The sequence below is a fragment of the Zalophus californianus genome, chromosome X (genome assembly GCF_009762305.2).
Source record: "Zalophus californianus isolate mZalCal1 chromosome X, mZalCal1.pri.v2, whole genome shotgun sequence".
Taxonomy (NCBI): Eukaryota; Metazoa; Chordata; class Mammalia; order Carnivora; family Otariidae; genus Zalophus; species Zalophus californianus.
In genome coordinates this window covers 47,914,023-47,984,132 of record NC_045612.1, presented here as the reverse complement: position 1 = coordinate 47,984,132, position 70,110 = coordinate 47,914,023, and the positions used below count along the sequence as shown (strand labels likewise).

The window sequence follows — 70,110 nt, the reverse complement described above, 5'->3', positions numbered from 1 at the left end:
ATCAAAAAGAATGAAATCTTAACATTTGCAATGATGTGGATGGAACTAGAGGGTATTATGCTAAGCAAAATATGTCAATCAGAGAAAGGCAAATCATATGATCTCACTGATATGTGGAATTTAAGAAACAAAACAGGATTAGAGGGGAAGAGAGGATAAAATAAGACAAGACCAGAGAGGGAGACCATAAAAGAGACTCCTAATCATAGGAAACAATCTGAGGGTTGCTGGAGGGGAGGGGGGTTGGGGGATGGGGTAACTGGATGATGGACATTAAGGAGGGCATGTGATGTAATGAGCCCTGGGTGTTACATAAGACTGACGAATCACAGGCCTGTACCTCTGAAACCAGTAATATATTACATGTTAATTAATTGAATTTAAGTTAAAAAATGTTTAAAAAATAAAAATAAAATAAAAACATGTCTCTTAAAAGGGTTCACCAGTTGGCCAAAGGGGCCCATGGCACAAAGAAAGTTTAAGTACTCCTGCTTTAGCACAGGTTCAGATAGAAAAATGTGAACATCTGGGTATAGCTACTTTTGGGTTAAGGATACCTGAGTAGGATCTTTTATTTTGTTTTAAAGATTTTATTTATTTATTTGTCAGAGAGAGAGAGAGAGAGAGCATAAGCAGGAGGAGCTCCAGGCAGAGGGAGAAGCAGGCTCCCTGCTGGGCAGAGAGCCCAATGCGGGACTCGATCCCAGGACCCTGGGAACATGACCTGAGCCAGAGGCAGATGCTTAATCTACTGAGCCACCCAGGTGCCCCTAATTAAAATTAACTTTGAAATGTTTATACCCTCTGGGACGCCTGGGTGGCTCAGTCAGTTAAACGTCTGCCTTTGGCTCAGGTCATGATCCTGGGGGGGTGGGGGTCCTGGGATGGAGTTCCGCATCAGGCTCCCTGCTCAGCAGGGAGTCTGCTTCTCCTACTCTGCCCCTCCCCCAGCTCATGCTCTCTCTCTCTCTCTCTCTCTCTCTCTCTCTCTCTCTCTCAAATAAATAAAATATATTAAAAAATAAATGTTTATAGGAATATGTGCTGTGAGGTGATCTGAAATTTGTAATATTTTCGTCATGAACTGTACTGCTCCTAATTGTAATGTAATAAAAATAGTTATGGTGACTATGGTAGTGTGTTAAAAAGAAAACCCAAAATATATATTAAATCCACCCCTTCTTCCTACCTCCACTGCCCCACCCTAGGCCAGTATTTCAGAAGATCATTTTGTGGATAGATATACCACTTCATTAAATCATTGATTCTATGACTCCATGAAGTCATAGATTTTAAGACCCATCATTCTTTTCTGCAACAAGAAACACTGCTTTCATTTAAACTATGTCATGCCATTAATAGTAACAGTCACCCCAATTTTAGAGGTGATAAAAAGTGAAAAAAATGCATCTTAGAATAAATAAGGTATATTGCACAGCTGATACTGAAGCGTTTTGAAGTAAATCATAGACAATATAAAACACTGCACATACACGGTATAACATAGCAAGGAGTTTGAATTTTTTTTTAAATGTGATAGAAAGCAGTTTTGAGTAGGGAAGAGTTGGGATCTGTTTTCCATTTTTTAATAAGTATACTCTGGTACTGATAAGTATACTCTGGTAAAGAACAAATCATGAGAGAGGGGGCTGTGACCGAAGTGGATTGGTTAGGGTCAGGGCAGTCGAGGTAGAAAGAAAGGGTAGAGTCAGGTTATATTTTGAACAGAAGGAACTAGCAATGTTTATTCACATTGATAAACAATTTATACAACTCACTAAGCAAAAACGAAACATTGCTACAATATCTAAATAATTCCCAGAGTTATTAATGGTTGTTTTGGCATTTTTTTAAAGATTTGATTTATTTGAGAGAGATAGGGAGAGAGGGCACCAGGTGGGGGGGATGGGGAGAGGGAGAAGCAGGCTCTCCCCACCCAAGCAGGGAGCCTGAGGCGGGGCTCAATCCCAGGACCCCGGGATCACGACCCAAGCCGAAGGCAGATGCTCGGCCAACTGAGCCACCCAGGCGCCCCTGTTTTGGCATTTTTTAAAAAAAGATTTTATTTATTTGAGAGTGGGCGGGGGAGAATGAGGGCATGAGCAGAAGGAGGGGCAGGGGGAGGGGCAGGGGGAGGGGCAGGGCCAGACTCCCCACTGAGCAGGGAGCCCGACCTTGGGCTCCATCTCAGGACCCTAGGATCATGACCTAAGCTGAATGACCTGAGCTGAAGGCAGATGCTTAACTGACTGAGCCACCCAGATGTCCCTGTTTTGGCATTTATTAACTCGGTACTGTGGAGTGTCTGTGACTTCCAGAAGCTCTGCCAATCCCTAATTAGCTGCAGCTAGTTTGACCTCCAGGTGCCAGTATTTCACTTCATTGTAAAGAAAGCAGCATATTAAGTAATCCTAGGGCATGAATGTCTGACAACAACAGCCCTTTGTGTTAGTCTTCCCCAGGGACATTGATATTTTGACATGGGTATTTTGGGTTTTTAGTTTTTATTTAAATTCCACTTAGCATACAGTGTAATATTAGTTTCAACTGTACAATAGAGTGATTCCACACTTCCCTACAACATCTGGTCCTCCTCACAAGTGCGCTCCTTAATCTGACATAGGTTATTTAAAATACACAGTAAGTATGTATATCAGTCTGCATGTGCTGTCTTCACAAAATAGCACAGACCGGGTGGCTTAAACAACAGAGATTTCTTTTTTTTTTTAATTTATTTATTTATTCATGAGAGAGAGAGAGAGAGAGAGAGAGGCAGAGGGAGAAGCAGGCTCCCAAGGAGCAGGGAGCCCCATACGGGACTCGATCCCAGGACTCTGGGATCATGACCTGAGCTGAAGGCAGACACTTAACCATCTGAGCCACCCAGACACCCAACAACAGAAATTTCTTTTCTCACAGTTCTGGAGGCTGGAAGTCCACGATTAAGGTGTCCTCAGGATTGGTTTCTGGTGAGAGCTCTTTTCCTGGCTTGCCCAGAGCTGCCTTCTCGCTCTATCACCCTCACATGGGCTTTCCTCTTTGTGCACAGAAACAGGGATCCAGAAGGAGAGCTAGAGGAGAGAGGGAGGGAGGGAGACAGGGAGAGAGAAGAGACACTGTGGTGTCTCTTCCTCCTCTTATAACGACACCAGCCCTACTGGATTAAGGTCCCATCCTTATAATGTCACTTAATGTACGTTACCTCCTTATATGCCTTATCTCAAATACAGTTGCACTAGGGGAGGGGTTAGGACTTCAACGTACGGTTCAGTTCCTAATAATACCACTCTTCAGAATATATACTAGGGAAATAATTTGAAGTACAGGAAAAAAGTTTATGAATCGAGAGGTTCATTGTTCATTGAAGCATTAGCTATAATGCCCCCCACCAAAAGGTAACAATCTAAATGCTCAATAGCAGAAAATAGTCACTTATAGCATACCTACACAGTGGAACACTACAGAGCTCTTTCAAAGAATGTAACAGGAAAATGTATATGCTTTGAAGTTAATGGAGGAAAGAAAACAAGCTACAGTGTAATCACAATTATGTAAAATTTGGCATGTAAAAACAACTGAAAGGAAATATAGAAACATATTAAGTGTGGCTATTGATAAGTGAGTTTCTTTGTGATTATTTTTACTCTTCTGAATTTTCTAAAATTTTATAATGAGCATGCATTGCTTTTATATTTTATTTTTATCAAAGTTCTACATTATCATAATTTACAGAGTTAAATTGTTCTGTGAGTTTTGTTCTGAAAACAGGGCTCTCTTTCTCCTTCCCCATAATTTCCCACTCCTCAGAGGGGCCCAAGCTTTCAACTCTTTTAGCTGATTCTTTTGGTATTTATCTTGGTTCTCTAAATAACATTGTTTTATTGCTACTTAACTTTAAGTTTTTTACATTGTCTATTGAACTACCTACCCACACCCTGCTCCCCACTTCACCCAAAGACCCTTCCTATCCTTACATTCTTCCAATATAGGCATGTCATAATTTTGGTTGGACCACTATTCAGTGTTTACGGTTGGCCAAGTAAACATTATTCACAGCTGAGCCATGAAGTATCACAAATAACTTTTCCTTACTGATACAACGTATTGCTTTTTCCTGGAGCTATTATTTATTTTGATTTTTCTTTAAATAGCTTTCTATTTACTTAGCAGAAATTCAATTTTAAGCTCTTCATCAGTTAACTTTCATCGCCTCTCCATGTGTTCAGGTGTATGAGGTATCGCAGATATCTCTTCTGATCCTTTCTGACCTGTATGAGCTGGTTGCCCTCTATTTCTTTCTGATGTGCAGATGTCATCCTGGAACCTCCCTTCACCATCATTCTGGAGCTTCCCTTTTGCCTCTTTTTTATGCTGGGTCCTTTCCCCAGTAAACCAAACCTTTCCTCTTTCTTGGTTTTAAAATCTTGTTTTAACCAAGAGGTGCATGAAGATTAAAGTTTTGAGATTTTGCTTGTCTGAAAAGGTCTTTATTCTATCCTCACACTTGACTGACAACTTGGCTGTTATAGAACTCAAGGTTGAAAATAATTATTCTTCAAAATTTTGAAGGTGTTTCTAATTATCTCCTAGTTTACCTTGTTAATATTGAGAAATCCAAAGCCATTCTGATTCTTGATCTATTATATGTGACATGTTTTTACCTCTGGGAGCTTGTAGAATCTTCCTTTTAACCCAATGTGGACAAATTTTATGAAGATGTGTCTTGGTATGGGTCCATTTTCATTGCTCATGGGATCTTTCAACCTGGAAACTCATGACCTTCACTTTTGAGGAAATTTCTTGAATTAATATATTAAAAGCTTTATTCCCTTCATTTTCTCTTCTTCTCTCTGACTAGAACACCATTATCCAGATACTGGACTTTTTTTCCTATATGATTTAAAATGCAAATGCATAAAACAATAATTATAAATCTATGTTAAGGAAAACACAATGTTTAGAGATATAATTTGTGATAATAATAACATACAGAGGGGATGATGGGGTTGTATAGGAGCAGAGTTTTTGTATACTATTGAAACTCACTTAGTATTAATTCAAACTTGTTTGTTATAAAGTTAAGATGATAACTGTAATACCCAGGATAACTACTAAGAAAGAAAACCTGAAAAACAAAATACAGAAAAAGAAATGAGAAGAAAATCAGATTGGTATACTACAAAATATCAAACACAATAACCATAAAGTAAATGGAATACACTCACCAATTAAAAGGAAGGGATTGGCAGAGTGGATAAAAAAACATGATCCAACTATATGTTGTTTACAAGAGACTCACTTTACTTTTTTTTTTTTTCCAAATAGGCTCCACACCCAGCGCAGAGCCCAACATGGGGCTTGAACTCACAACCCTGAAATCAAGGCCTGAGCAAAGATCAAGAATCAGACGCTCAACCAACTGAGCCACCCAGGTACCCCACAAGAGACTCACTTTAAATTAGAAGACACAAATAGGTTGAAATAAAAAGGATGGAAAAAAGATATTTCACCCTAATAATTACAAAATAAGAGCTGGGAAGGCTATACTAATATTAGACCAAAAAAAGACTTTAAGACCAACAATCATTACAAGACACAAAGAACAACATATATTAACAAAGTGGTTGACCCATTTAGAAGATATAAAAATTATAGGCACTTATGCACTAACCACAGAGCCCTCAAAATATATGAAGCAAAAACTAACATAATGGAAGGGAAAAATAGATAGTTCTACAATAATACTTGGAGACTTCAATACTCCACTTTTAATAATGGCTAGAACAACTAGACAGGAGATCAATAAAGAAACAGAGGACTTGAATAACATTATAAACCACCTAAACCTATGAAAAATATATAGAACATCCACTCAACAACAGCAGAATACACATTCTTCGCAAGTACACATTTTTCAGAATAGATCATATGTTCGGCCACAAAACAATTCTCAATACATTTTAAATGATTGAAATCATACAAAGTATCTTATCTAACTAGATGTGGAATGAATCTAGAAGTTATAAAAAAAGGAAAACTGGAAAATTCATAAATACTTGGAAATTAAACAACACACTCTTAAACAACCAATAGGTCAAAGAGAAATTACAAGTGAAATTAGAAAATACTTTGAGACAAATGAAAATAAAAATATCTACCCAAACTTACGGAATGCAGCAAATACAATGCAAAGAGGGAAAATTATAGCTGTAAATAATTACATTTAAAAAAAGAAGATCCTAAATCAACAACTTAAACTTTACACCCTAAGGAACTAGAAAAAGAAGAGCAAGCTAAACCTAAAGTTAGTAGAAGGAAGGAAATAATAAAGATTAGAGTGAGAACAAGCAAAGTAGAAAACAGAAAAACAATGAAGGGGATTGACAAGATCAAAAGTTGGTTCTTTTAAAACAACAAAATTGCCAAGCCTTCAGGCTAAACTGACAAAAAGAAAAAAGAAAAACCAGAGAGAGGATTCATATCACTAAAATCACAAATTAAAGTGGGACATTACAACCAACTATACAGAAAATTGAATTATAAGAGTATTCAATGAACAATTGTATGCAACAAATTAGATAACATAAATGAAATGCACAAGTTCCTAGAAACACACAAACTACCAAAACTGACTCAAAATGCTGTAGGAAATATGAACATACCTATAACAAGTAAAGATATTGAATCAGTAATCAAAATCCTCCCAAAAAAGAAAAGACCAGGACCAAACTGTCATAAACCTGAGAAGGCTAAGGGAGATGTGACAGTTAAATGTAATGTGGTATCCTGGGTGGGATCCTGGGACAGAAAAGGGGCATTAGGGAAAAGCTACTGAAATCTGAATAAACTATGGAGTTTAATTAGTAACAGTGTACCAATATTGGTTTCTTAGTTGTGACAAAATGTATCATAGCAATGTAAGATGTTAACAATAGAGGAAAATGAGTGAGGGGTATATGAGAACTCTATTATCTTTGCAATTTTCTGTAAGTCTAAAATTGGTCTAAAATAAAAACTTTCTTAAAAAATGACTGCATTGGATTGAAGCATATCAAACATATAAAAATATATGAGTCCCTAATGATGCTAAAGGCAAAAAACCTTTGTTGATTGCTACTGGAGATTTAAAGCATCAACTTATTACTTAGAAAACTGATAAAGAGAAAAAAGATGCAGCATTTATCCTGCCTTTCCCATATAAATTGTGTCTCAAAGTCAGCAACAGCTGATGAGAGGGAATTCTTATTTATAGAAGAATTCCAGCTAATAAATGTAGAAGAAATGTCAGCATTAGAAAAATCATTTTGCAATTCCATTATAAAATAATGGATCTAGGTGATGATTATTAAGTAAAAGGTTGATGGAAATCTTTAGAATGGGGAGATAGGCTGGTATCATCTGAACCCTACTGACCAATTTTAGCATCAGTCAAAATGAGATATGCAGACATAATGTACTTCATGTGATGCAGTAGGAAGTAAATAGCACCTTCCATCAGGTATCCTTGTCTAAAACTTGACACTGAATCTACTCAGACCTCTAGATCTATTGGTTCATAGAAAATACAGGGGACAGAGGAGCAAGTTAAACAACATCATAAAGAAGCAGTTGGCCAAATCCAGAGTGCAGGACAGTCTACAGAAAAAATGGCCCAGTTTCTTCAACAAATCAGTGACATAAAAAGGGAGGATGGACTATTATAAAATAAGAGAGACTTAAGATATCTATTAACCAAGTGCAATGGGTGGATCTTGTTCAGATCCTTATTTGAATAAGTCATTTGTAGAAAGACATCTTGAAGGAAGAATGAAGGGGAGTAAGTCAGAGGGGGAGACGAACCATGAGAGATGATGGACTCTGAAAAACAAACTGAGGGTTCTAGAGGGGAGGGGGGTGGGGGGATGGGTTAGCCTGGTGATGGGTATTAAAGAGGGCACATTCTGCATGGAGCACTGGGTGTTATGAACAAACAATGAATCATGGAACACTACATCAAAAACAAATGATGTAATATATGGTGATTAACATAACAATAAAAAATTTTAAAAAATAAAAAAAGAAAGACATCTTGAAAACAATTGAGAAAATTTGAATATGAACTAAGAATTAAGAAATTAGTGTCAATTTTATTGACTATGATGATGGCATAGTGATTCTGTGTGTTTCTTGATGTCCTTATCAGTCATAGATTGCATACCAAAGTAAGTACTGTAAAATTTTCCTTAAAATCCTCCAGCCAAACTGGTGCAGCCACTGTGAAAAACAGTACAGAGGTTCCTCAAAAAATTAAAAATGGAATTACGATATGACCCCACTACTGGGTATTTACCCAAAGAAAACAAAAACACTGATTCAAAAAGATATGTGCACTCCAATGTTTATTGCAGCATTATTTACAATAGCCAAGACATGGAAGTAACCAAAGTGTCCATCCATAGATGAATGGATAAAGATGTGGTATATATGTATATATGCGTACACACACACAGACACACACACACACACACACACACACACACACAGGAATATTATTCAGCCATAAAAAAGATGTCATCTTGCCATTTGCAACAACATGGATGGACCGAGAGGGTATAATGCTAAGTGAATTAAGTTAGAGAAAGACAAAAACCATATGTTTTCACTCATGTGTGGAATTTAAGAAACAAAACAAATGAACAAAGAAAAAAAAAGACAAGCAGACTCTTAAATGCAGAGAACAAACTGGTGGTTGCCAAAGGGGAGATGGGTGAGGAAAGGGGTGAAATAGATAAAGGCGATTAAGAGCTGTAATGTATAGAAACATTGAATCATTATATTGTACACCTGAAACTCATAGAACACTGTATATTAGTTATACTTCAACAAAAAATAATAATCAGAAAATAAAATCCTCCAGCCAGTTGAAAAAAGATTGAAGGCTAGATGAAATAAGAATGGCAAAATGATAATTGTTGAAGCTGGGTGACGGTACAGGGAAATACATTATATTATTTTCTCTTATGTATGTTTGAACATTTTCCATAAGAGAAATGTAAATCTGGACTAGGGGTATGAGCTCTGGCTTCCATTCTAATTTGCCCTTAATTAGCTGTTTGATCCTGGCCAAGTCACTTCATTACAGTACCTCAACGCTCTCATAATACAGAAATAATAACTGATTAAAATGTATCATGTCTGCCACATACCTAGAATTATACCAAGTAGTACAAAGGACAAAAAAAAAAAAAACTGTATCAAGCCTACCTATTCTTCTACCTATTCTCAAGGCATCAGGGTGAGAGAAAACGGGGCTTTTGGAAATGTAGAATATTCTAAAGAAGAAAATTATCACCTCTAATTCCACCATGCAGAAATAACAAATTAAGGTCTTAGTGTATATTTGACACCTTCCAGACATTTTTCTCTGAAAACAGATGCATGTCTTTAAAAAAAAAAGACATTTGAACAGTACTGTATGTGTTCTTTCATGTCCTGTTTTTGTTTTGTTTTGTTTGTTTGTCTTTGTGTGTGTGTGTGTGTGTGTGTGTGCCGTTATATCCTTTGGGTAATCATACTAAAGTACATCAAAACATTGTAGATATAAAACATGACCTAGTTTAGTGCCATTTTCTTCCCACAGCTGTTTCATTAACCACAATCAGCCTTTTAATGAATATGTACCACATGTGCCAAAGGAATGGTCATTTCTGGTTTGAACTCTTGCAGCTGGTCTCCTGGCTTCTCATTTTACCCTACTCTAATCCATCCTTCCCACAAACACCAAAATGATTGTCCTGAAATACCCCTATGTCACTGCTCTGCTCAGAAACCTTCTAGAAGTTATGTACCATATGATTCCATTTATATGACATCCTCAAAAAGACAAAACTATAGGGACAGAGAACAAGTCAGTGGTTGCCAGGGGTTAGGGGTGTTAGGAGGGTGTGATTACAAAGGGGTACTATGAGGGAATTCTTTGGAGGTATTGGAATTGTTCTGTGTCCTGACTGAAATGGTGGTTACATACATCTCTACATGTGTTAAAATTCATAGAGCTCTACATTACCCCAGGATGTCCATTTTTCCATATGATAATTTTTTAAAGCCTTCAATGATTCTCTATTGCTTAGATTCAAATTCAGCACTAGGCCAACATATGGAAGGCCCTCCGTGGCTCCCCAGTCTACCTTTCTAACCTCATCTCCTTACTGAACCTCACCCCCAATGCACGCTATATTCCAGCCACACAACTTCTTGCTGTTCAGTGAACATATGTCACATGTGAACTTGATACCTGTGTGTCTTTGCTTGTAATGATCCCTCTGCTAAAATGCATCCCCACCCACCACCAATGGCAACCCTGCTTGTCCTTCAAGGCTTAGTTCAAATCTCACATCCCCTGCGGACCTATCCTCAGCTCCTCAGTCAGAACTGAATCTCTCTTTCCTCAGTGTTCCCACAGCACTTTGCTTAGATCTCATTGCCTGACACCACCAGGTATTATAGGGAAAGCCCAAGCAGAAGCAGGTTCCAATAACTAGGCAATAAAACCCCAAACCTCACCCAGAAGTATTCACTTAGTGTCAAGCATTTGCATTCCTTCTTTCCTTTCCTCGGTGCCCAATGACCCACTGGTTTCCAGGCCAGGCTACACCTGCAGACTTTAGATGTGCCCTGTTATTTACCTCCCCATCCTTCAAAGCCCAGCTTCAACTTCATTCTCAAATACATTCCTGCTTTTCTGCTCTGGCGCTGGATTTCTGGCTTGGCCCCAAGCACATGATTCTTCCATGCCACTCCCAGGGATGGTCTAGTTTTCTGACCTATACCTGTTCAATCCTACTCTCCTGGCTGAAAGACAAGGGAGCTTGCCTAGCAGGTGTGGGTACCTGGGGCTGAGGCTAGTGGGAGGAATGTCTCATTGGGAAGCGAGCCAAACCAATGGGGAAGAGCAAATTGGAGAGTCAAGTGAAGCAGGCAGATGTTGGTAAATCAGAGCAGCAGAGCCAAATTAGGTCAAGAAACCAAGGAGGGACCAGAGCCTAAAGCTAAGAACATGAGTACATGTAGATGGCTGGGGACCATCTTAGAGCAGGCTAAGCCATAGGCTAGTTGGGTAAATATGAGAGATAGGGGACCTTTGCCTGTTCCCTTCTGTTATATGTGAATGCACCCGCCCCATTTAAAGAGCCAAAGATGAGTATAAAGTACCCACCTTCTTCAGTCCTACCCAGTCCAGGCCATGGGATCCAACATCTATGGGAGGCAGTGTGGTCGACTGGAAAGAATATGAGCTTTGGAATCAGAAAGACCAGAGTTTAAATTCTGACTCTTCCCCCTTATTAGTTGTGTGACCTTGGGTAGTCACTCGGCTTCAGCTTCTTCATCTGAAAAATGGAGATAGCATCTATCTCAGAGGATCATGATGATGATGAAATGAAACTGTGTAAATGCACCAACATGGACTTTGGTACCTAACAAACACTCAACAGATGACAGCCCACTTCTTTAAAGGACACCTATCATAATTTGCCTTATATTTCTAGTCAGTTGTATGCAATACATGTCTCTCGCTCTCTCCAATCAGATCTTAAACTTGAAGGCAGACACTGTATATGACTCATTTTTTACACGTCTTTACTTTTTAAACATATTTTTCTGATTGCAAATATCATGTAAAGTTATAAAAAATGTAAATATTGCAAACTAACACAGAAGAAATCCCCCCAACACCCCCTCCCAACCAGAGAGCTGCTGTAAATTAGTTTGGAGCATTTTTCTCCAGCTCCCCCAACTACCATATTGTTTGTTTTGTTTTTACAAAAGCAGGATCACTGTTAAAGTATGATTCTCAGAATGTTTTTTTTAAAGTTTCATACAGATAGAGAGTGAGCATGTGTCAAAGTTTAATTTTAACTCACAAAGGAGGAAACCAGAAAGATGGCAAAGTTACCTCAAAAGAGGATATGAGAACTGGTATTTTATAGTCCCTTTAAAAACAAAGAAATACTAAAATGATATTGCTAAGTTAGAAGTAAAACTGATTAATGTCCTACAGGGCACTAAGAACCAAAATCATGCTTTAGGTAGATAGAAAATCTTGTTGCATTTGGTCAGTTTCACGGATTTGTAAAATGACTGAACCCTAATCATGCGTGCTAAATTACAATTCTCTAGGCGTAGAGAGTCAGATGACCCTCAGGCCTGTTAGAAAATGCTCTTAAGGTGACATTAAAGCATCGAGTAATCATCTTTTCCCTTTGTATTAGTTTCCTAGTGCTGTTATAATAAATCATCACAAACAGTTGTGGCTTAAAAAACACACATTTATTTTCTTACAGCTCTGGAGGTCAGAAGTCCAAAATCAGTTTCACTAATTTCAAGGTGAAATCAAGGTGTTGGCAGGGACCTGCTCCTTCTGGACACTCTCTGGGAGAATCTGTTTCCTTGTGTTTTACAGTTTCTAGAGATGCATTTCTGTTTGTGGCCCCTTCCTCCATCTTTAAAGCTAACAGTCTAATGTCTTCCATATCTGTGTCTCCATCTTCACATCACCTCTCTCATGGGGACCTTTATGATTACATCTAGCACACCCACATAATTCAGGGTAATCTCTCCATCTCAAGGTCAGCTGATTAGCAACCTCAATTCCCCACTTAATTCCCCTTTACCACGAAACGTAACATATTCACAAATTCTGAGGATTAGGACATGGAGATTTGGAAGGGGGACACTATTCTTCCTATGATACTCTTGTTTCCAAATTTTGAATAATTCTTCATAATCTCGTCTTATACATTTTGTTTTTCAACTTGTTTTTCACCAATCTTTTCACTTAGCACCTACTGTATCTGTCTACCCCATTCTTTTTTTTTTAGTAGACACACAATGCTACATTGTGTTTCAGGTGTACAACTTAGTGATTTGACAAGTTTACACATTATGCTTTGCTCACAAGTGGAACTCCCATCTGTCACCATACATCACTATTACAATATTATTGACTTATTCCCTATGCTGTGCCTCTTATTCCATGACTTATACATTCCATAACTGGGAGCCTGTATCTCCCTCTCCCCTTCACCCATTTGGCCCAATCCCCCACTCCTTTCCCTTGTGGCGACCATCAGTTTGTTCGCTATTTATAGGTCTGATTTTGCATTTTGTTTATGCATTTTTTAGATTCCACTTATGAGTGGAATCATATGGTATTTTTCTTAGTCTGACTAATTTCACTTAGTGTAATTCCCTCTAGGTCCATCCACGGTGTCTCAAATGGCACGATCTCATCCTTTTTGTGGCCACATAATATTCCATTATACACACACACATACACACACATCTTCCTTATCCATTCATCTTATTGATGGACACTTAGGTTGCTTCCATATCTTGGCTACTGTAAATAATGCTATAGTAAACATAGGGGTGCATATATCTTTTTAATGGCTGGACAGTATTCCAATGATAGAATTACCAGAATTTAATCATTTCCTTATAGGTGGAAATTTAAGTTGTTACCAATTTTTCATTGTTACAAACAGTGCTATAATGAACATTCCTGTACACATCTCTTTGCACAAGTGTGGCTATATGTTGCCATAGGAAAAATTCCTAGAGGTTAAAATTCTGAGACAAAAAGTATGCCCTTTTAATTTTGACAAATACTGACAAATTGCCTTCCAAAGACTTAGGCCAATACTTTACTCTCATACCAGTGATGAGAACCAGTGGCTATTTATCTCCAGTGTCACTTAAACTCAATATTTGGGATTTGCTTTTGAGTCTTTCAGCATCTATAAAGCACTCTGAAATATCCATGTAGGTTTTCCTGGCACAAAATGATTTTAATAATTGTTTAATAAATTAAAGGTTAGAACAATGCACATTCAAATGTACAGCTCAGAGGGCTTGTCCCAACAATGATACAATGGTAACAGAGCTAATATGTGTCGATGTGTCTTGAATATAATACAGTGCTATTCAGAGGTTATCATCTCTATCCATGAAAGTGTATTGTTTTCACACTTAGTTCCCATAGCTCACACAGGTTAGCCTTGCTGCTTCCCAGTTTCACATGGTATATGCTTTGTTGCCAAGGCTCATATCACACTTTCCCTGTGCACCCCAGAGGTTCTAAGGTCTAAAGTGTGTGATTAATGGTGCTAGTCCTTCAAGAGGAAAGGCATAAGATTCTGGGCATGTGTGTCCACTGAAGACAGTAATAAAGCTCAACAGCAAAAGTTTCAGAGAATGAGGTTCCCCACTCTTGGGGAGGTAAATATTTTGGAGGGTCCAGAGTTCACTGCTTTTATACTAAAGGACTTTTCAGAAACAGAACTCTACAGGTTTTTTTTTTTTTAAGATTTTCTTTTTAAGTAATCTCTACACCCAACAAGGGGCTCAGATTCACATCCCCAAGATCAAGAATTGCAGGCTCTACAGACTGAGCCAGCCAGGTGCCCCGGAACTCCACAGGTTTAGATGGAATGTCCTGGTGAACATTCTACCCTTCAGCTGCTCACACCACCCTTACCATGGAAGTAGCAATCAACTCTGAATGCTGAGGACTATGAGCTTGGGAGGTGCAGGTGGGAGCAGGTTAGCTGAAAGAGCACTGAATGTTGATTTAGGCTCTCAGGATGGGACAGGTGGGGGAGGGGCATTATTCTTCCACATCCTATCCATGGCCTGCTTTAGAACTAGGAGTCAGCTTCTCAGCAGGAGTAAGGGCAGTGTTGCTAAGAGGAAGTATAAGAGAGTGGGTTTCAGCGCTCCCCCTGCTGTGATTGGTTGTTTGGGGGGTGAGGGGGGAGAAGATTCATACAAACCTGGGTAGTAATTGCTCCCTCCAGTTTTATTCCCATGACCAGGGTCTGGAAGCTGTGTGTTTAAGAACACACAGGAGACAAAATCCTGAAACTAGAAAGGAAATGGATCCACCTACCACTCTCCCCTACCTTATCTCCCAACGCCCAGTATGTAAGTACCTGTAAACATTAAATATAAGTACATATAAGTACATGTGAACATTAAATAACATCAACCTGTAAGTACAGGTGAACACATACTCCATTTTCATCCCAGGTCTTTTAGGACTTGACCTTTTTCTCTCTAGAGTAAATTCAGTGATGCCTCTTGATTACGAGTGTTTGTAAGAAAGAATGCTTGATATGAACTGAGCCACAGCCCAGAAAAGATTCCTGGAACCACTAACATATTAAACTAATTCCACAAAGGACCTAAGAGGATTTAGAGGCTTGTGTCATGATGAAGATAAAAGCTCTGGAGCGCCTAAGTGCCTAAGACTGAATCCTGCCTCTGAAACAACCATGACTTTGGGCAGGTCACTTCACTGTTCTATGCCTTAGAATCTTCATCTGTAAAATGGGGGATGATAGTACCTACCTCATAAGGGATTGTTTTGAGGACTGAATGAAATAATGCATATAAAGAACCATGCCAGACATACAGTAAATGCTTATAAATATCAGCTATTATTTAATTCTACAGTGCCTCCCAGTTCAATGCCCCATAGAACAAATGAAATTGACAACTATGAGTTTATTTAATACATTTCCTTGACATGTTCATTTGCCCATACTTAGCCTACCGAATTTCCAATAATGTGAAGAAAAAAAAAAGCTGTTGCTACAATGGTCTCTCTTTCCCCCCACACTTCATGGTTCTGCCTTCCTTTTCCAAGACCCATTTGCTGGCCCCATCTCTGCCTCCTCTCCCACTAACACTTGCCCCTACACAACTACCCTGTGTCACTTTAAGATTTCAAAGGGTACAAAGACAGTAGTCAATTAAAGAGGTGTTTGCAGATGGGAGCACTTCCCTTGCCCCACCACCATATTCCAAAATTTCTCCTTTTCTGGTGTATTGGAAGACTGCTGTGGAACAGAAAGGCCACCACCTACAGGAGGTTCTGAGAGTTCATTTGCATAACATATCGCTAGAATCTCTCCTCCTTGGGTTAAGGGCAGCAGGTTTTTCAGGTCCAAAGCTGCTCCACAGCCCTCACCCTGAACTCCCTGCATTCCAGAGATATTAGGTCATGGAGGCTGGGGAGGGTAGTGGGAAAAAATACGCCTGGTCCAGTACCAATGCATATGTTTCTGCCCTATGTATCTCCACTCTAACTCTAATTGGCCTGCTTGGCTTAATGGGTGTCACTGTGTTCCCACAGCACCTGTGCCTTAAGTAGCTGATTCACATGGCTTTTATGGACCAAATTACAGTTCCACGCTGCTTCTGATTTTAATAGAAGGGTGTATTAACCACTAGGGAGAAATTATTGCTTGAATTCCAAAGAGACAGCGTGTTCTTCTGGAGGCCTTAATAGATTCTTTCAAATTCACCTTAAATAACACAGTCAGAAGATGGGAGTGTGAACTTCTGACACCAACCTAAGTTAAGTCTCTTCATCAAAGATAAAATGATGGATTGACAAAAAAAGTGTCCACTGCTCCAAAGCAAGTCACTTGACTCTCCCCCAAATTAATGATCCAATCCTTTTAGCCCCCAAACAGTGGTTGAAGATGGGACAACCACACTAGACATGCCAGGAAATAGGAAGATTCTGGCTAACAGTCCTGCTACTTAAAGAAAGGAGCTCCTCCGCCATAAACTCCTGACACTGGATAAAAGGAAGGGAAATGGCTAAAGATAAACTCTTAACATGATCTCATGAGTAAAACTGGATGGGGACGAGCAGTTTTAGGTCAGACTGTTCACAGTTTCTCACAACATTGTGGTAGCAACAATTGGCACACGCTACTGGGAATTCTCAACTCCTGTGTGAGGAGTAAGCATTAGGTAAATGCTGGGATACTAGGCCCTGATAGGCAGTGGCCATACTAACCTCGATTCTTTGGTTAACTTACAGGCATCTAGCTGACTTCCCCATCAAAATACCCCACTGATAGGAGATACACGAGAAAGGGAAATATGCATTCATCCGTTGGGGGTGTGGGAATGAGCAGAAGCTTGATAAACATTTCCTTATTAGAAAATAAAACCCGGTGGGCAAAAACCAGTACCAATGATGAGTTAATTTGATCTGCTTTCATTCCTCTGTCTTCATTCTACCTTGGAGTATTAGCTGCCATCCAAAACCCAAACAGCATGAAGGTAATAGCCCAGCTATTATTACCTTCTCTCTCCCCTGGGGTGGGGGGACCAGCAAAATACTCAGAACAGTAGGAGACATAACACAATCTTCATTCCTTCCATACATTAGAAACATTTTCAATTACAGTTCAGCTTCTCTGAGATCTCAAGTAGTAAAATGACAAGAGCACAGAAAAACCAGGTTGGAGGGAATTCCTGATAACGAGGCACAAAGTGAGAGATTTTACTCAACCACTCCATTCCACAAGCTGGATGCCCCTGCAGGTCCCTGAGAAAGAGTCATTCTGGCTTATGCCCTGCAGGAATTCTACTCCACACTCCCTCCTTGGAGTGTGCCTAGGAAGGACTGCTTGAAAAGAGAGGTCTTTGATGAATGATCACTAGTAAAATCCGAATGGAAAGCTAACTTGTTTGGGGAACAGCTCTTTTAATAGTGGGGGTTTGTTTCTTAAACCACAGTTTCTCAATGGAATTAAAAAAAAAAAAACACCAGCCATGCTTACAGTTACAATTCCTCATTAATCAGCCAGTTTCCTGGGAGGTACCCATAATTAGCAAGTTGTCACATCCTCTGATCAGATTCTGGTGGAATTCTGGGCCTTCATCCCAGCCCTAGGAAAGCTCAGTAATGCCCTGGAGCAAATGAGCAGAGCTACAAGATCACATCCAGAGAGCTTAAGGTGCTTGGAGGTAAGTTATCCCCTAGGACAGCCAAACAGCTGCCCTGGGTGGGAGGGGGGTTCACAGTATCTCTGACCCTTCTTGGTTTATAGTAGCTACCCTGGGTTTCCAAACATAGCAGTCAATCTTAAGGAAATAAATCCTATTTGGGAGCTGCCCTTTCTTCTTAGAGGCTTACCAGAAAATTCAAGAAAATGTCCCAGTGGGTACTCACCTATGAGCCTCATCCTCTCATTCAGTTTCAAAGTTGCTCTTGGCCACCCCCAGCCTATCCCAAAAGACCCAGAAGACAGAATCTCAGACAATGCTTTGCCTTGCTTCAGCATCACAGGATGGCTCTGAGTTCTCAATCCTGCCCCGAGGGTGCCGGTGGCAGCAGACGCAATGGAGGTAGTCCACTACGTTGTGGGTAAAGAGTGAGCGCAATGGGTGCAAGTACTGGAAGAAAAGGAGCATGAAGCCAATGGAAATCAGATAAGCAATGATAAGCTGCAAAGCAATCAAGGAAGGACAGTAATCCAGTAACACTTTGACTCCAAAGAACTTGAAAACCAAAACCATGATCACGTTCTCTACCAACCTTATGCTATAGTGCAGGCCCATGTGCCCCCAGTTCTGGCCTTTGTCAACGAGGTCCCTGTCTGCCAGTTTCAACTGCAAAGCTGACCAGCAAGAGAAGTTGATGCCCGCATAGAGAACAGTGATGGAGATCAGCACCACCAAGGTACCAACCCGGCTGAAATTTTTCTCAATGTTATTGGGCATCTGGGCACCACTCCTCCAGAACTTAACCCAGGGCTCAAAGAGGATGATCAGGAAGTTGAGCAATAAGAAGGGCACAGCCTTCAGTTTCAAGGTGGCTGAGAAGAGCACCAGAATCACGAGGCGGGAAGTGATCTCCAATGTCCGCCAGATGGTGATGCAGAGGACTTCTAACGGCCCAAGGCGAATCTTGTATTCATCATACTTGATCTGGATAGCCAACATATTGCAGAGGGTAGCCCCATAGGTGACAGAGATCAGGGAAAAGACCATTAGCACAGCTGTAAGAAAAAAAAATAACAGAAAAAATAGACAATCAGACTATGTTAGCGAAGCTTGAACTCAGACCCGGAGGTCCAGAGAGAGGATAGGTGAGGCTTGAGGGCCCAGTTAAGAGCAAATTCACGTATGAACACAGCTATGTTAGCACAGCACACAGCATGCACAGGAAAAAAAATGGAAAGAAATAAACTAAAATATATTTTTTATGCTAGAGATTATACCAGTTTTCAAAATCCTTTTTTTCTGTTTCTCTAGTTTCTAAATTTCCCAAAATGAACATACATTGCAACACTTTAATAATCATGGAAACATACAAAATGAACTTTTTAAGAAGAGTGGATCTCAGAACTAGCATTGAGAGGTCACTAACACAAGAAGAGCACATATATAAAGGGATAAGGCAGCACCCACTTGATGAAATAGGCTTCTGAGCAAACAATGAAGGAGGCAGAAGGAATTCTGAAAAAAGCCAGTCCTAGGAAATTCATAGGTAATGCCTTTGGTTACAGAAGTCCCTTCTTTGACACATATCTTCTTTAAGGAACAAATCTTGTATTTACTTCTAGAATGTGTCAGAACATATACTGGAAATTCCACGAAGGCAGAAAGGACCATGGCTACTTTGTTCCGTGCTGTATCCCCAGAGCCTAACACACTGCCTGGAAGATAGTAGGTGCTCAATAAACGTTTTTGGAATTAATGAAGAATTCTGAGTTTAGAGAGGCAGCATAGAATATTTACAATTAGAAGCCCTTAGTTCAGCTCTGTGAAAGCCACTGAATATCTACGTGCCTTAGTTCCCCAATTCACTGAGATACTCTAGAATTGCTTGCATAAATCATCAGCAATATCAATTTATCACCCAGGTGCTTTGGGTATATTTTAGGAATATATTGGTATATTTTAGGGATCTCCAAACTTCTACCAGAGCGGTTTAAAAATTTTTTTAAAAACCCCATTTCATAGCATATCACATCCATGCCACCGTATAGAGTTGGGGCCCCGAAGGGTCAGGATGCTCCATAACTTGCTACACTAAGTCTCAACTATAGATCACACAGTGTCCCTTTCCTTTCATTCCTTTAGATCAAAGAATGCCAATCACTAAGAAAAATCTACTGCTCTCAAGGAAAGTGAGAGACCTGAGGGGTAACTCATCAAAAAAAAAAAAAAAAGCTGGAACTTTCTGTTCCCATAAAAATATTAGATCCCAGGGAACTGGAGCCATGGAGATGTCAACCTAATCTGCAAGGAAAGTGAAGACTTCCCCATGGAAACCCAAAAAGAAGCACAGCTTTGTTTCCAAGATCCTTTTCTGCTCTAAGTAGAGTGTTGGAATCTCAAAGACTGGAGAGACTCTCTTGAAGGGTCTACTCTTAGCCTTATTTTTATTTATTATTTTTCCATGTTTATTGAGATATTATTGACGTATAATATTGTATTAGTTTAAGGTGTACAACAAAACGATTTGATATACTCTTAGCTTTATAAACCACTCTTAGTCCCATCCTTAAGAGTTGATGCTCCTAGTTGGGAACATCATCTAGCCAAGTGTGGTGATGCTTTCCCTTAAATTAGAACTCATTTATTGATAGTGTAATAAAAGAAAGCCTGATGCTTCCAATAAATGTAAAAACACCCTCCATCTGTCTCCCTACAAATAGACTCATGCCATAAGAGATCATAATGCTGTTAGTGAATTTGCTCATCTATGCTGATCCAGATGGCCTCCAAGAGAAAAAGAGATTAGAAAAAGGGGTAGCAAGGAGAAGACAGAAGAGTGGATGAAAATGAGGAGATCTAACCCCAAAAACTGTTTACCAAACTTTAAGAGATGGTACTGTCAGCAAGTTTTTAATAGGAAAAAGCACCAAAGAATTGAAAACAAGGCCTCAGGGAAAGTTTCCCTTGCATCCTTTGTAGAGCGATATAGTTAGAAACATGGGCTCTGCAGGCAGGCATCCTGGATTCCAATCCCATCTTTGCCAACTATTACTTATGAAAGCCTGGGGGGAATTTGCTTAACCTCTCAATGCCTCTGTTTCCTCATTTGTTAAAATGGGGGTAATAATTCTATCACAGGGTTGTTGTAAAGATTAAATGAAATAATTGCATGCAGGGGGCTTAGAGAAATGTTCAGAACATAGTAGATGCTATCTGCTACCTCCTATCATCATCATTATCATCATCATCATCATCGTCCCCCATTTCCAAAAGACTAGTACATGCATTTCCCCTACTTAGGCAATCAGGTGATTTAAAAACTAATAGAATACCTAAAAAGAAGCCTTACAAAAATGTGCTAAACCTATAGCAAGAAAATGATACAATTTTACTGAAGTAAATTTCATTAAATATTTTTTAATGTACTTCAATAAAGCTGTATCATTTTCCTGCTCCGGGCCTTGCACATTTATGGCATAGACTGTGGGGATATTTCCTGGATGTATACTTATCTCCGGACACATCAAGCTGGATATGTTAAATAGGTAGAGGTTTCTGTCAATCATACCTCAATAAAGTGATATAAAACTATTTAACGAAATGGACAGATACATCATCTTCTAATATGAAACTGATCCTGTAAAGATGTAAATTCCCTCCAAAACAACCTAAATAATTTAATGCAATCCCAATACACAGTCTCAATAAAATTTTTTTCTTTTGTTGTTGTTACTGTTTTGCTTTGTTTTATATTTTGGTGGGGGAATTGACAAACTGTGGAAATTCATCTATTTGAAAGATTAGGCTAAATTGCCCTATCAGATAGGAGCTGTGAAAGGCCTCTGTGAGAAGTGCACAAGATCCAAAAGCAACAAAGAATTTAAATGCATAAAAATTTAATACTTCAGAAAGCCAGAAGACCATTTAAAATGTGTGTTATGTACACAAATACAAAACACATAAATGTATACATACACACTTATCTACAGCAGAGAAAGGAATAAGACCAGAATAAGAAAACTGCTCCTGCAAATTAATAAGAAAAAGACAACCTACTATAAATCAGCAATTTAAAGAACACAATAACCAAACATGAAAAGATGCTCAGCTGCCCTCACAATTAAGAGCAAATTATTTAAGTAATCAGTTATTTTATAATTATACAACTAAATAATATTTAGTTTAATATATAAAGAAAAAGCACATTCATACACCTCAGGTGGGAATATAAATTCACACCACCTTTTGGGAGGGCTATTTGGCAGTACTGATAAAATTCCAAATATGCATAGCCTTTCACCCAGCACTTGTATTGCTAAGAATTTATCCTAGGAAGTCTCATTCCGGTACACAGATACTTACAAAGATGTTCGCTGGAGCATAGTTTGTGATTAGAAAAAACTTTTTTGAATGCAAAAATCAGAAACAAAGTTTAATCCTACCGATAGAAGATTAGAGAAATAACAAAGAATGGTCCAGTTCATATAAGGAAAATATATGTTATATATTTATCATTTATTATTATATATGCATATATAAATAACCGTTGAAGAAAGATATATTGGCATACTTTTGAAAAAAGACATGTTGAACAGAATGTTTAATACAGCCCTTTTTAACGAAAATACATATACATATATATTGTATGTATGTTTACATAGTAAAGAAAAAAAGAGTCTGGAAGGATATATACTGAATGGTTAACAGAGATTACTTCTGGGGAGTAAAATTACATCTCCTATTTGATATACGTTCTGTGTGGTTTTGACTCTTTACCATAACCATGTCAGATTTTTATAATTAAAAAAATAAGGACCAAAAATAGTAATACATGGTCATAGCAAAAATTTTAAACCATATAAATTTCAAACCATACAGAAGGGTATAAAGTAAAAGGTAAATGTCAACGGACTTCTCATTCTCACTCCCCAGAGGTAAATGGTTTCTGACATATCTTTCCAGAAATTTTCTACACATAAATGATTACTTGCAGGTCAATCGGTTTGTGCATGCATTACTTCTGTAACGTATACATATTTGATGACCTTCAAAATTCTCAGGAGGAAAAGTATCATTATTTCCTTTTCTCTTCACACTACCGTCAATCCTAGGTACGTTAAAAAGCTTCAAGACCAACAATTCCATGAACAATTCTTAGTGGAGGAAAAGAGAAAAGGGGAAAAATTCCCTCCTTATGTTCATTTGTGACATGGGGCTTCACCAAGCAGGATCAGCATCTAATAATAAGGAAATGGTTCAAAATTGTACCCACAGCTGTACCAGCTCCAGCCCAAGCAGATGAAGCTAATCTTGAGTTGTTAAAACTCATTAACAGTACTTTATCTTGACTTTGAAAACATGACTCACATTTCCTCCTCTCCTAGAGGTCTTATTCATCTAAGGATCCATCTTTTACAAGTGGGAAATTAAGACTGTGACCTCTTGGGTAACTTCCTCCAAAAATCACACAGAAGGTCAGAACTGGGACCAAGCCTCATTTTCATCAGTATTCATTCCACACCCCCATTTCTTTCTCCCCACTGGAGTTGGGAGAAGTAATTAAATCAGTGGTTCCCAAATGTGGCTGATCAGAATCAACTGGGGTCTATTTTTTTAAATACAGATTCCTGGCCTCCCCACACTCAGATTGAGTCTGGTCTGAGTAGGAGAAAAAATTTTCTTAAAAAGGGGCTTTCACCCAGTAATGTTTTCTCGTGATCAGTAGTATTTGGGAACCTCTTATTAAAAGATGGCCATCCCTAAACCCAAACAAACAAAAAACCCTCAGTATAACTTAAACTGGGCTAGGGAAAGTGGCCTACTGACTGCTGGTATTACCAGCTACTTCTGGGCCCAGAGAGGGCTTATCTGTGGCATTTTTAGCCTTAAATAGCTTACCCCAGTTAAAGAAATCTAGCAGGCCTAAGATGTCTGGCTCCCCAAGTTCTTTGACTATCTACCAGTGCTGTCCAAAGGTTCTGTAATACCTGTGCTATTCAATACAGTAACCACAGCTATTGAACACTTGAAATGTGGCTAGTATGACTGAAGACGGAAATTTTTTATTTCATGTTTCATTTTAATTTAAATAGCCGCATGAAGCTGATGACCAGTGTATTGGACAGCTCAGGTCTGGATTTCTAAGACTCTTGATTTAAATGGAGCCCTCCCTTCTCCTGACCCCACTCACCTCTACCCAGGGGAACCTCTGCAGAGATCAGAGTCACATAGAGCTGATAGGTCAGCTGGGGCACTGAGCCCAGGAAGGCTTGGATCTGTGACATACGTTTGTAGGCATTGCGGTGCATAGCCAGGGTCCGGATGGAGTGGCCCACCTCCCATTCTATCAGCACCTCCTCGCCATTTATTAGCATCTTCTTTCGGGTGAGGCTGACATAGGGCTCCTCCTGCCCCTCTTTCTTCCACAGTGTGAGGTACTTAATCATGGCCTCCAAACATCTGCAGAGGTAAAGCATCATGGGTACTTAACTAAAGCTGTCCTGGAAAGGAAGGTTGTAGTGGATGGGGGGATAATAATACAACTCAGGGAGTTTGTGCTGCTTTTTGCCATTCCTTAATTCCCATTCTACTCATTTCTCATGAGTCAAAGAGTGCCTTCCACAAGTCACTTGAGTTTAAATCCTTTTTTGTTTGGCTGGCCATCTACTGACCTCTGTGAACACCATTTCAGGGTGTTTCTTAGAGGATTTAAGGAATTGCTTTGTTTCCTTAAGAATAGGCCTATAGTAGAAAAGCACTTTGGTCACAAAGATATTATGTAAATAATGTGTTGAGAGAACATGATGAAGGTTCTTAAAGGCCCTGGTTTTCATAACACCTCAAGTTCCTGAAGGAAAGCATTCTTTATGCAAAGCATTCAGCTCCATACTTGGGGCTTTTGAGTTCTGCTTTTTTCAAGACAAGGCCCACAATTGTGATTGTCTTGCCAAAAAGTCTTGGAGGGGGATCTAGAAAAAAAACCTCGTATTTATACAGTGATGCCATTCAAGAACAAAGGTACTTAAAGACTTGACAACTCAGAACTGAATGTGCTACATCCCTCAGGAACATCAAAAGATCTCTCTGAAGGTTATTTTGGGGGCCGAATGATCTGTTTGGGGCCAAGAGCCTTTTAAACTTCCCTCTTTCTTTACAAAGAGGAAAACATCCTTATGAGAGCCTACTTGAAATAGTGAGAAGACCCCATTTCTTGCTGTCTCCCTCCCATCTCTCCCACATAAATCAGAAGCCTTTAAGCAGTTCCGATGTGGCGACTAGAAGAGAAGCAACTAGAACATCTTGTTTTGGAACACCCGAGTTACCGCTTCCTCCACGCACCCTGAAATGAATAGAAACTGTGGACTATTATAATAAGTAAGAACAGTTGTGGTGAAAATTAAGCTCTTTCCTGACTGAGGGCATGGGATGTATTTATCTTGACCACCACCCTTATCGCATGGTGGGTGTTCGATAAATATTTTCTGAGTAAATGAAAGAGTAAGAAGGAAGAAGAGAATACAGGGTGAGAAATGATGGGAGGGTAGGATGATAAAATAATGGCAATGTAATTTAATGGAAAAATAGGCTAAAGACAAGCTCAGAGATTTATATGCTTTCTAGGCTTTTGGCTCCCAATTAGGAAGGTTTGGACATGTGCTGGCTGCCATTCTCCACAGGATCCCTCTGAGACTGGGGCATATGTGCCAGTCCGAAGCATGTAGTTTCTCCCTAGGAAGTGGACGTTTCAAACTGTAAAACGCAGGAGAGGAAAAGGTGGAAGGAGGAGAGAACAGAGAAGAAAAAAAACTAAGTGCATTTCCAACAAAAGATTTTAGATTTTAACCCAGGCCCATCAGTGCTATTGCTGAACAAAATACTGGGGGAGGTAGTGGCAGGAAGCATTCTGTTTATGCTTCTAAAGGCTATTTACCGGTTTAAGTAAGGGTGTTTGCCTTGTTATAAGCCTCAGTAAATTAGAGTACATTTTCATTTTCAGAAGTATCTTTGCATTTCATATAAGGGAGCCAGGTCCTCCAAACACCTTCATGTGCCTAATAGCACTAATCAAGTTCCTACCTACCTAAAAAGTAATTTGCCTTGAACATAAGCATATCAAGGATATAATTTATGAGATTTTAATTATTTCTTCCCTGCTGTCAGGTTAGCTGATTATTATAAATGCTTTCCAGTCATTTCTAGTGGAAACTAAATGACAAAAATGAAATACAGTACTCAACACTCCATATGGTGGGTCTGAGTCAAAGCAAAGGAGGGAAGTCTAAACTCTGGACTGGGGCAGTACTTGCTGAAATTTGCACCTTGAGAGTGCTTGATCTGTTAACTCAGTATATTGCATTTGAAAAGGCTGATAAGAATGGTTTTCCTTGTTCCTCTAGTGGCATCTCTTAATTTGTGGGGTTTTTTGTTTTTTTAGAGAGAGAGCACTGACTGAAAGCATGTGCATGCAGGGGATGGGAAGGGGGAGGGGGGAGAGGGAGGGAGGGAGAGGGAGAGGGAGGGGGGGAGAGAGAGAGAGAGAGAGAGAGAGAGAGAGAGAGAGAGAGAGAGAGAGAATCTTAAGCAGGCTCTACACTCAGCATGGAGCCCCATGCGGGCTCCATCTCAGGACTCTGAGATCATGACCTGAGCTGAAATCAAGAGTCGGACACTTAACCAACTGAGCCATCCAGGCGCCCCAACATCTCTAAATTTCTTGGTTCCAAGTTCAAGATGAGGTCTTTCTTTTACAGCTTCACTTCAAAGATTTAGAATTGGAAAGGAGCTTTAGATTGCTTAGTCCAAAGTTGCATATAGGCCAGCTGAGTCATATCTGACCGACAGCTGTAGTTTGTCCATACTGTGTTATTTAGTCAAGTTGCCGAAAGTCATACTGATATTTCATATAAAATCCTATCTTGGAAGCTTCTCTTGAAAAGTTGGGGAATCTGGCAATACTGGGTCTGAATTCCAACAGTGAAACAATGGGCTGGAACTGTAGAGTAGCCACCTCCTTTAGGCAAATCATGCAGACTCTAGCTTGCCACACTACTCTCCATCATTTCTCTAACACTGAGACTTCCTTTTCATTTATCATCACACATGAAGCTACTGGTTTTCTCATACTGGGCCTGCTTCACTCATTTATGAGACCTGCCTGGCCTCTGTAAGCGTTTGCGTTTGAGACCCATGATCTAGCCCAACCGATTTATCATACAGATGAAGAAACTGGGGCCTAAGGCATCTTCAGAGATTTCACCAAAGCCATGCAACTAACTAGTCAATGACAGAGGGAGGACTAGACTCCAGGCCGCTGGAATTCCAGGCTACTCTAATGGAGCCTAATCAGTCCCTCCTTGTTTGAGCATATATTGATTTAAAAAAATTTTAAGGCAGGGGAGTTCCATCCTTGAACAGTTTCAGGCTGTGTTTAGTTCTCTAAGGATGAAATATCTTCCCACTGCAATTACAACAACAACACTCTGACACATATTCTTCAGCTGATTGCAATCAAGACAAACTTGGTCCATTCTTTCCTCCTGACTTCATAAGTTTTGCAACATCTCCCTAACTTGAAAATCCCATAGCGTCCAGATGAGACTGCTGACACAGATGGCTGTCTCCCTAAGATAAGGCACATTCTCAACCCTTCAAGGCAGTCTGAATGGAAAGACTTGATACTATTACAGTGTGCTCCAGCATCCAGATGGAGAGAGATGGACTATCTTCTTCTGCCCCCTCTAACCATGTGCCTTTATTGCAGAACGATACAAAGAGATACACAAGAGACTAATGAACCAACAGAAAAAAAAAAAAAACTACAATGGGTTGGGATACTAGATGACCACAAAAAGCTGAAAATATTTTCCAGATGTCAAATAACTCTGGAAAATTTGAAAATGCCACCACTATCAGCCCAAGCAGCTCACGGTAAAGAAATTGAATGTGAGATCCAATTTATAGAGTGTCTAAAAGGCAGAGTCAAAATAACACACTCTGAAGCTATGGCCAGTGCGCACAGGTTAAGCCCGTCAGCTGGTCCCGTACCTATTTTCACAACTCAAATCCAAACAGCAAACAGCGTCTACCGAAGTCTCAGCAATGGTACCATACACGGTTTTGGAACACAGGTACATGCCACATGTTCATTGTGGTGGCATCTAAGGTTTCAGATAAGATTTTCTGGATGGGAGGCAGGGAAGCCAAGAGTGGGAGGGAATGGGAGAATTGATTAGAGGCACAGTATCAGTCTTGTAAATATTAGCTTCATCTTTCTCTGCACAAACCCTGTGGGGGGGGCGTAGAAATGAAAAATTGCTCACCTGATAACAGGTCCCAAGAGGATTAGATGCATAAACAATGACAGCGGCTTGTCTTTGGCCAGATCTCTGTGAACAAAAATGAGGGTCAACTGGACCATAATGGATGAAAACATAAAGAAGGATAAGGTGTATGCCATCCAGTAGGTTTCGCTATTTTTTCGGTAGATTCTGACCATGTACAAGGCAGATGCAGCCTCCCCACAGTACAAAAAGGTGGAGAAGAGGATGCCAAATGGAAAGGTAAATCGAGGGTTGGCTCCACGGATGACATCTTCCTCCAGAGATGAAACTGGATCCACGGTGGGCTCCTCAGGAATTTCATAAACTCGGTCCATTGTCGAGGTTCTGAGCAACCCCCACCCCACCCAAGAGAACCCTGAAGCCACTGCAGTCCAAGTATTGAAGAGAGCTGTCAAGTACAATTCCAGAGCGGAGATCTGCCAGTTAGAGCAGGAGACCCCTCTTTCTAGTTTCAAGTTACACTTGTTGGGAGTATGGGGCAGAGAACCCAGGAGTACCACTTTGAACTTGACTCTTCATTGGCCCAGGCTTCCAGTCGTCCACAGACGTGCCAAGAAACCTGGACAGGGCAAAAGCAAGCATTTTAGCGCCCAGTCCGGAGTGCAATTCCAGGCACGTGAAAGGCTTGGGGACAGCTGTCTCCTTGGCCCCTTCTCCTTCCGCAGCCCCGCAGGGAGCGGGGTAGCCACTCTGTCGGGGGCACCAACACTCAGCAGCACCGCTCGAGGAGTCCTGACCAGCACGCCCTCTCAAACCTGCCGAGAACTGAACCAGGACAGAAGAGGGGGTGCAGCCTGAGCGTCCCTTCGGGGGCTCATTTCAGTGCCTAGGTACCCTAAGCTATTGTTAGGCTGTGGCTACTAGCTCGCCCGCTCGCCCCCGCTCCCTCAGGACCCGCGCCGAGTCGAAGCTTCTCCAGCCTGCTCCACCGATTCCCCAAGCTCCGCCCCCGAGGCAGCCGGCCCGGAGCTGGAGCAAAGGCACCAACCCGGTCCCGGAGCGCAGGCTGGGGGGAGGGGCGGAGCGGGGGGAGGGGCGGGGGCGGGGGCGGGGGAGGGAAGCGGAGCGCGCGCGCGCTCCAGGAGCCAGAGAAAGCTAGAGGGGCCTCTTTTCCACAGAGAAACTTTGCGAGCGAGAAGCACGACGTGCGGGGCGCCAGCCCGGGAGGGCAAAGGCAGATGCCGTCAGACTCTTGGACGCCCCGTCGGCTGCTGGGGTCCTCCCTGACCTGCAGTTCCAGCTGCGAGAGGTCGGCGGCTTGGGAAACTAAGGCACTCAAGGCGGGGGCGGGCCAAATGGGAGGGACGGCTGGGGCCAAACAAAACCAGCCTGCGAGTTCCAGGGCGGTTAGCCCAACGATGCTCCCTGTGGAGGGGCGCGACAAACGAAAGGGGGGAGGGCTTGGGCTAGCCTTCGGAACGGCTTTTCACCACGACCCCCGGATCCCACAGGGAAGCCACAGCTTTCCTCTTCCCCCAAAGCAGCCGACTCCCACTTCTACCCCGCCCTCGGGAACTAGCTAGCTTGCACACTTGAACAGCCCACGCGGTTAGGCAGGTCTCGGTCTCTCTCTCTCTCTCTCGCTCTCTCGCTCTCTCGCTCTCTCGCTCTCTCGGCCTCAGGGTTGAACTTCCCTAGGTCCTATTGCCCTCCAGATAATATCACGGTGGGGTGGGGCGGAGGAGACCTGAGAGGCAATTGGGCCATAGTTTCCTTTCCAGGCAAATCTGTATGCAGCGGAGATTAAGATAGAAAAGGATGGGGGCGGGGGTTGTCAAGACTCAAGGTCAGCACTGAAAACTCGTATTATAATGCCTTGATTTCCCCACTTGCAAAATGAGGCCGGGATAGGAACTTTAGAATTGAACTTTCAGGTCTTTGGCTGGAAGGTTCTCAAGAGGTGCCAAATTCTAGACTGGAGAGGAGCCAAGAGAGCTGTTAGTAAAAGCTGAGAGGGGTGACTTAAAGAGCTCAGAAATTTGCCGGGATTCTTAAGATCAATCCTCCCCACCTCACTGAGCTTTTGTTTTCCTGCCTTCATTTGCATAATTCTAAACCCCAGAGAAACAGAAAACATCTGCCTCCTGGTAATAATATAAATGTAGCAGAGCCTGTGCCAATCTCCTTTTGCTGCAGGAAGTCAGTACAAAGAATATGTGAGGAGTGGCCAAGTAGCAGCCACCAAAATGATGGCCTGGAGAAAGACTTAGTCTTGTGGTTGTGTTGATTTTTTAAGATTCCTGCTGTTGCTGCCTCCTTTCCCCAGGGCTGATTCAGGGACAAATCAACTTCTAAAGGTTGTTGCCTTTGAAGCAGGCACGCTATCTTGGTCTGCACCTGTCCTCCTGCTCAGAGCTGGGTTAGCTGGGTTAGCAGGCTGATCCTTCCTCCTTTCCTTTTCACAAGGCAGGTCGACACTATCTGAGAACACTTAACACATAGTGTTAATTGGTTGGGGCTTTCCAACTGGCACGGGGTTCTCCACCCACCGTATAGGGTGAAGAACTTCTGGGGGCTTCTTAGGAACCTGTTCTCAAGATGGATCTCAAGTAGGGTGACAAACTCACCTCAGTTTGCTGGGATGGGATAAGTTGGTCACCCTAGCATGGGAGACTGAAGCTAGAAAGAATGGAGAATCCCAATTCTTTTAGCCTTTCCTCCTTCCCTGTGCCCTCAGCACGCCCCAAATACACAAGTCTACAAGACCTTCCTACTTTGTTCCTGAACACCCCTTCCCTCTGGACGCCACTAAAGGCTTTCTGTAATCACCACACCACTTCCCTCTCTAATTTCATCATCCACGTTACCCTATCGCAAACCCTTTGCTCCAGTCCAGCAAACTTTCTCATTTAATCATACTTACCTCCTCACTTCCACCTCTGTGTCTTGTTGAGGTCATTTACAGTGTCCTGCACTCTTTCCTCCGTTAGTCCAAACCCTAACCTTCCTTCAGGCGTCAGCTCAAGTACTCCCTCCTCCAAGAAGCCTTCTTTCACCTCCCCAGCCCTCACGCTTCCCTCTGTCTTTAAGCTACTGGTGCACTCTCTCTTGCACCAGTCCTTCAGCTCTTTCTGTGTTTGGCCTGCCTACCCAACAGAAGTGTAGACTCAGGGAGGGATGCTCAATGAATGTTTATTGTGGTTCTTGTTGATGACAGTAATGATTTAAAAATGGCGATGATGATGAGGCTTCCTCCGCCACACTTCCTCCAGGAAACTATGCAAGACTCAGGCACACTCATCTCTAGAAAAGCTATAGCCACTGGAGCTGGGGCATAAAGTCCTGGGGCATAAAGACCCACTTCCTCAGTCAGCCATTCAGCTCACAGAGGATGCCAGCCCACATGATATGTCCCTTCTCCAAGCTCCTACAGCGCTTTTTTGTCAACACCATGGTTTAGCACCAAATTACAAATTATGGCAAGCGTATTATTTTTTATTCCACAACTACATTGTCATAAGCGGCTTAAAGGCAGAGCCCCAACTGTTACACTTTTTTTTTTGGACTCCCCCCCCCCCCGTGGCTGATACAGACCTGTAAGTTTCTGGCCATCTGATCCCCCTCACCCACCAGCTTCTCTATTTCCAGCCCTAGGACTCTCTGGCGCTTTAGGTCACTAAATCCTCTGGTCTCTTATTTCCCTGTTCCTTTTGCCCTCCTGGGAGAAACTGAGAATTTGCCCTGTTTCTGTCCAACTCTCTTTCCTCTTTCAGGCAACCTCTAGATTTCAGCCCTTTACTCCTCTGAGGAGTAGAGACACTGGAAATGTTGATAGGCATGAGACTACTGAGGCCCTGGGAACCCCTTCCCCATTAAGACCACTCATCTCCCGGGGTGCCTGGGTAGCATCTGACTCTTGATTTCAGCTCAGGTCATGATCTCAGAGTCTTGAGATCAAGCCCTGAGTCAGACTCTGGGCTCAGCACAGTGTCTGCTTGAGATGCTCTCTCTCCCTCTCCCTCTGCCCCTCCCCCCACGTGCTTACTCTTTCTCTCTAAATAAATAAATAAAATCTTAAAAACAAAAAAGACCACTCATCTCCCAAAGACTGGTCAACTGAGGTGATATCCCTAGGCTGCCCCCTGAATACTAGATAGTGTTCAGGGTCAATTTCTTCTTCTTGCAGAACCAAAGTTCTACAGGAAAGGGAGACCCAAGATTTGACTCTCCCCTGCAACACCTCCAAACTCAGCAGGAACAGAGAATGAGTCTAAAGGCTCTTGGCATCTTGGGGCGCCTGGGTGGCTCAGTCGGTTAAGCATCTGCCTTCGGCTCAGGTCAGGATCCCAGGGTCCTGGGATCAAGCCCTGAATCGGGCTCCCTGCTGCTCAGTGGGGAGCCTGCTTCTCCCTCTCCCTCTGCCCCTCCCCCTGCTCATGCTCTTTCCCTCTCTCTCTGAAATAAATAAATCTTTGGAAAAAAAAAGTTCTTGGCATCTTTATTAGCATTCAGAACACCTCTGAAACATATAAGGCTCCAGAATAGGTTTAAGCTTTCAAAGCCACTGCAGTCAGAGCTGACTTATAAGAGGTAGCTGGTATGCATGAAGGAAGAGGAGAGGAAGGAGCAAGATGTGCAGCAAGTGGCTGATAGTCGTCATAGAACACTAGTTGGTGGGAAGTGAAAGGCAAGGCCCAGAGAATCATTAGCTCGGATGGAAGAATGCCTTCCTTCTGTAGAACGCTCAATTTGAACCGTTAGAATCTTTAAAAGATATCTAACGCAAAATCAGTTATGCAGCCTCTGGGCCTTCTCTTTTCACCGTAAAGCAACCTGAGGATGAAGAATTTTTTCCTATCCTGTTCTGAGCCGCTCCCTCGTCAGTATCATCCATAGGGCCTGGAGTCAAAACACGAGTTCCCTGCAACCCTTATCCCTAGTAGTTATGTTTTTAAAAATCTGATTTAAATGATCATCTAAATTAGCACTGGAGGGAAAGAAGGGCTATTGCAAAATGCAGCATGGAATTTGGGGATGATGGGTGTTGCCAGGCAGATGGCAAGCTGTACATACATTGCCTAGTACAGGGGAGGGACAGGAGACCGAATTGTGACGGATATTATTTCTTTTTTATTTTAAGTCTTGTTATTTTCAAAATAATGGCTATATTGAGATCTAATTCATATACCATACAATTCACCCACTTAAAGGGTACAGTTCAGTGTTTTTAGTACAAAGTTGTGCAGCCATTACCATTACCTAATTCTAGAACATCTTCATCACCCCCAAAAGAAACCACATACCCATTAAGCCCTCACTACCCATTCCTCTCCCCCCCGCCCCCGCTGCCTGAGCCCTAGTCAACCACTAATCTACTTTCCATCTCTCTGGATTTGTCTATTCTGAACATTTCATATAAATGGAACCATGTAATATATGGCCTTTTGTGTGTCTGGCTTCTTTCAGTTAGCATAATGTTATCAAAATTCATCCACATTGTAGCATGTATTAGCATTTCATTTCTTTTTATGGTGAATAATATTCCATTTTGTAGATATATCACATATTGTTTATCCATTCATCAGTTTATGGACATCAGGGTTTGTATTAGGGTTCTCCAGAAAAACAGAACAGGGAGGGGAGGATAGGGAAGGGAGATAGTTTAAGGAATTGGCTCACACAATTATGAGGACTGGTTTGCAGGGCAGGCAAATTCAGGAAAGAGTTGATGTTGCAGTCTTGAGTGCCAAGGCTGCAAACAGGCAGAACTTTTTGTTAATTAAGTTTTTAATTTTAATTCCAGTATTGTTAACATACAGCATTATATTAGTTTCAGGTGTACAATATAGTGATTCAACGACTCTATACATTACTCGGGGCTCATCATCGTCAACAGTGCACTCCTTAATCCCCATCACCTACTTCACCCATCCCCCCCCACCTCCCCTCTGGTAACCATCCGTTTGTTCTTATAGTTTTAAGAATCTGTTTCTTGGTTTGTCTCTTTTTTTTCCTTTGCTTATTTGTTTTGTTTTTTAAATGCCACATATGAGTGAAATCATGTATTTGTCTTTCTCCTAACTTATTTCGCTTAGCATTATATTCTCCTGCTCCATCCATGTTGTTGCAAATGGCAAGATTACATTCCTTTTTATGGCTGAATCCTATTCCATTGTACATATATACCACATCTTCTTTATTCATTCATCTCTTGATGGATACGTAAGCTGCTACCATAATTTGGCTATTGTAAATATTGCTGCAATAAACATAGGGGTGCATGTGTCCCTTTGAATTAGCGTCTTTGTATTTTTTGGGCAAATACCCAGTAGTGTGATTACTGAATCATAGGGTACTTCTATTGTTAACATTTTGAGGAACCTCCATACTTTTTTCCACAGTGGATGTACCAGTTTGCATTCCCACCAACAGTGCACGAGGGTTCCTATTTCTCCACATCCTTGCAAACACTTTTTATTTCTTGCGTTTTTTATTTTAGCCATTCTGACAAGTATACTTTGAAGTGATATCTCATTGTAGTTTTGATTTGTATTTCCCGGATGATGAGGGTTGCTGAGCATCTCTTCATGTGTCTGTTGGCCATCTAGATGTCTTCTTTGGAGAAATGGCTGTTCATGCCTTCCACCCATTTTTTAATTATATTATTTGCTTTTTGGGTGTTAAGTTGCATCGGTTCTTTTTATATTTTGGATATTAACCCTTTATTGGATCTGCCATTTGCAAATATCTTCTCCTGTTCACTACGTTGCCTTTTAGTTTTGTTGATCATTTCCTTCGCTGAGCAGAAGCTTTTTATTTGATGTAGTCCCAATAGTTCGTTCTTGCTTTTATTTCCCTTGCCTCAGAAGACATATCTAGAGAAATGTTGCTATAGCTGATGTCAGAGAAATTACTGCCTGTGCTCTCTTCTAGGATTTTTATGGTTTCAGGTCTCACATTTAGGTCTTTAATCCATTTTGAGTTTACTTTTGTGTATGGTGTAAGAAAGTGGTCCAGTTTCATTCTTTTGCATGTAGCTGTTCAGTTTTCCCAACACCATTTGTTGAAGAGACTTTTTCCCATTGAATATTCTTGCCTCCTTGGTTGTAGATTAATGGACCATATAAGTGTGGGTTTATTTCTGGGTCTTCTATTCTGTTCTATTGATCTATGGGTCTTTTTTTGTAGCAGTACCATACTGTTTTTGTCACCACAGCTTTGTAATGTAACTCGAAGTCCGGAATTGTGATGCCTCCAGCTTTGTCTTTCTTTTTCAAGATTGCTTTGGCTATTTGGGGTCTTTTGTGGTTCCATACAAATTTTAGGATTGCTTGTTCTAGCTCTGTGAATAATTCTGGTGTTATTATGAGAAGGATTGCATTAAATGTGTAGATTGTGTTGGGTGATATAGATGTTTTAACAATATTGCTTCTTCCAATCCATGGCCATGGGATGTCTTTCCATTTCTTTGTGTCATCTGCAATTTCTTTCATCACTGTTTTATAGTTTTCAGAGTACGGGTCTTTCCCCACTTTGGCTAGGTATCTTATTATTTTGGGGACAATTGTAAATGGGATTGTTTTCTTAATTTCTCTTTCTGCTGCTTCATTATCGATGTATAAGAATGCAACAGATTTCTGTGCATTGATTTTGTATTCTGCCACTCTACTGAATTTGTTTATCAGTTCTAGCAGTTTTTTGGTGGAGTCTTTTGGGTTTTCTATATGTAGTATCATGTCATCTGCAAATAGTGAAAGTTTGACTTCTTCCTTACCAGTTTGGATGCCTCTTATTTCTTTTCTTGTCTGATTGCTGTGGCTAGGACTTCCAGCACTTGTTGAATTAAAGTAGTGAGAATGGACATTCTTATCTGGTCCCTGACCTGAGGGGAAAAGCTCTCAGTTTTTCCCCATTGAGGATGATGTTGGCTATGGGTTTTTCCTGTAAGACCTTTATTATGTTGAGGTGTATTCCCTCTAAACCTACTTTGTTGAGGGTTTTTTATCTTTTTAATCATGAATTGATGTTGTACTATGCCAAATGGTTTTTCTGCATCTATTGAAATGATCATATGGTCTTTATCCTTTCTTGTACTGATATGATATGTCACATTGATTTATTTGCAAATATTGAGTCACCCTTGCATCCCAGGAATAAATTCCACTTGATTGTGTTGAATCGTTCTTTTAATATATTGTTGGATTTAGTTCACTAGTATTTTGTTGAGGATTTTTGCTTCTGTCTTGATCAGAGATATTGGCCTCTAGGGTTCTCTTTTTCTGTGGTGTCTTTATCTAGTTTTGGAATCAGGTTAATTCTGGCCTCATAGAATGAATTTGGAAATTTTCCTTCCTCTTCTGTTTTTTGGAATAGTTTGAGAAGAATAGGTATTAACTCCTTTTTAAACATTTGGTAGAATTCACCTGTGAAGCTGTTGCCTCCTAGACTTTTATTTGTTGGGAGTTTTTTGATTACTGATTCAATTTCATTGCTTGTTATTGGTCTGTTCAAATTTTTTTATTTCTTCCTGCTTCTGTTTTGGTAGATGGTATGTTTCTAGGAATGTATCTCTTTCTTCTAGGTTGTCCAATTTGTTGGCATGTAGTTTTTCATAATATTCACTTACAATTACTTGTATTTCTGTGGTTTCAGTTGTTTTTTCTCCTCTTTCATTGGTGATTATGTTTATTTGAGTTCTCTCTTTCTTTCTCTCTCTCTCTCTCTCTCTCTTTTCTGATGAGTCTGGCTAGAGGTTTATCGATTTTGTTGATCTTTTCAAAGAACCAGCTCCTGCTTTCATTGATCTGTTCTATTGCTTTTTTAGTTTCTATATCATTTATTTCTACCCTAATCTTTATTATTTCCTTCCTTCTACTGGTTTGGGTTTTGTTTGTTCTTCTTTTTCTAGTTCCTGTAGGTGTAAGGTTAGATGGTTTACTTTTAGATTTTTCTTGCTTCTTGAGGTAGGCCTGTATTGCTATAAACTTCCCTCTTAGAACTGCTTTTGCTCCATCCCAAAGACTTTGGACCATTGTGTTCTCATTTTCATTTGTTTCCATGTAATTTTTTATTTCTTCTTTGATTTCTTGGTTGACCCCTTCATTGTTCAGTGGCGTGTTCTTTAACCTCCATGTATTTCTGGTCTTTCCAGATTTTCTCCTGTGGTTGATTTCTTAGTTTATAGCATTGTGGTCAGAAAAGACACATGGTATGACTTCAGTATTTTTGAATTTGCTGAGGCTTGTTTTGTGGCCTAACGTGTGATCTGCTCTGGAGAACGTTCTCTATACATTTGAAAAAAAAAATGTGTATTCTGCTGTATTAAGATGGAATATTCTGAATATATCTGTTAAATACATTTGGTCCAGTACGTCATTCAATGAAACAGGCAGAATTTCTATGTTGCTGTCTAAAGGCAGACTCCTAAGGCCTTTAGGTGATTGGATGAGGCCCACGCACCTTAGGGAAGGTAATTTGTTTTAGTCAAGGTCTACTGGTTTAGAACGTTAATCACATCTAAAAAAATACCTTCCCAGTACATCTAGATTGCTATTTGACCAAACAAGTGGGCACCATAGCCTAGCCAAGTTGACACGTAAAATTAACCATCTTAGGGTTAACTTCACTTTTTGGCTAGTATGAATAGTATAACTACGAATATTCATATACACATTTTTGTAGAAACATGTGTTCAATTCACATGGAATATATACCTATAAGTAAAATGCTGGATCGTATGGTAACTACATGTAAACAAAATGTCACCTATAGTTTGCTCCCTAGTACAATTCAGTAAGAATTAAACTATCTGCAGACACTTTCATATTCTTTCTTACTGGGCACATTATGTACTGGTTGGACCTTGAAGTGTTCAACTTTATGGCCAAGGGAAAGAGATATTCCAGCAGGGCCGAGAGGAGAAAGAGGCTCCCCCTAGACTACGTGGTGAGTCAATGGACGAGATAAGAGTAGAAGCAACAGTTAAGATCATGGATCTTGTGCCATTACCAGATCACTTCCCTGGCACTCCTGCCTCTCCTACTCGGCTTTACTACTAAAGGATACCCATGTGGGGCTCGATCCCAGGACCCCAGGATGTCATATTCTGTGACATCAGTGTACAGGATCATGTAGTTAGGCAATGGCTAGGCCTCCTAGAACCTCTGATTGCACAGTGACTGGCTCAAGGGAAGAGGAATGGACAACTAGGGAGATAGCAGGGAAAATATGCATTCATCTGTTCAAAACATAAAAAGAACCTTTGCCCACCATGTCACAGAACCATCTTTTTCAACCATCTAACAGAATTTACGTGAACAGTTAGCAGTGGCTTTGTTTCTGAGAGCAGAAAGAAGAGTCTAAGGCAATTTTCTTACGCAGCCTGTCTCAGAAGTGTTTAGGTGGTTATGACGGGTCTGTATCTGTTTCCTTCCCTCTCTGCCCTCAAGACTTGAAGGTGTATCTTAAGAGTGGCTTCAGGAAGCTAACTGTCAAAGGGAACTGGAGAGGCTAGGAGAAGCAGATGCTTAACTGACTGAGCCACTCAGGTGCCCCCTGAATTTTATTTTAATTATCAGTCCCCTAGAAGAACAAGTAGAGGTCATTCTTTTTCTCAAATAAATATCATAGACAGAGTTCATCGAAAGCTAGTAACAATGTAAAAAGTACAAAGATTAAAAAGGTGTGACTGATAGCCAGGAACTAACCATAGGTTAATACATTCAGTGAGAAGGACAATTTGTCCTCTATTTAGATTTATTTTATGAAGGATAACCGTATGTTAAGTGAAGAACTAAGTTTTGAAATATGACTCAATAAGCAAAAAGTGTAGGGCTTGGTTTTAATACTGTAAGTGGGCAAATTTAACACTTTTTCGTGGAATGCATCTGCTTAGCTTTAACTATTATACAAATTAGAATAAACTAAAAGAGCTTTTTAGTTGAAATAATATTAACACCAACATTGAGTGCTTACTATGTGGCAGGTACTGTTGTAAGCTATTTATGATTTTATTTACTCCTCACAATGCCAGGGCGCCTGGGTGGCTCAGTCAGTTAGGTGTCTGCCTTTGACTCAGGTCATGATCCCAGAGTCCTAGGATCGAGTCCTGCATCGGGCTCTCTGCTCAGTGGGGAGCCTGCTTCTCCCTCTACCTGCTGCTCCCCCTGCTTGTGCTTTTGAAAAAATAAAATACAATGTCCTTATGAGATAGGCGCTAGGATCATCTCCAGCTTATGAATAAGGACACTGAAGCACAGAGAAGTTAAGTAGGTACTCAAAGCTAAAATAGCTTTTATTTATTTATTTATTTATTTAATTTATTTTATAGATTTTATTTATTTATTTGACAGAGAAAGAGAGAGCGGGCATACAAGCAGGGGGAGCAGAGGGAGAGGGAGAAGCAGACTCCCCACTGAGCTGGGTTGGGATGTGAACCCAGGAAGTCAGGCTCTGGTGTCTGGGCCCTAGTCATTTCAAACAGCAAATAAACGGTGTGGAAAATTCAAACATAGGAAATATTAGGAATCAATTTTACAATTCCAAGCACACCAACCAGAAAGATCTGCATTTGTGAAATTCATATCTGAACTATTTTAACAGTCACCTGATTTCCTCACCTAGTTCCTATATGCTACACTTTCCCACCTTATCAAGCTTCCTGTGATACCTCTCTTATCACGTCACTCCTTTGACGAAAAGCTTCCAAGGGCTCCCTTCTGCTTATCTAATAGATCTCAAACTTGAATGTGCAGCATACACACCAGGGGAGCTTGCTTAAAATACTGACTTCCTAAGCTGCAACCCGAAAATTTGATTTAGTCGGTCAGGGTGGAGCCTGGAAATCTGTGTTTTAAGCAAGCTTTGCAAAAACATTGGCCTATGTGGACGAAGCCCAAGTACTTTGTTATAGCATTCAAGGCTGTCCATGACCTGACCCAAACCTAAATCCTAATATAAAAGCTCTATTCTAGAATGGCCCTTGTCCTCAAACTTCTCATATAGGAGGCATTTCTAACTCTAAATCTCTGCCTACCCCTTCCAACCCATCTGGAATTACCTTCTGCCTTCTTTCCTACTATCCAAAGGCTATATATCCTTCAAGGTCAAGCCCAAATTTCAACTGCTCTGTAAGACTCTCCTTAAATTCTCTATCCCAGAAAGGTTATCATTCTTCCTCCAAATAATGAAGTCTATTCTGGCTAACCCCAATCCTTTTGGTATTCAACTGGTTTCAAGAGTATATGCCTTGCTTCCTCAATGAGACTGATGGTTGCCACTACCCACACGTGGTTATTTAAATTTGAACTAATTAAGATTAAATAAAATTAAAATTTCAGTTCCTCAGTCACACTAGCCCCATTTCAAGTGTTCAATAGCCACAAAGAACATTTCCACATCACAGAAAGTTCTAATGGACAGCATGGCAAAAGTCTGTTTGTGGCTGTCACAGCTGCCTTCTTACATATTCTCCCTATAAACTCCGCTTGCTCTAAAGTTAAAGTAGATACGTAACCAGACCACAAAAAGTGATAGATTTTCTTTTTAAACTGATTCCCATTTTCAGGAAAAGGCACTCAGAAGATAAGTGTAAATATTCTGCGTTTCTAATCAAGTCTCAAAATCCTTGGCTTTTCTCAAGTCTCATTCTCCTTGACCTCTCTGCTGCATTTGGCATTATATACAGCAGATTTCCCTCTCCTACAAGAATTGCTCTCCTCCTTTGCTTCCACGACGCTGTAACAACAAGAATGATCATCATTAATTTATTGAGCTCTTACCATGTGCCATGCTAAGCACTTTATATACTTCAACAACCACATTAAGTAAATGGTAGTATTCTTGCCATTTTATAGATGAGGCATCTGAAGTTCAAAGAAAATTAATTTGTTCAAGGGCACAAAGCTAATAAGTGGTGGTGCTGGGACTAGAACCCAAACACCTCTTTTAAGGCTCTTCTTAAGAGTCATTACGAGATCAAATACCCAAAAGAGGCGGGGCAGAACATCAATTCCCACATCAAAGAACGGAAATAACCCACTCAAAAGTCTCCTCTCCTCTTTTCCCCCTGCCCTTCTAAAACTCTCTCTTATTCTCTCTCATATACTCCTCTGGTAGATTTTCAAGGTCTTAACAGCCTGGGGGAATTTAAAGCCAATTACTCAGTAATTGAGAAAAAAGTAACCACAGTAGGTCAGGGAGAACAGGGACCAGGTACGGCCTTCCGTTTTCAAGAATTCTGTTTTCTCCTAAATAGCCTGTAGGCCTTTCACATTAAAACCTGTGTTGTTCAGGACTTACAATTTTGAGTCAAGTACTCTGCCAACAGTCCATTTTAATTACACTGGGAAGTATTTATAGCTTTTCTGTTTGCTCGGTTGGGCCTTGTGTCAAGTAGCTGCTACCAGAGTTAGTCAAATAAGACAAGGGAAGTGCTGGAGGAGTCCAGCTTGAGGTTGGAAGACTCACCTACTTACTAGTGTTTCACATTACACTGTGTACTGAGACCCTTTAGCAGGTCAAACTCACCATTCCTGGTCAGTAGCCAGAAGGTCAGGATACAGAAGAAAAAGCCTATAGCAACCTTGCCCCCCTGCCTTCATGGATAAGAGACCATCAACGCTGTCCATCTCCCAAACTCACCAGGCTCCCATAATGTAGTCTCAGCAACACAAGGCCTACCTACTGGAGACAGGAAGCTTAAGTTAATGACTGTGCAGATCCTTTGGACTTGGAGGCCTCCATTACTTAGGTCAAAGAAGAATAAGGACTATGGGAAATCTCTGTACCTTCCCCTCAATTTTACTGTGAACTTTAAACTACTCTTAAAAAAAAATTAAGTCTTAATAAAAAAGAAGGAGGAGGAGGAGGAATACTGACTTCTTGTCCTGCCTACACAACTGACTGGCTCTCTGGGTGGGGGGAGGTACAAATATTTAGTGAGAACTTCTTTCCTTTTATTATTGCATGTACCATAAACTTTACAGGATATTGCTTTGTGTTCTTATATTTGACATAAATTTGATTATATGGAATTGGATGCAACCTTCTCCTCAACAGTATGCTGTTGATATATTTTGCTCAAGTTCTATGTTGCTACATGTAGTTATAATTCATTTTAACTGCTTTATGGAATTCCATCAGATGAATACACTGTAATTTATATATTCATTCTGTTGGCGGTCATTTAGTTTGTTTTCCTTTTTTTTACTATCACAAATAAAATTCTTCAGTGGACATCTATATATGCATGGGCACATGTGGGAGAGTTTCTCTTGATTAAAAATCCATGAGTGATGGCGCCTGGGTGGCTCAGTAGACTAAGCATCTGCCTTCAGCTCAGGTCATAATCCCAGAGTCCTGGGATTGAGTCCTGCATCAGATTCCCTGCTCTGTGGGGAGTCTGCTTCTCCCTCTGCCCCTACCCCCACTCATTCTCTCAATCTCTCTCTCTGTCAAATAAATAAATAAAATCTTTAGAAAAATTAAAAAAATAAAAATCCATGGGTGAACCACAGGACTTTTGTTGATGACAGTCTGTATCAGTACTAAGGCAAGATGGTAAAATCCTTCCTCTAGTTACTGCAATTAAAAAGTGTTTTGAAATGTATCTAGATTTCTTTTTAAATGATGGTAAAAATTTTTAAAATAAAATATTTGAAATTTTAAAAATCATGAATAAATAAATAAAAATTCATAAGTGGATTTACTTGGTCATAGGGCATTCATAAGTTCAGCTTTAGTGGATACTGCCAAATAGTTTTCCAAAGTAGTTGTACCAATTTTCATTACCACCAATTGATCTAAATCTTCATTAATATATGGTATTGTTAGTCTTTTCTCATTTTAGCCACTCTGATGGGTGTGTAGTGATATCTAATGGGTTTTTTTTTAAAGATTTTTATTTATTTACTTGAGAGAGAGACCATGAAGTGGGGAGCACAGAGGGAGAGGCAGGCTCCCCGCTGAGCAGAGAGCCCGACGTGGGGCTCGATCCCAGGACCCCAGGATCATGACCTGAGCCCAAGGCAGACGCTTAACCGACTGAGCCACCCAGGTGCCCCATCTTGTGGTTTTAGTTTGAATTTCCTCGATAACTAGTGAGATGGAGCACATTTCATGGGTTTATCATCTGATATGCTTTCTTAAAGCAGATATTGACAGGGACGAGAAAGGGGTAAGAAGGACATGGGGGTAGTGAGCATGGGCTGGGGGTGGGAAGCAAACACTGTAGAAAGGAGAGCCTAAGGGCATTAAATCAATCTTTCTGAGCAGGCCAGTTGTTCTGAGGACTAGCCAAGTATACACAGATGCAGGAGCCCCTTCAGAGCAGCAACTATGGATGCTGTAAAGCGCATGCAAACGTGTATGTGAAACGTGCTTGAAGTCCAGCCATAAAAAAAATCCTGGCAGCAACCTATGTCCAAGCTCTCCTTTCTATATCAGTAGCAGTTCCAGCTGTTTCCTGGCATCTCTAACCAGGTTAGGTTCCTGACTGGCTCTCAATGCCCTTGTCTCAAAAATGACAGCACTGACTACAGAGTCCAGCTAGAAGGCCATACGATGCCAGTGTTGAAGAGCTCAGAATAGGAAATATTCTTTTTTTCTCCAGCTTTATTGAAGTATGATTGACAAAATAAAATTATATATATTCAAGGTGTACATCATGATGTTCATATATATATACATATATATGCACACCCATTGTGAAATGATCACTACAACTAAGATAATTAACATATCTGTCAATGCACACAGTTACTTTTTGGGGGGTAAATATTCTTTTTACTCAGCACAAGTCAAATACAACTTTCTAGAGTAGTCGGGCTGCAGAGCAACATGGTTTAGAGGGCTGCTTCTCAAACTTTCATGCGCATGTGAATCCTCTGGGGATCTTGTTAGAAATGCAGAATCTGGGGCGCCTGGGTGGCTCAGTCAGTTGGGCGACTGCCTTCGGCTCAGGTCATGATCCTGGAGTCCAGGGATCGAGTCCCGCATCGGGCTCCCTGCTCAGCAGGGAGTCTGCTTCTCCCTCCGACCCTCCCCCCTCTCGTGTGCTCTCTCTCTCTCTCATTCTCTCTCAAATAAATGAATAAAAAATCTTTAAAAAAAAAAGAAATGCAGACTCTGATTCAAGAGTTGTGAGGTAAAGCCTGAGACTCTGCATTTCTAACAAGCTCTCAGATGCTGCTGATCTGAGGACCACACTTTGAATTTAGAACATGAGCTATGTCAAGCAGAGAAAGACAATTATCATATGGTTTCACTCATATGTAGAACATAAGGAATAGCACAGAGGACCACAGGGGAAAGGAGGGAAAACTGATACAAAGAAATCAGAGAGGGAGACAAATCATGAGAAACTCTGGACTTCCGGAAACAAACTGGGAGTTACAGACAGGAGGGGGGTGGGGGGGATGGGGTGACTTGGTGACGGGTATTAAGGAGGGCACGTGTTGGGATGAGCACTGGGTGTTATGTGCAACTAATGAATTGTTGAACACTACATCTGAGAGTAATGATGTACTATACATTGGCTAACTAAACATAATGAAAAATAAAAAAGAAATAATAATAATAAAAAGAACATGAGCTATGGAGTCACACAGACCTGAGTTTACAGCCCAGCTGTCTGGGCTGCGGCTTTTTTAGCTGTGAAATCTCTGACCGGCTATTTAATCTCTCTGATCTTTCATTTCCTCACCTATAAAAAGATTAAAAAAAAAAACAGCATTACCTACTTCATAGGGTCATTGAGGAGGTTAAATGAAATAATGCATGTAAAACATTTAGCACAATGCATGGAAAGAATAAGAAGTGCTAGCTATTGTTAATATTCCATGAACTGCCACTTCTACACATCTATGATACTCTGGACTGAGGTTCAGAATGATTATCTGGAAGCACGGCAAGAGCCTAGATTAATCAGGGGAAGATAGACTGAATCATATTTAGTCATGTTTTATGTTAGGCTTCTTTTATTGTATTCTAAGTCTTTGAAAATTGAGACTTCATCCATATCAGTCAGGGTCCCAGCAGGAAACACATGGCACACTCAAATTAGTAAAATTAGCGGAAATTTTAACAAAAGGACTATCTACAAAGGTATGAGCAGAGTGTAGGAAAACCAAGAGGGATACAGAGTACAGTAACTTGGGGCTGTTACCAGCCATATGCCCAAAAGGATGAGGGGAGGGAACAGATACCAGGAAAAAGGAGAATGTGGCACAGAGGGGTTCCCTTGAGAGAAGCTGTGAGCTTTAGGTAAGAGACAACAGTCACCCTACAGCAATCCTACAAGGCAAAAGCCAGGAATAAATACCCTAACCTTAGTTTCTTCCCTCCCTTCGATGTCAGATCAGGGATCTCCACTGCCCAAACCCTACCAAGAAGCCAAGAAGGGATGGAAACTCACTGATATAATCCATGTAGGTTAGTCTCCCAGGGCAGAGAGCAGGTGGAGAGTGGACCTGGAGGGATAAGCAGAAGATATATGATATACCATCTATGACACATATACTCAACCAAAATACTATCCAAACCAGAACACTGTATTCCTCTACCAAGCCAAGAGAACAGACTACTGTTTGGACAAAGCTAAACTCAATCAGTTTATAACTGAATGAGGATCAATAACTTCCAGGCTATTTCCCTTTTGGCTGTCCTATAATCATCCAAAGCTCGACACATCTAAAACTGAAATTCATCTTCCTGTACCACCACAACTCAACTTTCCCATTTCCATGAATGGTAGGCTTTGATATGTCAATCTCTCAGCTTGAATCATTTTTCCATTTCCTCTCTGCATATTTAAATTGTACCTATTCTTTAAGGTCTAACTCAAATACTCTCTCCTCTAAGAGATCTTCCTCCAACTAGTTTAGCCTACACTGATTTCCCTCTTCTCTGAACCACCATTACCAGTAATTTAATCGCTATTGTCAGGTGCTGTTGTTAACTGGTTTGGGTATACATACCATCATCGCAACTAAATACTATACTTCTTGAAGACAGGAACTATGTCTTAACTTTCTTTTTTCCTGTTTGTCAAGACCAAGCATCTTGAGATTTGTTGAACGTAAGTGTACAATAAACACTGGAAGAATGAAGAATTGGGAAAGAATAGCAGGGAACCAAATTTCAAATCTCATTTTTCTATTAGAGCTTCTTCGAAAAAGCCTAACTCTCTGAGGACTTGCCTGGCCTTGTGTAGAAATATGCAGGCATAAAGCACAGCTCTGTCTTCCATCTATCCACTTGGCATTTTAAAAACACTCTTCTAAATAACCCTTGGGTTAAATAGAGAATCAAAACAGAAATTACCAACTGTTCAGGAATGACTAACAGGGAAATCAACACCCATCAAAACCCATGATATGCAGCTAAAGTGGTACTCATAAGAAAGTTGTAGCATTAAATTCATTTATTTATTCCAATACATTCAAATATATTTCAACTGATAATATGAACTATTTCAGCTGACAATAAATGAACAGTCAACTCAAGAATACAGATAAATAACAACTAAATATACCCAAGGAGGGCAGAAGGAAAGAATAAATATTTTTTTCAAAAATTAATGGCCCATTTCTCACCAGTCCTCCCTCTTATAGCAACAACAAAACAACCCCGGATGAAATAACAATCAAGCATAGGAAGAACCTGAAAAGTAGAAAGGAGAAAGTGGACTTCCTAGGGACTTTAAGATATAAGGAACACTACAGTGGTAAGTTGTCTGGGGGCTCTTTTTGCCATCATCAGGCAGGGAGCTGAACTCCCACCCCCTCCCAGCAGTAACTAGAAAGAAATGAACCAAGCATGAGGACTTGTGGGAAAATGAAAAAAGGACAGAACATTCATATTATGGGAGTCATAGAAAAAGAGAAGAAAGACTATAGAGCTGAAAAGATATTTGAAGAAATAATGGCTGAACGCTTTCCAAAGGCTAAGATGTTGACATTAGTGGACTGTGATAAGTTACTTATATATAATGTAATAATTAGAGCAACCACTAAAAAAATCTACACAAAAAATATACTCAAGACCTGTATAGATTAACCAAAATGGAATTCTTAAAAAAGGTTCAAGTAACACACAGCAAGGCAGGAAAAATGAAGAGGAACAACAACAACAAAAAAAACAGAGAGAACAAACAACAACAAAAAAAAACATAGCAAACTTAGGTTTAACATATCCGCAATTACATGAAATATAAAAGGCCTAAGTAAACCAATTAGAAAATGAGATCGATGGGCACCTGGGTGGCTCAGTTGGCTAAGCATCTACCTTCGGCTGGGGTCATGATCTCGGGGTCCTGGGATCAAGCCCCTGGGATGGAGCCCCATGCCAGGCTTCTTGCTCAGTGGGGAGTCTGCTTTCCCTCTCCCTCTGCCCCCCCACTCACGCGTTTGCTCTCTCTCTCTCAAATAAAAAAAATATTTTTTTAAAATAAAATAATAAAATAAAAAATGAGACTGACAGAGTGGTTGAAAAAACATGATCCAAACATGCTGACTACAAGATATCCACTTCAAACATGATATAGGTAGGTTGAAAATAAAAGAATGTAAAAAGATACATCATACAAAAAGAGTGAAAAAATCAGGTAGACTTTAGAACAAAGAACATTACCAGAGACAGAGGAAGACATTACATAATGATGAAAGGGTCAATTCCACAAGAAGACAGAGCAAACCTAAATGTGTAGGCACCAAACAACACAGCTGCAAAATACATTAAGCTAAAACTAATAGAAATGAAAAGACAAACAAATCCACAATTATCCTTAGAAACCTCAACATCCCTTTTTCAACAATTGCTAGAACTACTAGAAAATCATCAAGGATATAGAGGAACTGAACAATACCATCAACCAGCTTTTGCAAGACATTCCACCCACCAATAGCAGAACATACATTCTTTTTGAGAGCCCATGGAACATCCACCAAGACAGACTATCTCCTGGGCCGTAAAATAAACCTGAACAAATTTTTAAAAACCACAGTGATACAGAGTGTGTTCTCTGATCACAGTGAAATCAAACTAGGAATCAATAACAGAAAACAACAGGGAAATCTCCAAACATTCAGAAATTAAACAACTCACGTATAGATATATCATGAGTCAAAGAAGTCTTTCCAGATGTAAAAAAAAAAAAGCATTTGACTAAATTCAACATCCATTCATGATAAAAGCTCTAGAAAGCTAGAAATACAAGATAACTTCATTAACCTAGCAAAGCACATTAACAAAAAACTAGAGCTAATATACTAATGAAGCTTGAAAGACTGAATGATTTCAGAAACAAGGCAAAGGCGCCTGCTCTCACCACTGTTATTAAACATACTACTGGACATTCTAAACAGCTCAATAAGGCAAGAAAAATGAAATAAAAGAAATAAAGATTGGAAAAGACAAAATAATATTCTCCCTATTTACAGACGACATGATTATTAGAAACCCTCAAGGAATCCAAACACACAATAAAACTATTAATACTATACACGATAAAACTATTAATACTACACACAAGAAATTGGATTGATCTAAAGGGAATTATGTTGAGTGAAAAAGCCATTCTCAAAATGTTACGTACTGTAACGATTCCATTTATATAACATTCTAAATGATAAAATTATAGAGATGGAGAACAGATGAGTAGTTGCCAAGATTTAGAGACATGGGAAGAGAGATGTGACTATAAAGGGGTAGCAGGGATCTTTGTGGTTACAGAACAGTTCTAGGTCTTTATTATGATGGTAGATACATGAATCTATGCATATGTTAAAATTGCACAGAATTTTGGGACAACTGCATATCCACCTGCAAACAAATATAGTTGGAACCCTCTTATGCCATATATAAAAATCAATTTAGGGGTGCCTGCTGGCTCAGTTGGTAGAGCATGCAACTCTTGATCTTGGGGTTGTGAGTTCAAGACCCACATTGGGCATAGAGTTTATTAACTTACTTAAGTTAATACTTAATATTACTTAAATAAAATACTTAATTTTACTTAAATAAAAACAAAACAAAAAAATTAAAATAGATGAAAGACCTAAGTGTAATAGATAAAATTTCAAAACTCTTAGAAGAAAACAAGCATAAATTTTCATGACCTTGGATTAGGCAGTGGCATCTTAGATGTGATACCAAAAGCACAAGCAACAATAGGAAAAACAGATAAATTGGACTACATCAAATTTAAAAATTTGTGCTACAAAGGATACCATTAAGAAAATAAAAATGTTATTACCCAGCCATAATAAAGAATGAAATCTTGCCATTTGCAACAACATGGATGGAGCTAGAGAGTACTATGCTAAGTGAAATAAGTCCGTTCACAGAGAGACAAATATCATATGATTTCACTCATATGTGGAATTTAAGAAACAAAACAAATGAGTAAAGACAAAAAAGAGAGAGAGGCAAACCAAGAAACAGACTCTTAACTATAGAGAACATACTGATGGTTACCAGAGAGGAGGTGGGTGGAAAGATGGATGAAATGGCTGATGGGGATTAAGGAGTACACTTTCGGTGGTGAGTACTGGGTGATGTATGGGAGGGCTGGGTCGCTATGTTGTACACCTGAAACTAGTACTCATGTTACGGAACCTGGACTGGATGACCCGATGGAAGAACCAAGCGGCACTCAGAGATCTTGGAGGATAGGAGGTTTATTTAACGCTGGCAGGCTCAGAAGAGAATGGTCTTCAAAGGTCTGAGCCCCAAGCAAAACAAAGGGGGCAATTTATACACTTCTACTTCTGCATACTTGGCACTTTTGGTGCGTGCGCGAAGCAGGGCAGGGAGAAGAACCCGGATTGGTGTGTGCGGGAAGCAGAACAGGGAGAAGAACCCGGAAGAGCCCCAGGGCAAGGACTGGGACTCTCTTGATGGCTCGGTCGGCCATCTCAGGACACAGATTTTCCTTATCATTCCCCCCTTTGATGCCCCTTTAAACACCTAGTTTAGAGGGCATCATTCTGTTTGACTCTGAGGGTTGACTGCAAGGCTTGGGGTGAACACAGACTTAATCATAAACTTAATCAGCGTAAGACCAGGACTGACTGGGGCCAGGAAAACCATGGTGAAATGCGCTCAGGAGTAGACAGCAGACGGCCAGTAAAAGTGGGATCTATGACCTTAGGTAGAAGCCTCTGTGGGAAAGTCCAGTCAGGAGGGGCAACAGTGTAGAGTCCGACTCCCAAGATGAGGGAAATCACGCTGATGAGAGTCAGGGACCACGGTGAGCAGGTGTCCATCAGTTGGTGGGGTCTCATGTTCGTGAAGTCTGGCTGGACTCTCCACTGGCATGGCTCCTCGCCTGAATGATGAGCTTTCTTCTTTCTTCCAATCTTTGACCCAAACTGAGTCCCCTGTCTGGAAGGAGTGTACCTGAGACCCTAAGGAGATTGGGGCCCTCTCAAAAGTGTACTTTTGTAATTTATTTAGGGTGGCCCCCTGGGCCTGAAGCTGCTCCTTTATCCCTTTATCTCCAACTTGATGCAAGTTTCCTGGAAGGCTTCCCAAGCATGGGGGAGGCCATCCATATATTAATTCAAATGGGGAGAAACCTGATGTCCCAGGTGTGCAGCGAGCCTGCAGGAGAGCTAGGGGTAGCAGATCCGGCCATGGAAGTTAATCTCCTGACAAAACTTTGCTAAGGTTCCCTTGAGGGTGTGATTCATTTGCTCTACTCTTCAGAGACCCTGTCTCCTCTTGCCTTGGGTTCAATCAGAGGCTAGTGTGTCCAGTGGACTCAAAGGTTATCTGAGCCCTAAGCTTGGAGAGAATGTCTCAGCCCAGGAGAGGGATGGAGCAATCAGGCAGATAAAGGAATTCATGTCGGACCTTGTGGCCCCTGAGTTCACACCGGCGAGCCTGGCAAAAGAGCTCTTGTAATGCCCGCGTCCCGGTGGCCTCAAGGATGGTCACAGTCCTTTTGCTGAAAGGGACCACTGGGGAGGTGACAACAGAGTGCTCGGCCCCAGTATCAACTATAAAAGTCACTGGTTGGCCCACCACCTTCATTCTGACCGTGCGCTTATGGGGGCCAAGGAGGAAAGAGCCCAGTCCCCCTCAGTCTGAGTCCATTCCTACAAGGCCTATGAGGTCCTCCTCTTGGGGTTCTTCCTTGTAGTGGCTGGGCATTCCTTTTTTCCAATGCCCTTTCTCTTTACAGTAGGCATATTGATCCCTTGTCAAGGGGGTTCTGGGCTTCCCCCCTTTTGGTGGTTGGGGTCTCCCCGTCTTTGTGTTGTCCTTTTCTTTCAGGGAGGCGGCGAGGAGGCTGACTTTCTTTTTCATCTTTTTATCAGCTTCCCATTCAGCTGCGACCTCCCTGTTCATGTAGACCTTAATGGCAATCTCTATTAGTTGGGTGATGTTCATCCTGGCAAAACCCTCTAGTTTCTGAAGTTTTTTTCTGATGTCTGGGGCGGCCTGAGCCATGAAGGAGGTGTTTACCATCTGTTGGCTTTCCTGTGCCTCAGGGTCAAATGGAGTGTATATCCTGTAGGCTTCACATAGTCTTTCGTAGTAGTCCCCGGGGGACTCCCCTGGTTGTTGAGTGACCGAGGATACCTTAGTCATGTTCATGGGCTTCTTAGCTCCTACCCGGATTCCCCGGAGGAGGGCCTCCTGGTACCGGCAGATGTGGGCCTGTCCCTCAGTTGTGGTGAAGTCCCATGCTGGGCGGTCTTCGGGTGCGGCTATATTAGCCCAGGCAGCAGGGTTGATGACTCCCGCTGGTGCGTGCCCTTCCAGGTACTCCTGTGTACCTTTCATTATTCTCCTCCTTTCCTCCGTGTTAAACAGGGTGCGGAGTAACTGTTGGCAGTCTTCCCAGGTTGGCCGATGAGTCTGGAAAAGGGATTCTATGATGTCTACCATGGCCTGTGGTTCCAGTTGCATGGAACGGCTGGGTTGAACTGTCCCATCTTCATCACACCTCTCGGGTTCCCGCGTCTCTCCTACTGGCCTTTGGAGGGCGCTTGCGCCTGGCCTGGGGTGCAGCCTGGCTGCTGGTCCTGGAGAAAGTGGATCCTTTGGGCCTGGGGGCACTGGTGAAACCAATGGTGGCAGAGTGTCTGGAGCTGAAGGACCAGGTGTAGATGGTCTTGGGGATATGTATGGTGGGGGCAGGTTCGGTTCATCCTCGGGATCTCCGGCTAGGATTTGTGGAGACTGGAGCTTTTGTTGATTTTCTTTAGGTTGCTTGGATGAGGTGATTAAGACCCTGGCCTGTCCCTGCCTATTGCAAGCAAATCGCACCCGGGGGGAAGGGTCTGAGCAATTCCTAGCCAGGAGTCAGTGTACGGAAACTGGTCAGGGTGTCCTGGTTCTCCTGTTACGACTCGCCACACTCGATGAATCGTTGGGACATCCAGTGTCCCTTCTGAAGGCCACCCGACATCAAAGGTGGGCCATTCCAATTCACACAGGGTTCTCAACTTGCCGGGGTTCATCCTGACTCCATAGTCTCCCGAAAACCCCTTTCCCTGAACTTTGGGGCCGGTAAGTGGTGTGGAGTCTCCAGGTGATGTTGAGAGATTTGGTCAAGACCTATACAATGTCTGCCACAAATGCGGGTCCACTGTCACTATGGATTGTTAATGGTAGGCTGAACCAGGGCACGATCTCCCACAAGAGGACTTTACTTCCCGGCTTTGCTCCGTCCTGGTCGGGAAGGCTTCGACCCACCCAGAGTATGTGCATACTGTTACTAGGAGATATTTGACCCCACTGCTCGGCTACACATCTGTGAAGTCTACCTCTAGATCTTCGAAGGGGGTTGCTCCCATCCTCTGGACACCTGGCGGGGACTGTGGTGCAGACTGAGCATTATTTTTCGTTCACTCATTGCTCGGCATAGTGCTGGCAGCTGACCGATGTACTAGTGCTTCTTGAGAAGGGCCTTTAATGCAGTTTTTCCCAGCTGAGTGAGTCAGTGGTGTTCCTTGACTAGATGCCCTCCAGTTGCTGTTGGAACAAAGATGCGCCTGTCTGGCATCATCTACCATCCCTTTTCAGTCAGGGTGGCCCCCTCAGCCATGGCCCATTCCTTTTCCTTTTTAGTGTAACTGGGCAGAGGGACTTCTTCTGGGGGTGTTAGGGCCATGGTGAGGGAAGGGGCTCTATCCATGTCCTCACCGACTGCAGTCTTGGCTGCCTTATCTGCCAGACGATTTCCCGGCGCTATGGGGTCCTCTCCTTTCTGGTGTCCCTTACAGTGCAGGATTGCTACTTCCTTTGGAAGCCAGATGGCTTCAAGGAGTCTCAGTAACTCTTCGTTCTTGATAGCTTTTCCTGCTGTGGTTAGGAAGCCCCTTCCCTTGTAGATGGCTCCATGTATATGTACAGTAGCAAAAGCGTACCGAGAGTCGGTATAGATGTTGACTCGCTTGCCTTCACCAAGGGTAGGGCTCGGACTAAGGCATATAATTCAGCCCGTTGAGCTGACCATCCAGCTGGTAATGCCTTAACTTCTAGGACTTCAATGGTTGTGGTTACTGCATAACCCGCTTTCCGGGCACCCTCTTGTAGGTAACTGCTGCCATTGCTGAACAGCGTGAGCTCTGGATTCTTTATGGCTTGATCCCGCAGATCTGGACGGCTCACGTAGACTTCATCAGTCACCTCGGAGCAGTCATGGTCTGGTTCCCCCTCTTCCATGGGGAAAAAGGTTGCTGGATTTAATGTCCTTACTCTTTTGAGGGTGACCCGCAGGTTTTTGCAGAGGAGCCCTTGGTATTGTGCTAGCTGAGAGTTGGAAAGGAAGTGGTGTCCCTGTGCGTTCATCAGGGACACAACTGCATAAGGGACCTTGACGTTAAGTTCTTGCCCCAGGGTAAGTTTGTCTGCCTTCTTGATGAGTAAGACTGTGGCTGCCAGCGCCTTGAGGCATGGTGGCCGTCCCGCTGCCACAGGGTCCAGCTTGACAGGTAAGCAACTGACCATTGCCAGGGTCCAACAGTCTGGGTGAGTAGCCTGAGTGCTATTTTTTCCTTTTCAGTCCAGGCAAAGGGTTCTCGATCTGGTCCCCCTAAGAGATCATAAAGGGGTCTTGCTATTGCCAAAAACCCAGGGATCCAGATGCGGCAGAATCCTGCAGCCCCCAGGAATTCTCCTAGGCCCCTTTTTGTATGGGGCTGTGGTGGGGAGATGATGACCCTTTTCCTCTCCGGCCCTAGTTCTCTTTTCCCTTGAGTGAGGAGAAAACCAAGGTATCGGACCTGTTGTTGGCAGATTTGTGCCTTCTTCCATGAGGCTCGGTATCCCGAGTCTGACAGTTTTTTTTTCTGAGCCACTTGGGTGCCCCCAGGAGTTGCTTTTTAAACACACAGCTTCTGGGATATTCCCCCCCATCCCACCCATTTTTATTCAGTGGGTTTGCATAGGCCGGCTAGTATTACACCCAGTGCTCATCACAACACGTGCCCTCCATAATACCCATCACCTGGCTACCCCATCCCCCAAATAGTTGCCTTTTTAGCAAGGTCCTCCCAGGTGACTCTCATAACGGAGGTTTGGAAACAATGTCTAAGCCTTGCTGTTCAGAGTGCGGCCAGTGGACCAGCAGGATCTGTATCGCCTGGGGTATCTTGTTTAAATCGCCAATGTCAGCCCTACCCCAGACACACAACCGGAATCTGCCTTTGAACAGTGTAGTAGCTTGGCTTTTGATATGACCTCTTCTGTTTTCATTTTAGTCGGGTTCCTCCCCCGACTCCCTTGCCCCAGTCCTCTCCAGAAGAAACAGTGTCCCCTGCCTCTCCCTACCTGAGACCTGTCCCATCCCTGGGGGATGCTCGCCCCAACATCCCGCCACCCAGAGATGACAGGGAAAGGTGCTCTGTGAAGCTAAAGAACCTAAACAGCCGAACGTCTTGCCTTGTTAGAGAAGGCCGATTTGACTCCCAGGTTCTCCGACCTCCGCAAATTCCAGACCCCCAGGCCTGTCTCATGATCTCAATTTTGGTTGCTCTGCTTTGCCTCCATCAAGTGTTCTGAAGCATTTCACACACGACTGGGCTTAGGCAATTTGGCCAGGCCTTCTTGAAATTTTTGATCATGGTCTCTAGAACCATAGGTTTACTCTGCCCTGAGCCCATGGTGATGTCCCCGCGTGCAGTGGTGTAGAGACAGACAAAGGGGCTGGGGGTGCCTCCTGAGGTGAGGAGACCAATCAGATGCCCGTCTGGCCGTGTCCCGAAGGAGCTTAGGTGAGGCTTAGCCATAGCGGTCTCAGCATTGTGACTTACAATCGGAAACTATTCCGATGCCACCATAGACCATATGACATTCACCACGGAATCGCAGACGGGCCCACTCAGACTCCGTAGGCTTCTGGGGACCTTAAGGGTGCCTGCCCGTGGAGTCACAGAATCAGTCTGCTCGAGCAAGCCAGGTCGGATTGCACACTCACTCACACATTCACACTCCAGAAGTTACTACATTCCTTCCCTGGGAATCTGTACCTGTGAGACCTCTAAGAGGTCTCTGGGAGGTGACCAGGCTCCCCTTCCACCCCAGTGGCGGTGGGCCTGCCTGGGTCCTGGGGCCCCAGGCCTTACCGGAATCTGACGTCGGGACCAGGTCCTCACCTGCCAAGTCTCCTCGAGTCCAGCGGGAACAGCGGAGCAGGGCCTGCCCGAGGCGACTGGGGCGGGAGAGTGGCGAAAATTAGGCAGGGTGCCCCTTCTCCGTTATGATGCCTCGTTCCATCACCGCCCCGCTGTTGTCCCCAAAGCGGTGGCAACAATGGGCCAGCGCGGCCGGGTTTCCCAGTCAGGGAACCAAATGTTACAGAACCTGGACCAGATCGGCCGATGGAAGAACCAAGCAGCACCCAGAGATCTTGGAGGATAGGAGGTTTATTGAACACCAGTGGGCTCAGAGGAGAGTGGCCTCCAAAGGTCTGAGCCCTGAGCACAAACAAAGGGGGCAATTTATACAATTCTACTTCTGCATACTTGGCACTTTTGGTGCGTGCAGGAAGCAGAGCAGGGAGAAGAACCTGGAAGAGCCCCGGGGCAGGGACTGGGACTCTCTTGCTGGCTCGGTTGGCCGTCTTAGGACATAGATTTTCCTTATCACTACACTCTATGTTAACTAACGGGAATTTAAATAAAGACTTAAGAAAAGAAAGTGAAAATGCAACCCACATGATCGAAGGAAATTTTGCAAATTATATCTCTAATAAAGGACTTGAATCCGGAATACATAAATAGCTCTTACAACTAAATAATAAAGAGACAAAAGGCCAATTTTCTTTAATGGACAAAAGATATAAATAGATACCCTCCAAAGAAGATACCCAAATGGCCAATATGAAAAGATGCCCAACATCATTAGACATCAAGGAAATGCAAATCAAAACAGCAACGAGATACCTTTTCACACCCACTAGGATGGCTATAATAGGAAGGACATAAAAAAGGGTTGGCAAGGATGTGGCAAAATCAGAACCTTCATCCACTGATGGTGGGATTGTAAAGTGGTGCAGCTGCTTTAAAAAACAATCTGGCAGTTCCTCAAAAAGTTGAGCATGGAGTTACCATAAGACCCAGTTATCATAGGATCCATACCCAGGTATATGATCAAGAGAAATAAAAAGATATGCTCCCACACACAAATTTGTACATAAATGTCCATCACAGCATTATTCCTAATATCCAAAAAATAAAAACAATCCAAATGTCCATCAGTCGATGAAAGGATAAACAAAATGTGGTATATCTAGTAAATTGGGGTATTATTTAGCAATAAAAAATGAAGTTCTGATACATGCTACAACATGGATGAATCTTCAAAATATTATGCTAAGTGAAAGAAGCCTATCACAAAAGATTATGTATTGTAGGATTCCACTTATATGAAATGTCTGGAATAGGCAATCAATAGAGACAGAAAGTAAAGTAGTGGTTACCAAAGGCTGGGGGTGGGAAGAAAAGGCATGTGACTTTCATCCAAGAATACCCTACCCAGCAAAGTTGTTACTCAGAATTGAAGGGGAGATTTCCAGCCAAGCAAGAGGTAAAGGAGTTCATCACCACTAGACCAGTCTTACAAGAAATGTTAAAGGGATTTCTTTAAGCTGAAACAAAAGGGTGCTCATTAGTAATAGGAAAACATATGAAAGTACAAATCTCACTGGTAAAGGTAAATACATAGTGAAATTTAGGATAATCAAATGTTGTTAAAGTGATGGGTTAATCACTTGTAAAGCTAATATGAAGGTTAAAAGACAAAAGTAGTAAAAATAACTACAATAATTTGTTAATGGATATACAAGATAAGAAGATGTAAACTGTGACACCAAAAACATATTGAGAATGTGTTCAAATTTAAGTTGTTATCAACTTAAAACAGACTTATGAATATAAGTTGTTTTATGTAAGCTTCATTGTAACCACAAAGTGAACCTATAGACAATATACAAAAGAAAAAGAGAAAGAAATCTAAGCATACCACTACAGAGAAACATCAAATCACAAAGGAAGAGAGCAAGAGAAGAAAGAAACAGAGGAACTAGAAATCAACCAGAAAACAATTAACAAAATGGCAATAATTTCTTTAAATGTAAATAGACAAAATGCTCAAAAGACATAAGCCGAATGGGAAAAAAAGTCTATATGTTGCCTACAAGAGACTCACTTCAGATGTGAGGACACACAGAGACTGAAAGTGAAGGGATAGAAAAGGATGTCCTATGCAAATGGAAACCAAAAGGAGGCTGGGGTAGGTATACTTATATCACACAATAAAGACTTTGAGACAAAGCCTGTAATAAGAGACAAAAAGGTCATTACATAATGATAAAGGCATTTGTAAATCATTTATGCACCCACCATAAGAACATCTAAATATATAAAGCAAATATTAACAGACCTGAAGTGAGAAGTAGATAGCAATACAATAATAGTAGGGGACTTTAATATCTCAATTTCACCAATGGATAGATCATCTGGACACATGAGACCAGATGGACTCAATAGACATACAGAACATTCCATCCAAAAGCAAGAGAATACACATTCTTTTTAAGTGTACACGGAACATTCTCCAGGATGTATCATATTAAATCTTAATAAATTTAAGAAAACTGAAATCATATCAAGCGTCTTTTCCAAACACAATGGTATACAACTAGAAATCAATTACCAGAAAAAAAAATGGGAAAATTCACAAATAGGTGGAGATTAAATATCATGCTACTGAACAACAAATAGGTCAAAGGAGAAATCAAAAGACACCTTGAGACAACTAAAAATGGAAATATAACATGCCAGAACTTATAGGATGCAGCAAAATGTTCTAAAATTGATTGCAGTAATGGATGCACAACTCTTTGAACATAATAACCACTGAATTGAGGATTTTAAATGGGAGAATTGTTTGGTTTGGGCATTATGTCTCAATAAAGCTGTTATTTCAAAAAATGCATAGACTATACACATACAAATGAGTGCATGTAAAACTAGTAAAACCTGAATACAGTTTGTATGTTTTATCAATGTCAGTTTCATGGTTCTAATATTGTACTATAGTTATATAAGGTATTACCATTAATAATAGGGAACACCAGGTGAAAAGTACATAGGACTTCCTTGTACTATTTTTACAACTTTCTGTAAAACTATAATCATTTCAAAATAAAAAGTTAAAAAGGCAAAAACAAAAAATCCTGATTATGGGTGCTTATTCTAGCTCTATTCATAATTGTCAAAAGTTGGAAATAGGGGCGCCTGGGTGGCTCAGTAGGTTAAGCAACTGCCTTCGGCTCAGGTCATGATCCTGGAGTCCTGGGATCAAGTCCCGGGATCGAGTCCCACATTGGGCTCCCTGTTGGGTGGGGAGCCTGCTTCTCCCTCTGGCCCTCCCCCCCCCCATCCTCTCTCTCTCTCTCTCAAATAAATAAATAAAATCTTAAAAAAAGTTGGAAATAATCCAAACATCCTTCAAAGGATCAAATAAATACACTGTAGTACATCCATACAATGAAATATTACTCAGCAGTAAAAAGAAACCAACTATTTATACACACAAAAACTTGGATGAATTTCAAAGCCATTAGGCTGAAGTTAAAAAACTAGTTTCAAACTGTGATTCACTTTATATAACATTCTCTAAATGACAAAATTGTAATGATAGTGAATAGATTATTGGTTGCCAGAAGTTAAGAGTGTGTAGGGGGAAGGGTTGAGGGAGAGGTGTAACTATCAAGAAATAGCAAGAGGGAATTTTTTGGGGTGATGCAATCGTTTTATATATAGATTATGGTGGTGGATACAGGAATCTATATGTGTTAAAATTTATGGATATATGTGTTTTTTAAAAGTCTATTTTAAAATATGGTAATTTTGTAAAAGAAAACAAATGCTAAAAGAAAGGAATGAAGAGTAAACCTGTAGATTAAACGAGATGTTAAAATATCAAGTTTTCTAAAATGGGCAATACTACAGTGTGTAAGGGAATGACATCGGCTAATGGCAGAGTAGCCGGCTCCAAACTCCCATCCCTCCACAGAAACACTGAAAAACAAGCAAAAACTGTCAGAACGAATTTTGTCAGAACTCTGAGAAACAAAGGTTTACAAACAACCAAGTGAACACCGAATTTTTTTTTTAATATTAAAAAAAGGAAACAAAAATGGCAAGAAAGCTTTGTGGTGCTTTTACCTACCCTTGCCTCACCCCTTCCCCAGCTCAGTGGTGGTGTTGAAGGTGGCACCCTGCATTCCCAATGTGGGACCCTGGTCCCTGGTTCCGGAGATGGCAGAGCAGACCTTACGCACAAATTATTGTGTGGATCTGTTCTAACCCATCGCAGTTCTAGTTTTTGTTTCCCCTAAATCAGAATTCATTCAGGGCAGAAAAATGATGGGCATTGCTCAAAAATATTGTAAGGTAAACAGAATCCTGCAGCTGCCTGGGGCAAAGATTATCGTTAAGCCATACCATCAATATACCACCTAAATCCTGGGGGTAAAAGCCAGGAAGAAAGTTCCTTTGGGAAATTAGAGCACTCAGAAGTGCCTGTGTATACTGAGGAATTTAGAAAGCTACACACATATCCAGGGCAAGATGTATGCTCAGAAAAGACCTGAGAAGACCCTAGGCTTGCTCTCCTGGCTGATCTCTAGGTTCAGTGCAAGCAGGAAGTGAAAGCTAAGGCAGAGGTGTAAACAGCCCGTATAAGAATTAGAGTCCCCACCTTGGGGCGCCTGAGTGGCTCAGATGGTTAAGCTTCTGCCTGCGGCTCAGGTCATGATCCCAGGGTCCTGGGTTTGAGCCCCATGTCAGGCTCCTTGCTCAGCGGGGACCCTGCTTCTCCCTCTCCTTCTAACCCTACCCCCCACTTGTGCTCTCTCTTTCTATTTATCTCTCTCAAATAAATAAATAAAATCTTTTAAAAAAATAAAGAATTGGAGCCCCCCAGTACAGCGCCAATCTGCAAAAACTAGAAGATGTGAGGGTTTTTTTCTTTTGTTTGTTTGTTTGTTTTAGTTCCTGGTGTTCAAAGAAATCTCTTCAAAACTAGTTGAATACAAGCTAAAAAACCAAGACACCAGTGACAACATATAACACAGAATACAGTTTTTGTAAAAATAGTTTGGAAACGTCATGAAACAAACAGATGGCCATAACCCTCAACAATAAAAAACAGAGCACTCTGGGGAAAGTGAGAATCTGATTTCCAGAGTTACCACATTATACTTAAGTGTCTAATTTTCAATTAAAAAACCATAAGACATACAAAGAAACAGGAATGTATGGTTCACACACAGGAGAAAAAAAAAAATGAACTGGTAGAAACCATCCCTGAGAAAGCCCAGACATGAGACTCATTTGACAAAGATTTTAAATTAACTATCTTAAATATGCTCAAGAGAGAAAGGAAACTATGGACAAAGAACTGAAGGACACCTGGAAAACAATGCATGAACAGAATGAAAATATTAATAAAGAGACAAATTCTAAATAGAACCAAGTAGAAATTATATTTTTTTCAAGATTTTATTTATTTATTTGACAGAGAAAGACAGAGATAGCAAGAGAAAGCACAAGCGGAGAGGAGAAGGAGAAGCAGGCTCCACCACCCTGAGCAGGGAGCCCGATGCGGGGCTGGATCCCAGGACCCTGGGATCATGACCTGAGCTGAAGGCAGACGCTTCACTGACTGAGCCACCCAGGCGCCCCAGAACCAAGTAGAAATTCTAGAGCTGAAAAGTACAATAAAAATTAAAAAAAAATTTACTAGAGGGATTCAATAGCGGATTTGAGGAGGCAGAAGAATCAATGAACTTGAAAATATGATCATCAAGATTATGAAGTCTGAGGAGTAGAAAGAAAAAAGAATGAAGAATGATGAACAGAGCTTAAGAGCTCTGTGGGACACCATCAAGTGGACCAACATACACATTATGAAAGTCCCAAAAACAGAAGAGAGAGAGAAAGGTGCAGAAAGAATATTTGAGGAAATAATGGCTAAAAATGTCCCAAATTTGATGAAAAGATACGAATCTACACATTCAAGAGCCCCAGTGAGCTCCAAATATGATACTCAAAGAGATCCACCCTGAGGCATAGAGCCCCATAATGTGTCAAACAGTTGAAAACCAAAGGCAAAGAGAGAATCTTAAAAGCAGCAAGGAAAAGTGACACAACACATACGAAAGATCCTCAGTAAGATTATTAGCTAATTTCTCATTGGAAATATTGCAGGCCAGAAGTCAGTGAAATGACCTGGGTGGCTCAATCGGTTGAGCATCTGCCTTCAGCTGGGGTCATGTTCCCAGGGTCCTGGGATCGAGCCCCACATTGGGCTCCCTGCTCAGCAGGGAGTCTGCTTCTCCCTCTCCCTCTGCTGCTCCCCCCTGCTTGTGCTTGCTCTCTCTCTCTCTCTCTCTCTCTCTCTCTCTCTCTGTGTCAAATAAATAAATAAAATCTTTAAAAAGAAATAAAGTGCTGAAAGAGGGGCACCCAGATGGCTCAGTCAGTTCAGCGTCTGACACTTGATTTCAGCTCAGGTCATGATCTCAGTCAGGGTCGTGAGATCGAGCCCTGTGTCGGGCTCCATGGCATGCAGCCTGCTTGGGATTCTCTCTCTTACTCTCCCTCTGCCCCCCACCCTCCCCGCCCCATGCGTGCACTCTCTAAAAATAATAATAATAATAATAAATTAAGTGCTGAAAGAAAAAACTGTTAATTAAGAATTCTGTAACTGGCATAACTGTCCTTCAAAAATGGAGTAATTAAGACATTCCCAGATAAACTAAGTTGAGGAAGTTTGTTACCAGTAGACCTTCCCTACGGGAAATGCTAAAGGGCGTCCTTCAAGTTGGAACAAAGATACTAGATAGTAACTCGGAGTCATACAAAGAAATAAAGATCTCCAGTAAAGGTAACTACATAAATATAAGAGCCAGTATTACTGCATACTTGGTTTGTAACTTTGTTTTTATTTACTACATGATTTAAAAGATAAATGCATAAAAATAATTTAAACTTGTATTATTGGGCACACAATATACAAAATGTAAGTTGTGACAACAAAGTTGGGGTGGAGTTGCAAAGGAGCAGAATTTTTGTATGCTATTGAAGCTAAGCTGGTTATCAATTTAAACTAGACTGTCAAGGGCGCGTGGGTGGCTCGGTTAGTTAAGCATCTTGGTTTCAGCTCAGGTCATGATCTCAGGGTCCTGGGATCAGCCTGAGTTGGGGGGGGGTGTCCTGGCTCAGCGGGGAGTCTGCTTGTGAATTCTCTCCTTCTCCCTCTGCCCCTCTCCCCACTCGTGCGCACTCTCTCTCTCTCTCTCTAAAAATAAATAAATAATTCTTTATTAAACTAGATTGCCATGAATTTAGGGTGTTATGGCAACCACTAAAAAAATGTCAAAAAAATAAACTACAGTGTCTAGGGATACATACTTAGGTGATGAAAAGCATAAAGAAACACAAGGAAGTGACTCCTGAAAACATCCAGATAGTGGCTACTTTTGCAGGGAGGGAGTAGGCTGTGATTTAGATGGGGCCCATGGAGAGGCTTCTGGTACGGCTGACAGTGTTCTATTTCTTGACCTGGGTGCTGGTTTCTAGGGTATTCACTTTATAATAACTCTTTAAGCTATGTTTTTTTGTGTATAGTTTTCCATATGTGCTTCAACTAAAAAGTTGTTAAAAATAAAAATAACAGGGGCACCTGGGTGGCTCAGTCAGTTAAGCGTCTGCTTTCAGCTCAGGTCATGATCCCAGCATCCTGGGATCGAGTCCCGCATCAGGCTCCCGGCTCAGCAGGGAGTCTGCTTCTCCCTCTCCCTCTGCTCCTTCCCCTGCTCATGCTCTCTTTCACTCACTCACTCTCTCTCTCTCAAATAAATGAATAAAATCTTTAAAAACATAAAAAATAAATAAAAATAAAAGTTAACAGGGATGGAAAGAGGGGGGGAAAGGGAAAAAACCTGGGCCAAGGAAGCCATCTTTGAAGAGGTGAGAGGAAGATGAGAGAAATGAAAGATGAGGAGGAATCATTAAAGTGAAGGGTTAGGAGGAGAGTATTTGAGGCAGAAAACAGGAGGCAGGATAGAAGGGGTAGGCTAGAAGGAGGCCTTGATGCAAGAATATGTGGTTGTTCATATCCCAGCAACAGGATAGATGTGTGGATGTGTGTGTGTCTAGATTTATTAGAAAGTTCTGGCTCACGCAACTATGGAATCTGGCAAGTCCCAAGATCTTCAGAGTGAATCAGCAAGCTCGAAACCCAAGAGAGCTGATGGTTTAGCGCCAGCATGTGTCTGAAGGCCTGAGAATTGGAAGAACTGATGGAATAGTTCCACTCTGAAGGCAGCAAGCCCAAGATCCAGGAGGAGCCATTGTTTCAGTTTGAGACGGAAGACAGGAAAAAAGCCAATGTCCCATTTCCGAAGCTGTCAAATAGAAAGAATCTTCTCTTACTTGGGGGAGGGTCAGCCTTTTTGTTCTATTCAGGCCTTCAAGTGATTGGGTGAGGCCTATATATTAGGGAGCACAATTTGCTTTACGCAGTTAAATGTTAATCTTATCCCAAAACTGTCTCACAGAAACACCCAGAATAATGTTTGACCGGGAATGCCTGGGTGGCTCAGTCGGTTGAATGTCTGCCTTCGGCTCAGGTCATGATCCCAGGGTCCTGGGATGGAGTCCCGTGTTGGGCTCCTTGATCAGCAGAGAGTCTGCTTCTCCCTCTCCCTCTGCCTGCCACTCCCCCTGCTTGTACTCTCTCTCCCTGTCAAATAAATAAAATCTTTTAAAAAAAATAATGTTTGACAAAATATTTGGGCATCCCGTGGCCCAGTCAAGTCGACACATAAAATTAACTTATCACAGTATGTGTATTACAAATGTACGAAACAACTTCACTGAAGGAAGTAGGATAAGTACTGACCCAAGTAACTTTGCAAATAAGTGGAATCTGTAACAGCAAAAGCAAAAGGAAGTGCACTATACTCTAGCTGATCAAGTTCCCCACAGGCATGAGCTAACAATTATAATACTGCTATATACGTATACTGGAATTGAATAATCAAGTCATTAGATCGTGGATGATGGAAGCTGGGATCGGAGGGATACAGGAGTCTATTGAAAGAACACCCAGTGCCAAAGTTGGGACAATTTGAGCAAAAATAAATAAAACAGTATTGGATTATAACTCAAAGAATAAAATAAATACCCATGAATCCATATTGTATTAATAAATGATTTAATAAACAAACGGGTGAAAATAGACAAACTTCCCATACAGAAGAATCCCAAATAATTTATGTAGATACTCCACTTTTAAGGAGGTGGAGCATACCTCCCCATTCCTGAAGTGTAGGCTGCACATAGTGACTTTCTTCCAAAGAGTCTAGTATGGAAAGCGGAGAAGAGAGTAACTTTACAGTGGAGAGACCTGACAGACACCACCTCAGCTGGGTGATCGAAGTCAACATCACCAGCAATACATCATGTTGATAGCATGTATTCATGATGTGTATGATGTAATGAGAAAGGCCTTTGCTTGCGTGGCTTTCCTCCCAAGGACATGTAACTCCAGTCTACTCATGAGAAAAATATCAGACAAACACCAAGTGAAGAGCATTCTACAAACTACTTGACCAGTACTCCTGTCTAGGTCATCAAAAACAAAATCTTAGCAACTGTCACAGCCCAGAGGAGCTAAGCAGACTTGACAACGAAATGTACTGTGGTATTCTAGATGGGATCTTGGAACAGAAGAAGGACATTCGAAAATAGTGGTTCATTAATTTTAAGAAAAAATGTAGCTAAGATGCTAAGAATAGGGGAAACTGGGTGCAGGGTATATGGGAAATCTCTGTAGTATCTCTGTGATTTTTCTGTTTATCTAAAACCATCCTAAAAAAAATGAAGTTTATTTTTAAAAAGTTCACTACAAAAAAAAAAAAAAGAATAAGTAAGATACAGTTTGGCCAGAAGAGACAGAGAGCGCCAGAGCAGAGGCAGTTTCTTTGGTACCTAAGATCATCTCATTCACACAGCCTGTGAGATCCTGAACCTAATATACAGGTTCTTTTATTTCAAAAAAAAAAAAAAAAAGATTTTATTTATTTATTTGAGAGAGAGAGCGAGAGAGTGAGGAGGGAGAATGAAAGGAAGAGGGAGAAGCAGACTCCCCAAGGAGCAGGGAGCCCAATACAGGACTCGATTCCAGGACCCCAGGATCATGACCTGAGCCGAAGGCAGACGCTTAACCGGCTGAACTACCCAGGGGCCCCTAATATACAGGTTCTGAAGCCAGAACACCTGGATTCAAATTCTGACTTTATCACATACTAGCTGGGTAACCCTGGGAAAATTACTTAACCTCTTTGTGAATCTCAACTCCAAAAAGCAGGAATGACAGTCCCTAATTTTGTCAATGCTGTAATAAGGATTAAATGAGTTAATATGTATAATGGATTTAAATGAGTGCTGGCACATACCAAGTTCTACATAAATAAATATACACTTTGTATAATATATATAAATACTTTGTAAACTAAAAAAAAGACTATGATGACTAAAAGTTCATTTAGTAATTAGCTGTAATCATATAAGGTAGGAAGGTGTGGGTTTGGTTGCTATGAACCAGGCAGTAGTTGCCATAGATATGTCAGAACCTTAACAGCCATTGTTAGGCCATTGCCATACCCTTCACAAGCAGGCAACTGAGCTGTATTAACCTGGCAAGAAGGCTAGAAAGCTCAATACACCTTCCTATTACTCTACACATCTTATGTCTTTCATAAGACATATGACCACCTCAAGGTAAGCAAAATATATCATTATCTCCATTTTATAGAAAAGAGATCTGAAGGCTTAATGTAGACTATTTCATCCCAGGACACCTAGGAGAGACAGTGGAGATGAAAGAAAGGACCAGTAACCCCCGAGTCCCATTGTTTTCCTCCTCAGTTATCCTATTTATCCTTCTTTAGAATGAGTTCTTGAGGAAAGACTTGTGTGATGTCTTTTCTTGGTGGCACTAACAGATACAGAGAGCCTGAGATCAAGCTGGGAAGCTCTGCCAACTATCAGGACATAGACATGAAGCTGCTGCTGGCCTCCTCTCAAAGGGAGATGGCTATCGTGGAACCCAGACAATTAGGCTCTGGTGTTTCAGGCTCCGGGTCTTATCAGCTTCAGGAGCAAAGTGGGAATAAGGCTGGATTTGATCACAGACCACATATAAGGTGTCCCTTTCATGGGGCATAAGCCATAGCCATTCTCCAGGAGGTCCTTATGAGGAGCCAAATGATTTTCCTAGGGAATAAACTGTACTCTAAGTAATGCTGTGAACTGCGAGTCTCTATTTGGGAATGGCAATTCTCCAAAATAGGGACTGACTCTGCAGAACCCTGTTACCTTATCCATTGATAAGCTGGACATGCACTGTGCTCATGAGGTAGCTAGGCAAAGCCCATCTGAAGTATCAGTTGAAGTGCTTTGCTAACCCAATCGGAACTTCCCCCAGCTCCGGGCTCCAATATAATTAGTCATTAGGAAAATGAAATCAAACCCACAATGAGATACCACTTCATACCCACTAGGATAGCTATAAACAAAAAGACAACAGCAAGGGGCGCCTGGGTGGCTCAGTCGTTAAGCGTCTGCCTTCGGCTCAGGTCATGATCCCAGGGTCCTGGGATGGAGCCCCGCATCGCGCTGCCTGCCCGGCGGGAAGCCTGCTTCTCCCTCTCCCACTCCCCCTGCTTGTGTTCCCTCTCTTGCTGTGTCTCTCTGTCAAATAAATAAAATCTTTAAAAAAAAAAAAAAGACAACAAGTGTTGGTGAGGATGTGGAGAAATTGGAACCCTCCTGCACTGCTGGTGGGAGTGTAAAATGTTGCAGCCACTTTGGAAAACAGTCTGGCACTTCCTCAAAAGGTTAGACATAGAGTTATCATATGACTCAGCAATTACACTCCTAGGTATATACCCAAGAGAACTGAAAACACATGTCCCTACAGAAACTTGAATGCAAACGTTTATAGCAGCATTATTCATATGAGCCAAAAAGTAGAAACAATCCAAATGCCCGTCAACTGGTGAATGGATAAACGATGGTATATCCACACAAGGGAATATTATTCAACCAGAAAAAGAAACAAAATACTAATACACGCTACAACATGAAGAAACATTGAAGTGATTGTCTAAATTGCCCTTTGTACTTAGGTGATCACTTCCAAAGACGGCTGCATTTTGAAATCACCTGGGGGTGCTTATGCAGCTCCCTAGAATCTTTGGGAGTGGGGCCCCTGGACTGATGTTTGAAATCTATTAGACTAGGTGATCTCTAAAGTCCCTTACAGCTCTAGAAATTGTATGTAATCTATGACAGTGGGTCACCAATACACACATTTTTGAAGCAGAAGCAATAAAAGAAGCAAGCCCAATGGGTAGCTGTTACTTAGGTCTCCCATTAGGTCCTTCTTAAAATGTAATCTGGTTCTTCTCCAAGGTTTTGTTGCATGCCCCACCCCCACCCAGGACTGAATGAAGATATTCCCAACAGGGATGAACTATGGCTGAAGGGACAGGCCACAGCTGATGTTATCATGCCCGTGGTGGGTTGCTTTAATAAGAAATCCCGCCACTTTGCAGGTACCTTCCAGTGGAGTTGAGAATTACCAGTTTTTCCCTCTACGACATTTAGAGACAAGGTTGGGTAGCATGAAGTTATGGACTTCTGACTTCAGGCTTTGTTTAACAGCACCTGTGTGATAAGCTGACTTAGGTTCAGTGTTAATAACGGGGGTGGTTTCTCATTCCTTTGTTTCCCTTAATATTAAAGAACCAAGCTGAATCATGTTCCGGCTGCTGACCTCCTGCTGGTCTTGGATAAAGACAACTGAAGAGACACGAAGGTAATATTGCAATTATTCCTCTAGACATAGTCCACCATTTCCTCCAATGTATCTGCCCAAAGTCCCTCAAGGGACGAATCTTCATGATATACATTGTGAGGGAGAGTGATTAAGCAATGTCTGCAAGACTGGAGGCAAAGTTGGGGGGTGGATGGCCAATTCTACAAGGCAAGTACATCAGGGAAGAAACGCATCCTTGGAGGCTTTAGGAAGGGGTTCCCATACCACTTTCTACCACATTGGCTGCGCTTTTTATGGTACATGCATTGGGATTCCTGCAGGCAGAGCCTCAAACATCAACAAAGAATAGAATTCTTTGTTTATCCCAAGAACTAACTAATAGTGCTTTATAAGGCTTTGGCTCATTTTTCTTTTCTATTTCCAGGAATGTGACCATCATTATCATTGGATTGGACAACTCAGGCAAAACTGTTCTTGTGAAGGCTTTCCAAAGATGTAAGGAATTAAGAGCATTAGATACTGGTTAAGGTCTCCCATGGGCCCCAGGGACCAATGAAATAATCATTCTGTCCTAGCCTTACTTCATGACCCTCAGGTTCCCTCTTTTGAAGATAAACACTTACACACACACACACACACACACACACACACACACACACACACTCCTCTCTTTGGGTATTATCAGCCTGTTTATGTAATGTCACCTCTCCCTTTACAAGACGTCCTAATTGAAGGTCCTCTCATAGTGTCAGTATGAATGACCTCCAACTACGTAAAGTACTGTAGTCAATTATAAAGGATAGCAGGTTGAAAAAGGTGTCTAGATTCAGAACTCAATTAAAGTGGAATTTGGTCTAGATAAGAGAGACAAGTGTGGGATGACGAAGAAGTTTAATAACATGAAACTCTTCGTGACAGTTAATATAGGGGGTTGGAGCTTGAGAAATGTTGTCAGTTCAGAGACATGCAAGCTTAATACCAGATCCCCAGTTTAATACCTTGACATTTCAAGCAACAGTTACACAGAATTTCAGGGAGCTACTATTCTAGTTGTGAAGACCCATCTAACTGCTGGCCAGCCAACCAGGGAGCCCAGCATAGGATGCCCTCCATTGCAGTTTATAAAAGAAAAGAAGGAGTATGACGATGTTGCTGAGCTTTACATTACCTGGGCCCTCAGCAAAGTACAGCAAAGAGCTCACCTGTCTCCTCTGCCACTTGTTTACCTGAAGCCTGCATCGATTTCCTTTCACTACAGTGACTGCCTGTGGGCTGATCTTGCCATCTCTAGTTGACCCCCCACCCCAGTATTCAATCCACACAGTTGCCCGAAGGATCTAATGCAAAAATCTGATCGTGGCACTTGCCTGCTCAAAACCAAAGCCTCCCCTTTATCATCAAAACAAAATGTAAATTCCCCAGCAGCATACAAGGTCCTCCATGATTTGGTCCTTGAAGCTGGTCCTCCAGCTTCCTTTTCCCATGCCCTCTGCATATTGCCCCCGATAAAGCCAAAACACATTATTTGCCACTCCTCTGTGATCATAGCATTCTAGTTCACATGCCCACACTCTGCACATTCTGTCTCATGACCTAGCAATTCATCCACTTCACTATTTAACTGCTTAATCAAATGCCCTGAGACACAAGCCTAAGCTTGACCCCAGCT

The 70,110-nt window shown here is 41.5% G+C and overlaps 2 protein-coding genes and 1 long non-coding RNA gene across 3 annotated transcripts in view; 2 read left to right on the top strand and 1 right to left on the bottom strand.

The window, feature by feature from the left end:
• Positions 1–17,905: 17,905 nt before the first annotated feature.
• XKRX (XK related X-linked) lies at positions 17,906–28,441 on the bottom strand. The gene is made up of 3 exons (XM_027608601.2): positions 28,107–28,441; positions 23,978–24,246; positions 17,906–18,842 (listed from the first exon to the last, which is right to left on the bottom strand). The coding sequence occupies exons 1-3, from the start codon at positions 28,439–28,441 to the stop codon at positions 18,097–18,099; spliced, it is 1,350 nt and encodes a 449-aa protein (XP_027464402.1). The 3' UTR covers positions 17,906–18,096.
• A 57-nt stretch (positions 28,442–28,498) lies between these two features.
• On the top strand, positions 28,499–32,426 carry LOC113930186. Its single transcript, XR_004819833.1, has 3 exons — positions 28,499–28,957; positions 29,246–29,376; positions 32,254–32,426. It is a non-coding gene; the product is annotated as an uncharacterized LOC113930186 (long non-coding RNA).
• Positions 32,427–66,251: 33,825 nt separating this feature from the next.
• The window catches only part of ARL13A (ADP ribosylation factor like GTPase 13A), a 12,047-nt gene continuing 8,188 nt past the window's right edge, over positions 66,252–70,110 (top strand). The window contains exons 1-3 of the mRNA XM_035725682.1: positions 66,252–66,379; positions 68,408–68,480; positions 68,866–68,936. Coding sequence (XP_035581575.1) covers positions 68,422–68,480; positions 68,866–68,936 — 130 coding nt within the window. The 5' untranslated portion in view covers positions 66,252–66,379; positions 68,408–68,421. The remainder of the gene's footprint in view (positions 66,380–68,407; positions 68,481–68,865; positions 68,937–70,110) is intronic.

What these genes read in the sequence shown, in the direction of transcription:
- XKRX (XM_027608601.2), bottom strand. Translation starts at nt 28,441, where the DNA reads ATGGACCGAGTTTATGAAATTCCTGAGGAGCCCACCGTGGATCCAGTT. An exon ending in CTCTTGGGACCTGTTATCAG is followed by an intron (nt 24,247 to 28,106) that starts GTGAGCAATTTT and finishes TTACCTCTGCAG; the next exon opens with ATGTTTGGAGGCCATGATTA. An exon ending in AGAGGTTCCCCTGGGTAGAG is followed by an intron (nt 18,843 to 23,977) that starts GTGAGTGGGGTC and finishes TTTTTCTTACAG; the next exon opens with CTGTGCTAATGGTCTTTTCC.